The sequence below is a fragment of the Raphanus sativus genome, chromosome 9 (assembly GCF_000801105.2).
Source record: "Raphanus sativus cultivar WK10039 chromosome 9, ASM80110v3, whole genome shotgun sequence".
Taxonomy (NCBI): Eukaryota; Viridiplantae; Streptophyta; class Magnoliopsida; order Brassicales; family Brassicaceae; genus Raphanus; species Raphanus sativus.
In genome coordinates this window covers 2,801,377-2,861,612 of record NC_079519.1, presented here as the reverse complement: position 1 = coordinate 2,861,612, position 60,236 = coordinate 2,801,377, and the positions used below count along the sequence as shown (strand labels likewise).

General features: G+C 34.8%; 8 protein-coding genes, 2 long non-coding RNA genes and 1 other non-coding gene across 17 annotated transcripts; 7 read left to right on the top strand and 4 right to left on the bottom strand.

Moving 5' to 3' along the window:
* Positions 1-1,486: 1,486 nt before the first annotated feature.
* Positions 1,487-3,755, bottom strand: LOC108826944 (putative protein NRT1/ PTR FAMILY 2.14). The gene is made up of 4 exons (XM_018600289.2): positions 3,671-3,755; positions 3,372-3,589; positions 2,434-2,993; positions 1,487-2,270 (listed from the first exon to the last, which is right to left on the bottom strand). The coding sequence occupies exons 1-4, from the start codon at positions 3,753-3,755 to the stop codon at positions 1,487-1,489; spliced, it is 1,647 nt and encodes a 548-aa protein (XP_018455791.2).
* Positions 3,756-17,403: 13,648 nt separating this feature from the next.
* LOC108828049 (protein NRT1/ PTR FAMILY 4.6) lies at positions 17,404-22,037 on the top strand. Of its 2 annotated transcripts, XM_018601597.2 has the most exons (5): positions 17,404-17,551; positions 17,711-17,816; positions 17,922-18,139; positions 19,689-20,117; positions 20,735-22,037. In XM_018601597.2, exons 1-5 carry the CDS (start codon positions 17,549-17,551, stop codon positions 21,722-21,724), a joined length of 1,746 nt encoding a protein of 581 aa, XP_018457099.1. In that variant the 5' UTR covers positions 17,404-17,548; the 3' UTR covers positions 21,725-22,037. The 2 variants fall into 2 exon arrangements, with proteins under 2 accessions (XP_018457099.1, XP_018457100.1); XM_018601598.2 differs by lacking the exon at positions 17,404-17,551 and having other exon boundaries at positions 17,893-18,139.
* A 504-nt stretch (positions 22,038-22,541) lies between these two features.
* Positions 22,542-24,605, top strand: LOC130494478 (hypersensitive-induced response protein 2). 4 transcript variants are annotated; one of them, XM_056994608.1, is made up of 6 exons: positions 22,542-22,605; positions 23,165-23,369; positions 23,472-23,592; positions 23,677-23,768; positions 23,840-23,936; positions 24,016-24,605. In XM_056994608.1, the coding sequence occupies exons 2-6, from the start codon at positions 23,181-23,183 to the stop codon at positions 24,375-24,377; spliced, it is 861 nt and encodes a 286-aa protein (XP_056850588.1). In that variant the 5' UTR covers positions 22,542-22,605; positions 23,165-23,180; the 3' UTR covers positions 24,378-24,605. The 4 variants fall into 4 exon arrangements, with proteins under 4 accessions (XP_056850588.1, XP_056850587.1, XP_056850586.1 ...); XM_056994607.1 differs by having other exon boundaries at positions 22,569-22,684; XM_056994606.1 differs by having other exon boundaries at positions 22,581-22,701.
* Positions 24,606-25,223: 618 nt separating this feature from the next.
* Positions 25,224-29,893, top strand: LOC108828494 (alpha-amylase 3, chloroplastic). Its single transcript, XM_018602210.2, has 13 exons — positions 25,224-25,624; positions 25,768-25,895; positions 25,983-26,037; positions 26,122-26,235; positions 26,323-26,431; positions 26,651-27,006; positions 27,388-28,031; positions 28,272-28,461; positions 28,616-28,722; positions 28,813-29,062; positions 29,155-29,277; positions 29,359-29,526; positions 29,615-29,893. The coding sequence occupies exons 1-13, from the start codon at positions 25,322-25,324 to the stop codon at positions 29,771-29,773; spliced, it is 2,706 nt and encodes a 901-aa protein (XP_018457712.1). The 5' UTR covers positions 25,224-25,321; the 3' UTR covers positions 29,774-29,893.
* A 197-nt stretch (positions 29,894-30,090) lies between these two features.
* On the top strand, positions 30,091-30,736 carry LOC130499969 (uncharacterized). The gene is made up of 2 exons (XR_008938832.1): positions 30,091-30,335; positions 30,405-30,736. It is a non-coding gene; the product is annotated as an uncharacterized LOC130499969 (long non-coding RNA).
* Positions 30,737-31,234: 498 nt separating this feature from the next.
* Positions 31,235-31,787, bottom strand: LOC130499970 (uncharacterized). The gene is made up of 2 exons (XR_008938833.1): positions 31,538-31,787; positions 31,235-31,432 (listed from the first exon to the last, which is right to left on the bottom strand). It is a non-coding gene; the product is annotated as an uncharacterized LOC130499970 (long non-coding RNA).
* A 7,707-nt stretch (positions 31,788-39,494) lies between these two features.
* LOC108825707 (probable WRKY transcription factor 36) lies at positions 39,495-41,960 on the top strand. The gene is made up of 4 exons (XM_018599051.2): positions 39,495-39,826; positions 40,357-40,908; positions 40,999-41,112; positions 41,430-41,960. Exons 1-4 carry the CDS (start codon positions 39,761-39,763, stop codon positions 41,856-41,858), a joined length of 1,161 nt encoding a protein of 386 aa, XP_018454553.2. The 5' UTR covers positions 39,495-39,760; the 3' UTR covers positions 41,859-41,960.
* Positions 41,961-42,440: 480 nt separating this feature from the next.
* On the top strand, positions 42,441-44,441 carry LOC108823789 (SNF1-related protein kinase regulatory subunit gamma-1-like). The gene is given in 6 exon segments (XM_018597072.2): positions 42,441-42,754; positions 42,757-42,795; positions 42,876-43,318; positions 43,391-43,657; positions 43,734-43,906; positions 43,984-44,441. Coding segments are annotated over 6 exon segments (1,338 nt in total). The 5' UTR covers positions 42,441-42,621; the 3' UTR covers positions 44,267-44,441.
* A 491-nt stretch (positions 44,442-44,932) lies between these two features.
* Positions 44,933-46,328, top strand: LOC108823791 (ubiquitin-conjugating enzyme E2 2). 3 transcript variants are annotated; one of them, XM_018597073.2, is made up of 6 exons: positions 44,933-45,087; positions 45,362-45,496; positions 45,584-45,609; positions 45,691-45,780; positions 45,856-45,944; positions 46,044-46,328. In XM_018597073.2, the coding sequence occupies exons 2-6, from the start codon at positions 45,372-45,374 to the stop codon at positions 46,170-46,172; spliced, it is 459 nt and encodes a 152-aa protein (XP_018452575.1). In that variant the 5' UTR covers positions 44,933-45,087; positions 45,362-45,371; the 3' UTR covers positions 46,173-46,328. The 3 variants fall into 3 exon arrangements, with proteins under 3 accessions (XP_018452575.1, XP_056851434.1, XP_056851435.1); XM_056995454.1 differs by lacking the exon at positions 44,933-45,087 and adding an exon at positions 45,094-45,198; XM_056995455.1 differs by lacking the exon at positions 44,933-45,087 and adding an exon at positions 45,109-45,167.
* A 6,974-nt stretch (positions 46,329-53,302) lies between these two features.
* Positions 53,303-53,420, bottom strand: LOC130500591 (U5 spliceosomal RNA). Its single transcript, XR_008939208.1, has one exon. It is a non-coding gene; the product is annotated as a U5 spliceosomal RNA (small nuclear RNA).
* Positions 53,421-56,521: 3,101 nt separating this feature from the next.
* LOC108824034 (probable serine/threonine-protein kinase PBL18) lies at positions 56,522-59,858 on the bottom strand. Its single transcript, XM_056993849.1, has 5 exons — positions 59,556-59,858; positions 58,941-59,287; positions 58,472-58,607; positions 58,240-58,370; positions 56,522-57,264 (listed from the first exon to the last, which is right to left on the bottom strand). The coding sequence occupies exons 1-5, from the start codon at positions 59,611-59,613 to the stop codon at positions 56,752-56,754; spliced, it is 1,185 nt and encodes a 394-aa protein (XP_056849829.1). The 5' UTR covers positions 59,614-59,858; the 3' UTR covers positions 56,522-56,751.
* Between the last annotated feature and the right edge of the window lie 378 nt (positions 59,859-60,236).

Sequence of the window (60,236 nt, the reverse complement as noted above, 5' to 3'; positions counted from 1 at the left end):
AATTGTTTAAAGATGTGTTTGCAAAATATTATGAGAGTAAGGTTATCCCATCAAAGTTTTTTAAATATAATAAAATTAAGTTATTGTAAAATTATTGGATTGGAAAATATTTAAGATTATTTACAATAAACAAGAGATTCGTCGCACCTAGAGAGAGAAAAGAGAGTTTTGTGGTCTCCGGCGTTTGGCTGGCGCGTGAGCGTCTGCGCCAACGCCAGAACCTGTTTTCTTCTGTCGTAGATGTATTCTGTTGATCCCTTTATATCGTCTTGTCATCGCTCGCTTTATCCGAGTTCTGATTTCGCTATCATCCTTGTCGGTGGTCCGGATGTTGGAGTAACGACGCGGTCATTTTGGAGGTTCCCGGTGAAGAAGGATTCGCTTGCTTGTTTCAGCTGGTGTTTAGTCCAAGAGATGGAAGTTAATTTAGATCCATCAGCGTTGGTTTTGCGGGAGGTGGAGGCTAACTCAGATCAATCGAACGCTGCCTTTAGGTTTGGGGAGGTGGAGGCTCCTAAAGATTCATTGTCGCCGGTCTTGTCGTCGGGGAGTGAAGGCTTTTCTTTGCCTTGCGCCGCCGTCTTTTGGTGACCTAGTTTCTTTTTAGGTTTCAGCTTTTTAGCTCTTAGATTTGTTTCGTTTTGGGGTTTGTTCGGATTGTGATGGAGGAGATTTCGTCGGAAGACGATGGAAGCTCTCCGGTGGAAAAGTTGATTTGTGTGCGACACCTCCTCTTTTGCAGTAGATCGTTAGCGTCGAAGGAATAGCTCTCGCTTGGCGATTGATGCTTTCTATTTCAGAATTCTCAAGAGATGGAAGTGTTCGCGGTGGATACAGTGGAGTTGAGAACTCCAATGAAGTCCGGTGAAGCGTATGGTCATTCGTCGGCGGTGGTGAGAAGCGGAAGTGACGAGAAGGCTTTAGTGACGCGTGTCTTTTGGGTCCGAGGATGGTAACACGTGGCGTCAAATCAAGAAGAGATCTGAAGAGCCGGCGTCGTTTTGTGCTTCGGGTTTACTGTTTTTCCAAGTTGGGCCGGTTTGTTGTGGTCTAATTGGGGGCGTTTGGGTTGTTCTGCTCCTGTGTGAGTTTTGTAATGTATTGGACTTTTGTCTTTTTTAATCAAAATCTTTGATGGAAAAAAATATTTAAGACTATTTAATGTGGAGTTTTCATCATTTTAAAATACTCATAATTGATATTATTATTTTATATATTTACACCTACATATATATTGAAAAAATCCATGTCAGTAACTCTTATTGAAAGTGCTTTAACTCACAAATCACAAGCTATGGTATTTGTTTAGAATTGAAAAAAACAAGCTGTGTTTCTTTTTTTTAAACAGGTTAATCAATAATTTAGGATATTCATGAAACATGTCAGATTCTAACATTTTTTAAAAAAAAACACGCATTAGTAAAATGCCATGAGTCACAATTCAGAATCCAAATGAGTTTGAATATAATCAAAGTTATTACATGTTTCAATAATGATACCTTTGAGCACAACACAAGAAGAAAATGAGATTAAAAGTGCTTAAAGCGGCAATGAAGTAATAAAAATAATCCAACTTGCCTGTATCAATATCATCCGTGAGCCAACTCTGTATTCCTCCACGGGCAGTCACACTATGAACAATGCTCACCGTCGCAGAGCTTAGGTAACTAGCAAAAGACATACCTAAGTAAAGCAACGAGTTCCCAATGCTTCTCATATTGATTGGAACTTGTTTGTTGAAGAACTCAGTAAGACCAACAATGGTGAAGACTTCATAAAATCCCATTAGTACTTGTTGCGGGGCTAGCCAGAAAACCGACCTGCTTACCCCTGCACGGGATAAATCTCTTCTCTCTCGTTCCAAAATACCCGATATAATCATCGTCAATATGGAGAAAAAGTTTCCAATCCCAACTTTTTGGAGCAAAGAGATGCCTCCTTCTTGTTTTGTAATGTTTTCAATGTGTCGGACCAGAACGGTTTCGTAGAATGGAAGCCATATGCCTATGGTTAAGAGGGATATTACGATTATAGAAGCAGGAGGGATTAGGTAAGAAGTACCGGGAAATCGAAGGTCCATTTTAAGTGCTTGTGAGACCGTGAAGGTTTGTTGTTGGTTCATAGCTAAGAATCCTATAATGCTCGAAGCAAATATTGGAATTATGCTTATTATGGACTTTAGGTCTTCTATCTGTCTCATGGTGCAAAATTTCCACTCCTCATTTCTAGCTTCATCGTTGTTCATCACTATCACAGCCTTGTTCAAGAATCTGAAACAACAGAAAAAAGTTTAATGTTCGATAACAACATTTATTTACGTATGTAAAATAGATGTGTATGCCAAAGTTTATTGAAAATCTAAAAGGACATTTATTTTAAATCAACAAAAAAGTTAATAGAACGATATTAACGGCAAAGAATGATAAATTTTACCTGAATTGATCAGTGAGAACTAGTTTATTTGATTGCGAACTTGTCTCTAGTAACGGTCGATAATGTTCAATCTCAGATGGAGGCTGTGCATTACGCTTCTTATAAGCATCGACGAGAACCTTGAAGATCCCGGAGAACACACTTCCTTTGGGTCTAACAAAGACATAAAACCGAACTCCGACAAAAAGTAGAACAAGCGCAAACAAATTGAGAGCTGTCGGGATAGCGAATCCAAGGGCCCAGCTAATGTTGTTCTGTACGTACAACACTAGAGTCATTGATATTAACTGGACTATTGTATGAGTTGTATAGTACCAGCTGAAGAAGCTTCTACTTCCTTCCCTTCCTTCTTCAGTCGAATCGTCGAACTGATCGAGACTAAAAGGAATACTACACGAGCGGATTCCTCCTGTTCCGACTGATAACAAGAATAGTCCTGAGAGTAGAACGTATAATTGTAGATCGCTGTAGCGAACACACGTTCCGGTGGTTTGGTCTATAGTGCAAGGTGGTGGTCGTAGAGTAGGGATCAGAGAAGTTAAAGTCAAAACCAACATGCCCTGTTAAAAGTTCAACTCTTGTCAGTTTCCAAAATCATCAAGACCAAGTATGGACCCAAACGTCACAGTTTATTCATGTTTTAGGATATCCCTCAATTTGAAACATGTCAGTTTCAATTTGCCGTTACACTTCAATTTTTTTATTAATAATAAATGAGAATAAATTTATCAAGTGTGAACGCATATTCTGCATGCAAACGGAAGTTTCTCTTGTTTACGCATGGCATTTTCTACTTTTGTAAACCAGTGAATCAGGATGGTCTATTGGTGTGCGATCGACAAGAACAATGTTTGCAAACAACATGCAAGCAAATAATCGATCATAGATCTCATATAATATTATCATTAGTTCAATTTCTAAAAAAAAATTGTAATTACCAGCAACTCGGAGATGGAACCAAAGACAATAGTTACAAATTTTCCGGTACATGAGTCGGAGATGAAAGCTCCAATGATTGGGGCGAAATTGGTGAGAGCAGACCAAGTATTGATTAGAGTAGCAGCTTGGACTTGGTCCATATGATATTCTCGTACCATATACACCATGAAGTTCGACGTCAATCCAAATGAAGCAAGCCTCTCCAATGTCTCATTGGCTGCAGCATCAAAAATAGATTGATCTATGATTTACCAAAAGCCAGAAAATCAAAAACACAAAAGAAAGTGATTATACTTACCTAATATATAAGGCATAGCTTTCCAACCCAGAGGCTTCCTTCTTCTCACCGCTGAATCCGAGGAAACTGTCCCTTCTTCATCCATTTTTTTGTGTTTTCTTCTAGGCAGTAGTCTCTTGGATTTTTGGTTTGAAGCAAATGAGGTCTTTTTCTTATTAACTTTTTTTTCTTTCTTTTGAGAAACATTTGAAGTCTTACATTGAACAACTCAGAAAATAAATGGACAAAATCTCAACATTTAGTAGCAGAAGATTTCCTCTGTAATGTTCAAAAAAAAAGATTTCCTCTGTATAATGACAATTGGTGAGAAATAAAAGGCTTGGACCAATTTCTTTCCAAAAGCACGTAACTATTTAAATCAAAAACTTCATACGTGTCAATCAAATATAACATGGTCAGTAAAATTAACAGGCTATGTGTGCCATAAGAGATATCTAGTAAATAATATAAAATACTTTACAAATATATGAAAATATATTTCAAAAATTAAAGAAATATTTTCAAAAAAATCAATGATATATATACATTAATTTAATTTATACAATATGATTGATGTACGAGATAAGCTACGTTGCAAATATTTGCCTTGATGAATTAACTCATATTATATTTAGTCAAAAAAAAAATTAACTCATATTATATTAGCCGGACGAATAGTAAAACCGGGCTTTTGATGGGCCGAAATCGACCTTGGACATAATAGTAAAATTAACTCATATTATGCATGGTTTTTGCTTCGGCTGAGTTGAAAATCAGTATATCGATATTAGACCGTAACTTCTTGCTTGCGCTGCCTTGAACAAGCCCATAGTAGTTGGACATGGGCCCAAAGGCAATTCAACTTTTCTACGGACCAACACGAGTAAAATGCACTATAAAAACTTACGAGGCAGAAATCTTCGAAATGATAATAGCACCTCAATATACTTTTTGGGTGTCAAGAACACTTTAATAGTTGTACATAACTACATATACATATATTATTGAGTTATTTTCACTCTAGGACAGTTTTGAATTATTTATTACATTTTAAAGCAGTTATGACTCCTTAGACATTTTTTTCTAACTTTACTTCTCTTCTTCTAACTTATTCTCTTCTTTTCTAACTAAGTGGGCCCACTCATCATTTCATCTTCATTTCTCTTCTCTTTCTTTCTCATATTTTTTTTCAATTTTGTTTATTCAATAGTCACCAAATTAGACTTTTTCCACGGCACCAAACCACCACACTCTCTATTCTTGTTCGAAGTCTCATATGAAGCCATAATAAATAAAAAATTTGAGACCCAGAAATTGATATCAAGATTTTCTTGTTGCTGCCTCAGTCGTCGTCGACGAATCACTTCCGGATCACTCCTTTGCGCTTATCTTCGTCGTGGTGGTCATCTGGAGTCGTTGGGCATTTGCCGACTATGATATTTTGGTTCAATTCGATTATTGAATCCGGAGAATAAAAAAAATGATAACTTTATGGATTTAGAAATTTGAAATAAGGGTTCAATCTAAATTTCTATAAGGTTGAGATATAATAAACATGGAAAATGAAAAAAAACTGATGAATAAGGTGAAAATAATGGTTGACAGCTGTACAGAGAAATTGCAGAAAACCCTAATTGATTTAGGAACAAGATGATAAAATTACGAAAATGCCACTTATTACAATTATGTGTACAGCGATTCCTTGTGTACATGTGTGTATGTTTACATATGTACATATGTATATTACTAAAAAAATGTAAATATGCAATGATTCACATATATACCTGATAGATTTGTTACATAAGTGGTAAGTTTCAATATTTGAACGATATGTGTTAATACGTTTGCAAGTTTTAACATTTGAATGGTTAAATATCATCGTGTACACAACAAAATTCATTGTCCACATGTACAATGTTTTACAGAAAAGGACATGTACATTAATTCACTCGTACACTAAATTATGATATTTGATGATTTTGACAAAGAACCGACTATTCAAGGTGTACACATAATTTTCACTCGCAAACGTTTCACATATATACTGTTAAATGATAGTTACATGTACACATATATACTGCTATACGACTTATCTGTGTACACAATGTGAGGTGTACATGTGTACACGTAAGTGAATCAAAAGGTGTACATGTGTACATGTATGAAGCTATACATGTGTACATGTATGAAGCTATACATGTATCAAAGTATATACATGTACAACACAATTATACATGCATTCTTAAATAAATACAAATTCATAACCTCAAACATTTTACTCAAATAGAACAGCTTTGATACGTTTTTGTTACCAAAACTTCCACATTTTTGAATATGCCAATATGAAAATTCAATATAGTTTGCATTATATGAGTCCAGAAGATTGAGACGATAAAAATACATTTTTACAGACATTTGCAAGTTTAAATATTTGTAATATCTATATCGTCAATGTGTATACATATATTTTGCTGTCTATCTTTTACTTCTTGCAACTTATGTCTTTGTACTTTTGTATTCTTCTCAATTCGGTGTCAAATCTGTAAATGTGCATATTATTCCTCAATTTCAGTCAGCTAAATGTGTACATGTTTACTTGTTGTCATGTGTACATTTTACTTGTGTACATATGTACATGTTTTTTATGTATATATGTACATGTTTACTTGTATATATGTGTATATATTTACTTGTGTACATGTGTACATGTTTACTTGTATATATGTGTACGTATTTACTTGTTTTCATGTGTACATGTTTACTTGTGTATATGTGTGTACATGTTTATTTATGTATATATGTACATGTTTACTTGTATATATGTGTACATATTTATTTGTGTACATGTGTATACTATTGAAGTGATGTACAAGAATACAAGGTTAAGATATAATTTTGATGTACAAGTAGAATACATGTGTATATATATATATATATAGTTTTAAAGCGATGTACAAGTAGAACACGATATTAAGTTATGTGATTTGGTAACCATGTACAAATATATCTATAATGTGTATATTAACTTCATTTGCAGTGGCACACTATCGGGCGTACACGGAAGGATGTACACATTTACACATGTAAATGTTTACTTATTTTCATGTGTACATGTTTACTTGTGTACATGTTTATGTATATATGTATATGTTTACTTGTGTATATGTATACATATTTATTTGTATACATGTGTATACTATTGACGTGATGTACAAGTAGAATACAAAGTTAAGATATAATTTTGATGTACAAGTAGAATACATGTGTATATATATATAAGTTTGAGGCATATTGTGAAAAAATAGAAAACTAGAGGACCAAAAGTGAAAAAGTAATATTCCTCCATTGATGTTGCAGATCGCACTTCTCATCGGATCTTGTTGACGAAAACAGAGAGCCAACTACAACGGAGCAGAGACACTACGGCGAAGGCTGAGAACACGATTTGGAAATGGAGGGGATGTGGGCTTGAGACGTGGAGAAGTCAATTTTGACAAGACACGACGAAGAGCAGTGACCACCGGTGGACGAGACCTCACATCGACAACATCTTGGACGGAGGAGCTGAGCACGAGGAGGAAGAGACAAAGACATCATGTTTGCAGCTTTAATCAATATCCGCCATTGACATCCTTGTGTACATGACTTTTACATCTTTAGAAATATAGCTTGACATATCTTAAAAGATAGATATAATAAATAGAGATAATAATTGGTTAAATTTTTTTGTAAAAAGAAAATCTGAAGAAACAGATTTCAATTTATAAAAATGGTTGTGAACTTGAGATGAAGAAGACGAAGAACAAAAAGATGTGGGATCCACTTTGTTTTATTTGTGAGTAAGAGTTAAAGTTAAATAAATTAAAAACATATATTAAATTTAGTCAATGTAATAGACACTTGTATCGAGGCTAATTTAGTTAGTTTGTAAAGGAAAGTGGATTTGGTTAAACAAAACTACCCTAGTAGCAACAACTGCCTTATTTTGTTAATAAAAACTTAAAACTGCCTTAGGATGTAATATTTTCTATATTATTTGGGTAAAAACCGGAGCGGTTCGAATATCCGACTATAAAATGTTTATTATCTATGATTTGTTTTATTTTTATTGGATATTGATTTTTAATATTTGTTTTGTTTTGAAAACTTACGAATATTTTATTTTTTCGTAAAATCAAAACAAATAACTAATCAAATTAATATTAACATATAAATTTCTCAACTCTACGAAGAAGTATTAAATTGTGGTTCAAGACATTTTGTTTTGCTTATCATAATCATAAGACTACAATGCATCTGCCAAAAACTAATAAAAAAAAAAGAGGTTGGCAATTTGATGATTTGTTATGCACAAATTGAAATTGTTTTTTGATATTTAACAAAACCGAAAGCTACATCTAGAGCTTTGGCCAAATTTGTAAGGCCTTTAACACTATTAGAAAGTGACAAACAAAGAGATAGGTGTGAGAGTTTCGAGAAGTAATGTTGACTCAATATATCACATTCTTGAACTTTTACTTTTCTGTTATATATATTTTCTTTTAGTTATTTTACTAGATACTGATAAGATCAAATAATGCATGAACTGTTGACGGGGTTTGATTGGTACTAATAATTAGGATGTGTATTTTATCCGCTAAATTTCATTTGATTTTATTATTTATCGTAATTCAATCCAAAAAAATCTAGATATCTGTAAGTTTTCAAAACAAATCAAATAAATGAATATCCATTAAAAATAAAATAAATCACAAATACTAAAAATTAGAAATGAATATCTGATTAACGCCAAATTTTATACAAATAAATGTATATCTATAATTAAATATAAATTTTTAATATATAATATTATATAATTATTATTTAACATATAGTTATTAAGTTTTATCCTAAAAGTTACTTATAAAAATATTAAATTAAAAAATTAATATAAAATCTTTAGACAAAACTATAATTTTTCTAAAAATACTTATTATAAGAAAATTATTAATTTTAAAATAAAACCTTTATAAACATATAGTTTTATTAATTTTTACTTTGTATTTTTATTATATAAAAAGATATTTCTAAAAATAAATTGTTTTTTAGATTTAATTGCATTGAACAAAATGGATGAAGTATCCGATATTGTAAATATTTGTGAATATTTTCAAATATCAAAAAAATTGGATATCCAAAAAGTAGAATATCCGTATTTTTGAAAAATAAAATAAATTAAAAAATTAGATATCAAATAAATTATAAATACCGAATACTATTGTCCTATTCGATCTCTAATAACTGCTTACCTCCTTTGGTAAAAATGTACCCTTTTTATCATTTGAATAGTAAACGTTAACAATAGAAAATATGGTGTCACTGCTAATTGTATACAGCTATATTTTAAACATTTTTTTAGCTACTCCATTATTCATCACTATTCCACATGTCTACTCTCGTGTTTGACTATATAATGGACACATATATGATATATGCATGCTAAGACCATCTCCAATGGGACACTATTTTTTTCCTCTATAATTCACTACATTTTAGAGTAACTCTATTATAGAGTTGGTTTTACTCCAATGGTTAACTCTATAATAGAGTGACTCTATTATAGAGTGAAAAATAGAGGGATGCAACCATTTTACTCTATATTTGGAGTGAAATAGTTGAATACCTCTATTTTCTACTCTATTATAGAGTCACTCTATTATAGAGTTAACCATTGGAGCAAAACCAACTCTATAATAGAGTTACTCTAAAATAGAGTAAATTATAGAGGAGAAAATAGTGCTCCATTGGAGATGCCCTAAAACGAAATAGTAAAAATAGTGTTTGTTTGAATTTAGTGTAATAAAATGTTATGTTGGTATCCCATTTTCTTGTAACTGGTTATGTTGGTATCTTTTGACCCAAAACAAATAAAAGGTGTTTTAAGCTCGTTAAAAGAATTCAAGCGCTGTTTTCAGAATCATTGAAAATATATACGCAATTGATGATGCATAACCCGAAAGACATACACTGTCCACTAAATCTATTAGAGAACAAAACATATACGTGCGACAGTGTCAGATACAAATTGGTATAACCGAAAGACATACATTGTCCACTAAACCTATTAGAGAACAAAACATATACGTGCGACAGTGTCAGATACAAATTGGCGAAAGCGCCAAACTATATTTGGCCCCAAAGAGTGGTATATAACTATTCCAAAATTCTTAAACATTGTAAATCATTTGTAAATAAAGTCTACTAACCAGAACGTGTTGTTTTAGTGGTAAAGGGATTGCAGATGTTACAGCCACCATCGAAACTCGATTAGTTACGATGTTTGAGTTCCTAAGAGAGATAAAAACAAGAAAGTACACTTGAGTCAGGGTGCCTTTTAAAAAAATTTATTAATGTTTTCTGATAACACTATAAATATATTTAGTCAAAAAAAAAAAACACTATAAATATATATATACACGCACAAGAGCCATGATATGCAAGAGTATAAAAATCCAGTGGACGGCAAGAAAGTAACTGTACAATCGTATCTTTCGATTGTGCATGACATATAGGATACATGTACTAATACTCTGAAAACAGACGTATATACACCTAAACTAAGTATGTTCCGTAATTAGACGATAGAAAATTACAACCAATTCAATTTGATCATAATTTAAGAAAAAACTATTGATTTTTGTACATAGACATAATAACCATTGTTTCAGTCGTTTAATATAGTTTCAACTATTATTATAATTATTTCCAATATAGAATGAAAAACTTTTTCTTGGCAAATAAAGAAAGTCGCTAGGTTCTTCTTGAACGCAACGATGATTAGCAAATCTTAAACACTTCGGAGATGGTGGTGGTCTCAAACCACCAGATGCGGCGGAAAAAACTGGGAGCAAAACGTGTCGACGTGAACTTGCCAACGAAAAAGAATTTGTCGGGTAGTAAAGGTACGGGTCCCACATTTATTTTTACAATGATATCCATCCGAAGATTGGACGGTGGGGATATATTGAGGAGAATTAGTTATATGATTTAATCAATATGTATGTATTTAGACGTTAATTAACATATAGAGGTAGATAAGATATTGAAGAGTATTGGTTTGGATTCTGTTTTGCACCGTCAGTACCTGTCTCTCACCTTTGTAATTAGAATAGTTGACTTCTCTCAACTTGTCGGGTTCTTCCAACTCTTGAAGCATATTATCAAGGGTGTGTGGGAAACTTATTTAATTTTGTTGTTGTTTTAATTTATAGTTTCCGGTTTTTTGTACATACATTATTTATTTATTTATTATGGACTCGTTTGGATTATAACGTGTCTCGTAGTATTTACATGTTTTTTTTACATGTTTTTTTTTTGTACTAAAGGCTTTCATATTAAAATTGCAAGAGAAATGTAAAAACATTACAAGCTCGATAAGCTATAGTCTGCCGGTCCAATGGCCAATTTAATTATAACCCCTACTCATACTCATTATCAAAGATCAAGTAAAATAAACCAAAAGCCCAGGGAATTTGTCTTCAACGGAGAAAGCGATGAAGAAGGTGAAGCGGTGGCGAGAATCGATCACAGCCAGTATTGCATGAGCTTCGAAGACAAGATCGGTGATGATTGTCTGAAGGCTAGAATCTTGTCTCTCATCTGTTTGTCTAACAGTCGAAGAATCACATCCGAAGAGCGAAAGAGATTGCGATGGAGTCTATTGTTCCTCTCAGTCCAAACCCAATAGATCACCGCTTGCCAGCCCAACAAGGTCAGTTGTTTTTTTCGCCCTATCTCCCGACAACCTTTGCAGTTGATCTAAACAATCAGCCCATTGTCTCTGCGGTTGCAGGTTGCACTTGGAGGCCACCGCCTACCACAAGTCCCATGAGAAGGAGCAGTCAAATAGTAGATGATCTCTCGATTCATCCGCAGCATTTAAGAGTAGACAAGTCGAATCGGTCTGCAAACCCCAACTTAGTAGCATATCCCGTGTAGAACATCTGTTTAGAGTGAATAGCCAGGCGAGGAAACTATGGCGCGGGATCCCTCCTCTGTTCCAAACGATTGGTGCCCATGGTACTGACGGTTCTGATCCTTTTAGCTTCCTGTAGACCTCACTAGTGTTATACTTCAAGGTTGGTTTGTCTTCCAGAATCCATTCATAGCAGTATAGAGCTTGACTGAGGGAAACCGTAGTTAATAATGAATCTGAATTTGCATCCACTCTTCTGATCTAGCAGGTGGAAGTAACCAATTCCCGTCCTCATTCAAATCAGCGAGGGTAGCAGTCCGAGGGATACCTAGTCTAGACTGAGAGCTTGCAAGTAGATAAGTCTCCAAAGAGCCGTAAGAAGACCAGTTGTCAGTCCAGAATCGACAAATTTGCCCATTCCCCACACGCATCTTCAACCAGATAAAAACTTCTCATCTCATCTTGATCAACTTATTTGCTAGCCATGAGTTTCGCGGGCTCACTTTAGCAATCCAGAAGTTACTTAGATCTCCTCCCAAAACCTCATTCCTATACCAAGCCACCCAAACCGAGCCAGATTGGAAGAAGAGCAACCAAATAAGTCTTAAGCAACACGCTTTATTCCAAGTTAACAGGTCTTTGATTCCAAGTCCCCCTTCCTCCTTTGTCTTAGTTACAACCTCCCAAGAGACCCTAGCAGAGTGGCCACCTTCTATGTTCCCTTCCCAAAAAAACTTACCGCATAGTGAATTAATCCGCTTAATGCACTCTTTAGGAAGTAGAAATGTGGAGCACCAAAAATTGTTGATTCCTGCTATGACCGTCTTTATTAGTAAGAGCCTTTCTGCGAACGACAGACTGCGAACACTCCACGAGCTGAACTTTCCATTTATTTGAAGTAGAAATGTTTTTTTTACATGTTAACGGAAGAAGGTACATATCATCATCATACTCAAGGTTTATCAACACATCGAATGATACTTTATATTAAGGATTGCCACACACGTCGAATGTTTACTACAAATTATTTTTGATAGTGATAATAATGCGATGTTGTTTACCATGGTAACCGTACCGCACATAAATCTCTTCCACAACGGAACAAACAGTCGATGCTCATGTTATGGTGTATAGTCAACTACTTGATTATTTTACACACGCAGCGAATGTGTCCGTGAGCTATATAATATTTATCATATATATGTGATATTTATCATCATGATCTGAATGTATTACAAAACTCCTATAAATTACCTCTGATTTATAGACTGCGATATATAGTACATTGTTGATGTAAAGATGTCCGCCCTGAAATAGTCGCTGACGTAGTTGCTGAAGCAGACGTCGTAGTGAGTGGTGAAGATCATGTGAAGTCGAGATGCTGAGCTGGAGTCGTGTAGACTTGGAGAGCAAGGGAATATCTTGAAAAAAGGCAAAAAGAAATAAACTTGGAGAGTAAGTTTATGACTTAAAGGAAGAGGAATAAGTGCATTCCAAGAAAAGTAAAGTTGCACTTATTGATATGGAAGATGTCCATATTGTGGTTCCTTGGAGACTAGGGTTTCAGGAACGTGGAGAACTATATAAGATAGCTATGGGTCGTTTGTAGAGAGACAAAGACACAGAGGCTGATCTTATAGAGAGAGAGAAGCGCTTAGAAGTGTTCTGGGTCGTGCTGAAGTACTTGACGGTGGAGAGACATAAACGGATAGCTTAGGAATTGTTCAGTAGCAGCTGTTAGGGTGTTAATAGGCTAGCGAGACTGATTAAGCAGAACTTGTAACTGAGTTGTACAAGGCGATTTCTAATAAAGCTATTGATGTGTGCTTGTGTAATTGTCTCTCTTGATTTACCTTCTACAGTACTATTGTTTGTGTCGTCTTTGCACTTACATACACGACTAAAATATGATTAAATGTAGTATTCATTCTTCTAGATTTAATTATATGCATATATGAAAAGCACTGAGATATAGTAAATACTAAACATACGGTTAAGACCGATAGAATTTGTTATGCCTTGTGAAAAATCATGGTTTTTTAACCCAACCTAAGTAGAAATATTTCAGAACTTGTATGTACTAGCGTATTATCACTTCTACGTAAGTTTCTTGACAGTTTCGCTGTATATATTTTCATTTAGTTACCTGGCTTTAGTATAGGTATATTTTGATATAATTTTTCGTTTAAAGGGAAGACGAGGATGATTTACTGTAGCAATGAATTAATCTTGAAATCGAATTGTGAGTAAAGTAACAGAAACAATCATGATAAAAGAATCCCTTTGAAATCCAACGTTAGATATTACTCAGTATACAAAATGTGATTTTATAATGCCTTAGACAGTGAGTGCTGATTTAGTTAGAGCGCCCAATAATTCAGGTGCAATTAGAGATATGTAAAAGTCGCCATTTTATAACTTTCTTAGCATATATCATTGGACGCTGAACTGTGCAGACGTCTCCCAAGTTGGCCCGAACTTTAAAACTGATAATATAAGAAAACAAAAACATTTTTAAAAGATCTTCCCAGCTTCAAGTCAGGTCCATGAAATGGAAGTCAACGGTCAAATATATCACAGCTCATATACAGCGAGAGAAAAGGAAATATAAAAAGAAGATATAATCTCACGGGTAGTTTAAAGGACTTTGGTTATGCATTACTTCGTGTATTTTAATGTCAATTTGTTGTATGCTTTAGGAAAAGAGAAAAAAAATGAAATGAATAATGTATTGTAAAGAGAGGGTCGGTCGTTGCCACAATTAAGCGGAAGTGGAGAATGGTTGGTATTTGTTGCGTCCTCCAAACCCAAAAGCTTATATTTCAAGATCTTTTTGTTTATATTCAGCATTATACTTTTGAAAAATGTTTATTATTCGTATTCATAAGATTGTAATTATAGATAAAAGATAAGTATGACTTTTCTGTAATAAAAGATATAATTTCAACCGATGTACTTAATAATTTCATGAATAACATTCCGATGACAGTTTTTTTCGTAACACTAATAATATTCATGATAACGGTTTCGGGTAACATATATGAATAGAAGACATCTTCGGAACTGGTGTATCGGTCAATAGATAAATACACTCCCAAAATCAAGCTATATGGAGCAGTTCTCAATGACTAGTGTGTAAGCTTTAAAAAATATAATTTTCTGCTTCTGTAGTGCTAACGGTCCAAAAAAAATATGTTTTCTACATCATATTTTAAAGCTACATCATTTGTATATATTTTTTGATTATATATAAATGTTTAATTAATAATAACAATAAACTTTGAGAAAAAAATTATATAAGGTTTTCTGAACACCAATTGTAGTGATATAACAAAACGAACTATTAATGATATTTACAAATAGTCTTAAATAATATATAAATAAATAAACAAATATCTTCATCGTCAATTAAATTTAAATTAAAATTACATATAATTTTATATAACATCAAAATCTGATACATGCAGTTTAAGCCAGTCTGTAATCTATCCAGTTCAAAACTGGTTTATCAATTAAAGTTCCAAAAAAAATGAAAACTGGTTTATCAATACTTATTCGGTATTATGAGATTGACGTTCGAATAATCATAAGAAGTGTACTAAAAATAAAATTCACATCAATTATTAGAAGAAAATTTAATAATATATAAAAACGATGTATTAGTCTCCTTATTATATCAGTTAAATTTATTCCGTAGAACTGCTAACTTAATATGAACCGGTTTACCACATAATTTAAAAACGTGGAAACATAAATCAAGAGGCAAAAATAAATATTTGTATGGTTTTACAAAAATAAATATTTGTATGGATAAGAAAATACGACACTTGTCTATGCACAACTAGTTTCTTTAGTTGCACGAGATCACTTTATTGTAAAAGTCCTCCCAAACAGTATTGGATTCTTCGCTATAAAAGGCCTCGCGGTGATTAGAGCCTTAAGATGTGAATTTGAATCATATACTGCAACATATATACGCACACACATATACGTATTCATATAATGCACAGGAATAATCAAGATATTCAAATCTGAAAATAATAGAATAGCACTGCTAAAGAAAAAAATATTACTAGTTAATTTCCAGCATATTCTTCAATTTATGCCATGTTAATGGTTATTTATGACTGTTTTTTACACGTAGTTGATTTCATTAGCTTTTTTTATTTATATACGAATTCTGTCGACTTTGATTTAAACCCTGATACGGTGGAACACGAATCCCAATATTAAAAAGTCCATTCACACCATCTATGTTTAATTAATTTAATTTTGAATATTTTGAAATTAAGATCTATTGGTTTAATATTTCTTCAGCTCCCAATCAGCAGATCGAAATCGAACTGATCACTGCCCTTAAACCTGGTTCAGAACCAATCTTTTTTCCGTCCATCATATTTCGATTCTGCAGCAAGTCAGGCGTCTGTGGTGTTATGTTATATCTCGACTTCAGTATCAAATAATTTTGAGAAAGTTAACCATGACGTATTGAAAAAGCTAACATCTTAAAAATAAAATCATTGGAGTTTCGAAAGCAAGATCTTTTTGGCAAAACCATCGTAGAGACAACAGTGTACATTATCTTACAAATTCACAAAGTGACTGCTAAGAGCATCTCCAACCCTATAAAAAATAGAGTTTAAAATAAAAAATGCTCTAATGGTACTCTATTTTTTCACTCTATTATAGAGTGAAAAATAGGTTTACTCTAAAAAGAAGTAAGTTGTTTTTTTTTGTTCATCACTCTATTTTCTACTCTAAAATAGAATACTATTGGAGTAAACTACATCTCTATTATAGAGACACTATTTTTTATTTTAGAGTAAAAAATAGAGTGAACCCTTGGAGATGCTCCGAGAGAAAAGTATTACATAAAGTTATAACTACATACATCGTGAGGTAAAATCCTCGAATATATAGATATAGATATTTGTTATGAGTCAAGTATAAACGTGATTTATTAGCCGACAACAACGCATAGTTTACTTATAGTTATGTTTAAAACGAATAAAAATATGTCAAAATTAGGATAATTAGTAACATCAGTTAATTGGCTATTATTGTAAATGCCAACCCTGCCATGAATAGAAAGAGTTTGAATCACTAGGTCTAGATGAAGTGAATGTTCTATTTCATTTTCTTTTAGTCAACAAAGTTAATTTCACTAGATTTATTTTAATTCCATTTAGTGGACGGTTTGATTCCTTCCAATTTCCATCACCTTTATCTTTCCTTCAACTTTTCTTTTGGATTTTCTTGCATCCTTCTCCATTAAAAATTAACAAACCAAACATAATGGATATTATTTATTAATCATGTCCACACAAACATGAAAAGTTTCTTTTTACGTTAAATTATCATGTTATTCTCTGAGCTATTCAAAATTTTATTGTTCGTTAACATTAACTACATCTTACCGAATAATATGATGTGAATAATCGATATCCATTTTAAAAACATGTTATCACTAACTTGCGGGGAATAAAAGACAAAATCAGTTTAGATATGTGACATTGGTATTGGAAACCCCATTTAAATCAACTTGCATATTAAGTAAAGGCAAACAAACATGATTGATGATTAGTCTTTATTCCACCACTATCTTACTAGCTTTATAAATTCTTGGAATTAAAATTATCTTTAGTGCCATAAAAAACAAAGAAGTAAGGCATTTTTCTATAAGAAAAAAAAAGGAGGAGAAAAAAAATGTCATTTCTTATCCTAATTAGAGAGCATAAAAAATTGCAACATGAAGTCATTTTCTAATAATAAAGAGGGCCCAAATTCTCCTTTCTTATCACCCAATTGGACCCTTGCCTTCTCCTCGATCTATTTAAATTCCATTAATACCCTCCTCACATTCACTTATATTTCCTCATAATTAAAACCTTTATTTTTACTTCTTCTCCTCAAAGTTTGAGAGAGAAAGAAAGAGAAAGAAAAGAATGGTGGGTTCTTGAAGCTTCTCACATTTTTCTTCTTCTTCAGTCTTCATCGTTTCAAGAATTCAAATTATCATTTGTTGTGTGTGATGCTGTTTCCTTTTGCAGATTTATTTGTCTTTTCTCAAACTTTTGGTTTTCTTTTTGTTTCTTGAAATAAAACAGGAAGTTGAAGAAGAGGTCTCAAGATGGGAAGGTTACGCAGATTGGAGAAACAGAGCTGCCGTGAAAGGACGTCATGGCGGCATGCTTGCCGCTTCTTTCACGTTAGGTCAGTGTCAAAATTTCAATTCTACCCCTCCTTTTTTCCCTCCCTTTGAACTCTGATGGATCATGTGAACTGACAGGTTTGTCTTCCTTTATTTGTTGTAATCAGTGGTGGAGATATTAGAGAATCTAGCGTATCTGGCGAATGCAAGTAACCTTGTGTTGTACCTAAGAGAGTACATGCACTTGTCTCCATCGAAATCAGCGAACGATGTCACCAACTTCATGGGCACAGCGTTTCTCTTAGCTCTTCTTGGTGGTTTCCTCTCCGACGCTTTCTTCTCCACTTACGTCATCTTCCTCATCTCCGCCTCCATTGAGTTTCTGGTAAGACCGATTTCACTTACTGTTTTGATCAATGGTGTTAACCTAATTCTTTAACATTTGCTAACCCTTATAGTTCGAAGAATATTCACTTGAGAAAGAACAACAAAATGGCTTTAAACCCCCATCTAAACTTCAGAAATTTATCAAAATTATCCGTTAATGAATGAATTTTACTTTATGCTTTTTTCCCTGCGGCTTAAGTCTGAAGTTATTAGGGTTGACTTTTTAAAAACGAATAGCCACCAAAACAATAAATCCATTCACATTACATAAAACCCATTTTGATTGATAGATCCACATGCATATCTATCTAGTGTATATATATCACGAAAGTGAAGAAAATTATGCATATGAAAATGAATAGTTAAAGCTTTTTTGTAAGCAAAAAAAAATCCAACGAACCATGCGTGCATTGGTATGCTAATAAAAAGGACAAAGTAAGAAGCGTGACTTTGATACGGTACCGTATCAATACGCAACGCCCTACTCCCAACACAACACATGTGACATGCGTGATACCATCAATATAATCGTATGTTGGAGAGGGACCTACCGTATTTTTACAAGTAGCTATTCATTTTTAAAACAGTCACTGTCTTAGGGACAAAAAAGGGAAAAATTTAGAACTCTTTCCTGAGTTTCAGTAACTACACTAAATACTTCCTTGCCTTTGTGTATGTGTGTTATCTTGTTGTCTCACATTTGATAGGGTAGTGAAACTATAATGTCCACTTATATATAACGTCTGCCACTCGTACCCTCGTGACTTTGCAACATAGTCTTACAAAAGACAAAACAAACTTGTAGTTCGAACGTACAGTTGGGCTCTTAATGCTTGGCTTTCTTTATATGTGTGGGTAGCGTCCGGACGTTCTAAATTCTAATCGTGACGCAAACGCAACACTATTTTATCTATCACCCATTATGGCTAGGTTTTAATGGATCACGTTCAGCTGAGTTAGCTCTACACTGACATATACTCTGTAATAATATTATTGTAAAATTTACAACCGTCTACAACTTACAAATATATTTAGTGAACTTGCGATTTCGAGATAAAGTACTACGTACTATCCATATCCTAATTAAAACTACTATTGAATCGAATAGTCACCTAAAACCTATCAGTATATCATGGGATAATGTATGGCAATTCATTCATATACAACAGTCCAAAACATAAAAACAATGGCAATTCATATACAACTGTCCAAAACATAAAAACAACCCTGTTGTTACGTCAGTGTAACCGAAGTGCTTTCTTCAAGAAAATTGCAATGGCCAATGAGAAGAACACACGAAAATTAGGTTATGTCCATACTTCATTTAATAAATTCATCGTTCGTAACGCTTTCAATTATTTGTATACGTCGCTGCTCTGACTCTCATGAACCACAAGGGTTAAACTCACTCGCGTGCTCTTCACGTGTCCCGGGTCCCATAATCTTTTGTAACTCCCACAAAAAAAAACCCGTCTCTTATCATTTTTAACAAATACTATCACAATTTAGCCAATAATGTTTATAATATTAGTTTTGGACGCGTGCAGGGATTGGTCATACTCACGATCCAAGCTCGAACACCATCCCTAATGCCACCAACGTGCGATGGTCCAACATGCGAAGCGGTGAGTGGTTCTAAGGCGGCGATGCTGTTTGTGGGATTGTACCTTGTGGCTTTAGGAGTGGGAGGGATTAAAGGGTCATTACCGTCGCATGGAGCAGAGCAGTTTGATGAGAGTACACCTAAAGGTCGGAAACAAAGGTCAACGTTCTTCAACTACTTTGTGTTCTGTCTTGCTTGTGGAGCACTCGTGGCCGTGACGTTCGTGGTTTGGTTAGAAGACAACAAAGGATGGGAATGGGGATTTGGTGTTTCTACTATCGCCATATTCGTCTCGATTCTCATCTTTCTCTCTGGTTCAAAGTTTTATAGGAACAAGATCCCATGTGGAAGTCCTCTCACAACAATCTCGAAGGTATGTTTTTCACCTTCTTAGCTAAGTTTGAGTATGAGAACAAACATGTGTGTTTAAGTAGGGATGTTTAAGTAGCTTAAACCCTTCAAAAATTATAAATTCAAAACTCTATCATATTTGACTAAATACTAATCACTCCGTTTCAAAATGATATATATTTTAAACTTTTCATATATATTAAGAAAACATATTAAAGTTTGGTTGTAAATATATTGTTTTTGTGAATAACAATTTTCTATAAATTTTAACCAATATAAATTCAATAAACACCATTAATCTTTTTGAAATTTACAATTTTTCATTAAATAATACATTGAAAAAGTGAAAATGTATATTTTTGAAACAATATTTTTCTAAAATATGGACTTTTACGAAATGGAGGGAGTATTTAGTAAATATATTAGGTGTAAATAGGGTTTATCGTATATATTTTTGAGTATTTATAGGGTTTATTTTAGTTAAAGCTAATATTTAAATTTTTATTTTGAATTTTACGGCAAAGAAAAAAAATTCCCATCAAAAACACAAAATTCCGTTTGAATTTGATATCCTTCGTTAAGTTTGATACTGTGAATAAACGTGTATTCTAAGTAATGTATATGGTTTGTTTGTTTCAGGTTCTTCTTGCGGCTTCTGTTAAGAGTTGTTCTAATGGGAGTCCAAGCAATGCGGTTGTGAATTTAGCTATTAGTCCCTCTAATCATTTAAAAGAGGTTGCCGAATCAGGAGAACTTGAAAAGCCACGTCATCAAGAACCAGTGCCTCCTCCTCAGGCCCAACTCTCCAACAGTTTGAGATTCTTGAACAGAGCCGCTGAGGAGAAACCAGACCATAGGTTGCTAGAATGCACGATCCAACAAGTCGAGGACGTGAAGATCGTGCTCAAAATGCTTCCTATATTTGCTTGCACTATCATGCTCAACTGCTGCTTAGCTCAGCTCTCCACATTCTCCGTCCAACAAGCTGCTTCCATGAACACAAAGATTGGTAGCCTAAAGATTCCTCCAGCTTCATTACCGGTCTTCCCCGTCGTGTTCATCATGGTCTTAGCACCTATCTACGACCATCTCATCATCCCATTCGCTAGAAAAACAACCAAAACCGAAACGGGAGTCACTCATCTACAAAGAATCGGAGTAGGTTTAGTTCTTTCGATACTAGCGATGGCGGTTGCAGCTCTCGTCGAGATCAAACGCAAGGGAGTGGCCAAAGACGCCGGGTTGCTTGACTCGAAAGAAACCTTACCAATAACTTTCTTATGGATCGCGCTTCAGTATCTTTTCCTAGGGTCAGCTGATCTGTTCACACTAGCTGGACTTTTAGAGTACTTCTTCACAGAAGCACCAGCCTCTATGAGATCTCTAGCGACGTCGCTCTCGTGGGCTTCCTTGGCGATGGGGTATTACCTAAGCTCGGTGATCGTGTCGATAGTGAACAGCATAACAGGGAGCTCAGGGAACACGCCTTGGCTTAGAGGAGAGAGGATAAACCGTTACAAACTAGACTACTTCTACTGGCTAATGTGTGTATTAAGTGCAGCTAACTTCTTGCACTATCTCTTCTGGGCAATGCGGTACAAGTACAGATCAACGGGTTCGAGAAGCTAAATGATCCACTTTTGAGGGTTTTTGAATGGGAGGAAAAGAGCAGGAAAATATATATATTTTTTTTTACTTCACCGGCTGATATATATGTAAGAGATGAATGGGGGTGTGGGATAAAACTAGCGATGCTGTGGACCTGTGGTCAGGTAAATAGGGGAGGTGTTGAATTTTTTTTACTCGTTGGACTAAGGAATGTACAGCGAGTGATTATGATATTTAATTAACTTGGTTTAGTTTTTTACTTTTGAATTGTTTCTTGCGCTGTACGGTACTTTAACGTTTTGATATATTCATTCACAAGGGTTAGTTTTTTTTTTTGTGTGTGTGTGCAGATTTCCGTGTGTTGAGTGTTTAGAATCTTGAGATTATTAAACTTCATTCTTTGCCTTGATTTCATAAAGATATTAACAAAGTGATATTTGTCTGAAAGCCTTTTCAGAAAAAGAAACAAAGTGATATTTATGAGAAACGAATGCTATACGGCTGTCTTTTGTCTATGTGAAATTGCTGAGAAAGGTATATGGATGAAGCAACGAGGCCCAAAAATTGTTGAACACTTTACATGGGCCTAGTAAAGAATATTGAAACAAAGTCCATTCTCTTATCTTCCAATTAACTAAAATTATCTTTTTTTTGTTTGACCAAAAATTAACTAATATTAGTGAACACTGTTGAACACTTTACATGGGCCTAGTAAAAATATTTTTTTTGAACAACAGTATTTTTTTGTCATAAAAAAATTAATTTTAAAATGAAACTAATTTAATGGGTGCAAATCAATTTTAAAATGAAAAATTAATTTTAAAATGTTACTTTATTATATTAGTGGGTGCAAATCAAAACAGAGCAGAATCAGAGACACTCACTTGCGAAAAAAAGACACGGTTTCGTCTTAACCTTCCTTTGTCTCTTCCTTTTTAATTTATGCGATTCGCGTCTCTCGTCTCTAAATCACAGTTCCGTGTAATTTCATTGCTTCTGTAGATCTCCGCTCTTCCTCTCGCTAGCTAATTTTCTTTTTGTGGACCCCTTTTCGACATAATCTTGTCGAAATTAGGGTTTGCTTCTCTGTTTTTTTTGGGAATTCGATTTTTTTTTTTACGGCTAATAGGGTTTAGCGTATTTTGTTCAGTTAACTAGGATTCAATTAGACTAAAATATTATTCTGTTGAACAGTGAAATATTAAATAAAACATCTGAGTCTACCCTGGTTTTTAAAAATGATTTGATTTTCGTTAAAATAATCTTTATCTTTCGATTATAAGGTCAAGAAGACAAGTTTGAATTGTCTGTTGACTTTTGTGTGGTGTGTATAGTTACACAGAATCTTTGCCTTGTTCCTTACTTCTTGTTCTCTTCTTCAACAGATATTTATTTATACAGACTTGTTGATTTCATTTTCTAAAGCTTTCTCATGTTTCTGCTTTGATTGATTATTTACAGGGAAAAATAACAAAAAATGGGTCAAGTTCTAGGATGCGTCCAAGTCGATCAGTCCACTGTTGCTATCAAAGAGACGTTCGGGAAGTTCGACGACGTTCTCGAGCCAGGTTGTCACTGTTTGCCCTGGTGCATAGGGAGTCAAGTCGCTGGTCACCTCTCCCTGCGTGTTCAACAGCTCGATGTTCGCTGCGAGACCAAAACTAAAGTCTCTTGCTTTTTTTTTTTTACTCTCTTGTTTTGTGTCTTCTTCTTCTCTCGAGAACTTGTTTTGTTAAAAATGGTTTCTTTTTGTTTTTTGTGTGTTTAGGATAATGTGTTTGTCACCGTCGTTGCTTCCATTCAGTACCGTGCTTTAGCTGAGAGTGCTCAAGATGCTTTTTACAAGCTCAGCAACACCAGGAATCAGATTCAAGCTTATGTCTTTGACGGTTTGTTTCTTCGATATCTTATACCATTTTTTTTGTTTTAACTTATTGTTTGTGTTTCACCTTTGGTTTGTTTTTGTGGAGTAGTGATCCGAGCAAGTGTGCCTAAGCTGGATCTAGACTCAACCTTTGAGCAGAAGAACGACATTGCCAAAACCGTTGAGAGTGAGCTCGAAAAGGTAAACTCAAACCACTCCCTAACCATTCCCCTTGAGTAAAAAGACTCAAAACCTGTGTTGTGTTATAAAAGGCTATGTCGCATTACGGGTATGAGATAGTCCAGACGCTTATTGTGGATATCGAGCCTGATGTGCATGTCAAGAGAGCTATGAATGAGATCAATGCTGGTACGTTCACTTGCTTGTATATACAAGTTTTATCGACTTTTGTTTTCTGAAAAGCTTTTATAACATGACGACGACACAGCTTCAAGAATGAGAGAGGCAGCTAGTGAGAAAGCAGAGGCAGAGAAGATACTTCAGATCAAGAGAGCCGAAGGAGAAGCTGAGTCCAAGTACCTTTCGGGTCTCGGTATAGCACGTCAGAGACAAGCCATCGTGGACGGTCTGAGGAACAGCGTGCTGGCCTTCTCCGAGTCTGTTCCAGGGACGTCTTCCAAGGACGTCATGGACATGGTTCTGGTCACTCAGTACTTTGATACTTTGAAGGAGATTGGTGCGTCTTCGAAGTCGAACTCGGTGTTCATACCGCACGGTCCGGGTGCTGTTAAGGACATTGCTTCGCAGATCAGGGATGGTCTTCTTCAGGGAAACGCTGCTGCTGAGTGATTATGAGTGAGTGATGAGAGATTTTAATAAGTACAAAAGCCTTTTCTTCTGGGTGGTTTAGTTTGGTGTTGCTACTTATTTGTTTTTCTTTTAGCGGTTGGGCTTTTCTAGTATTGAAGTCCTTATGGATTTGCTTATCGTTGGTCGGTAATGTTTATCGGCTTGTGGACTGGGTCATGTTTATGGTTTTGGGCTTTGATAGTATATGACGCAATATGGATTTCAGGAGAGAGTTTGATTCTCTCTTTAAACAAAGGTTAATACTTAAGCATCATAGAACCAATTAATAACAGAGAGAGTAGCATTTGTAAAATTCCCAAAACAAAATAAAAACCAATTATTTAACTTATTATATAAAAAGGGTAGCTACTTTTTAGATCTCTACGATACCACCACCAGTGGAGATCTGTGCTTCACGATTCCGGGGACAACAATCTCAAAAACGTTCCAAACTCACCGCTTAGCCGTCAGATCATTAAACTGAGGAAAACAACTTATTTAACATTTATTTATTATTCTATTACATACTCTATAGTTAATAATTTCATAAATTTCTAATTTCATCACTGATTTATAAAAATCGATTCTACGTTTCCATTTAGTATTCATCATTAACATTCTTAAAATTTTAATATAGAAACATTAATTAGTTTTTTTAGTTAAACTACTGTACCTAGAGACTTCCACAATTATCATTCAGATTTAGTTCCAAAAAAATTGGCCGACGAGGGGAAAGGATGGGACCCGCAAGTAGAGCCGACGTGGCTTGTAAGTGAGAGTCGACGCCTTTACTCGAATCTCAAAAATAAAAAGGTATCTTCCCTTTCACCCAAAACCAAAAGTTTTTTTTTTATATTTTTAATCAAATTTCAAACTACTCATAACCTCTTCTTCTTTTTCTCTCCACTCTAGCTTAAAAAAATATCTTCTGCAGCGAAACGGCAATGTCCACCGTTCCCATTGAAACTCTTCTCCACCACTCTCCACTTCGCCACGCCTCTCTAAACGGAGCTACAGGCTTCTTCTTCTCCCCTTCCTCGTTGAATCTCCGTTGTCATTTCGCTTCCAAGAAGCTACACTCGATCGGACGAAGAAGCATCGTCGTCTCTGGAAACAGCTTAGGTGAGCGTAGAAGGTCCGTCGCGGTTCGAGCTAGCTCCTCCGATACAGCTGTTGTCGAAACAACCTCTCGATCGGATGATGACGTCATCTTCAAGCAGGATTTCCCCGTCGAGCGAATCGATAAGGTTAACGACTGTGAACAATTTGGTTTCACATTTGTTTGTTTGATTGGTTGATCGTATCTCTCTTGTGCTGTTTGTTAAGTTGATTCAATTGATTAGTGGAGGTTATTAACTTAGTCTTGTTTTTGAAATTGGGAACGATATAGGCAGAAGGAAAGATTAGTGTGAGATTAAAGCAAGCGAAGGAGAATAAATGGGAGCTGAGTGTTGGATGTAGTCTTCCTGGGAAATGGATCCTTCATTGGGGTGTTTCTTATGTTGGTGATACTGGCAGGTTCTTCCCTTTTATGTGATTTTTTTTATTAATGGGATGGGAGATATGTTTTTATTTTATTCCCTTGATCATTTGAAATCTTGGCAGTGAATGGGATCAACCTCCGGAAGATATGAGACCACCTGGCTCTGTTTCCATCAAGGTATATATATCACTTGGTGTTTTTCCTTTTTTTTTGGCTATCATTGCTTTGAAACTCTTCTTTGTTTGTTGTGTTGTTAATTAGGACTATGCCATTGAGACACCTTTGGGGAAGTTATCAGAAGGAGATTCATTTCATGAAGTTACTATTAATCTTAATCTGGAAAGCTCTGTAGCAGCTCTCAATTTTGTTTTGAAGGTTCTGGTTGTTTAATATCCTTTTGTGACGAAGATTACTGTTGGTTTGCCCTTGGTTGTGCGTTTATTTGGGGTTTTTGTTTTCCAGGATGAAGAAACTGGGGCGTGGTATCAGCACAAAGGGAGAGACTTTAAGGTTCCTCTTCTGGACGATGTTCCTGATGATGGAAACTTGATCGGATCAAAGAAAGGCTTCGGTACGTGGCTGGGGCGTTTTTTTTTATATCTTTCAGTGTAGACTACTTCTTATGCTTAGATAGTTACATTTGCTGTTCTGACTACTGGTTTTGCATTTTTGTACTTTGGCATTTTCTCATCCTTGGGTGTATAACTGTATCCTCATTCTCTTTTAACGCATTATAATTCAAGCTTAAAGAAATCCAGTGATTGAGAGTTGCTTTCTCTTGAATATCTAGGTGCTCTTGGGAAGCTCTCAAACATTGTTGTCAAACCAGATGAGCCTAGTGCAGATGTTCAAGAAAAAGGGACGAGTTCTTCTGGTTCTACAAAAGAAAGAAAAGGTCTTGAAGAGTTTTATGAGGAGATGCCAATTAGTAAGCATGTTGCCGGTGATAACTCAGTCAGTGTCACTGCAAAGAAATGCCCTGAAACATCGAAGAACATTGTATCGATAGAAACTGATTTACCGGGAGATGTTACTGTCCACTGGGGAGTTTGCAAAAATGGCAGTAAAAAATGGGAAATTCCAGCTGAACCTTACCCAGAAGAAACATCTTTGTTTAAGAACAAGGCATTACGCACTCGTTTACAGGTAAGTGTAGAAGTATTTCCCTTGACAAGATTTGAATGTTCACTTTGATACTTTGGCAATAACCACTTGTGTTGTGTCTCTCTAATTTAAGTCTGTGAGATTCAAAATTAGTTTTTCGTTAGCACCTGGCAATGCTGACGACAGTCCAAGCATTTGGCAGGTTGTACATACCTGGTTTTAGACTTAGCATTGGGGTGGTTAGCAATATGATGCCATACTCGTGTCTTTGCTGCTACTTCGAGATACTTCTGTGGGCACCTAGAGATCATTTTTCATGTTGTTAACAAATAATCTAATATCCTGTCTACCTTTCGTATGAGAATATTTTATTTTCCCATCAGTGACATTATCTAAGTTTTTATGCATATGAACTTTCTGCAGAGAAAAGACGATGGGAATGGATCGTTTGGATTATTCTCTCTGGATGGAAAGCTCGAAGGATTATGTTTTGTGCTCAAGTTAAATGAAAATACTTGGTTAAATAATAGAGGAGAAGACTTCTACGTCCCTTTCCTTACTTCAACTAGCTTGCCCGTTGAATCTGAAGCTGCTCAAGTGAGTGAGAAGACACCAAAAACAAATCAAGAAGTGTCCGAAAGTGGATTCACTGATGAAATCATCACTGAGATAAGGAACTTGGCGATTGACATTTCCTCTCACAAGAGTCAGAAGAGGAACGTAAAAGAAGTGCAAATAAACATTCTACAAGAAATTGAGAAACTTGCTGCGGAGGCATATAGCATATTCAGAAGCACAACTCCAACTTTTACCCCGGAAAGTGTACTAGAAGCAGAGGTTGAAGAGCCCGAAATTAAAATCTCCTCGGGAACTGGCACAGGATTTGAGATATTGTGCCAGGGATTCAACTGGGAATCCCATAAATCTGGGAGATGGTACCAGGAGCTTCAAGAAAAAGCCGATGAGCTAGCTTCACTTGGATTCACTGTTCTGTGGTTACCTCCACCGACGGAATCTGTGTCACCTGAAGGGTACATGCCTAAAGACCTGTACAACTTGAATTCCAGGTTAGCTCTGCAATTTTACAAAACTTTCTATCGTTTCTTAAAACTTTGTCATGAATATGAGGTTGTTCAATGTTCAAGTAGGATTAAATGACATCTGGTTGAATACTGTTTTTGTTGCCTTATATGTTAATCTGTGATGACCGTTACATGATGCAGTGGCAGTGTGTCTCAGATAAGAGAACTGTGGTTCAATGCTGTATCTGAAATAATTATTTCCCCCCCGTTGTTGCAAACTTTCAGATATGGAACTATTGATGAGCTAAAAGAAACGGTGAAGAAATTTCACAAAGTTGGGATCAAAGTGTTGGGAGATGCTGTTTTGAATCACCGCTGTGCACATTTCAAGAATTCAAATGGTGTATGGAATCTATTTGGAGGGCGTCTGAACTGGGATGATAGGGCAGTAGTTGCAGATGACCCTCATTTTCAGGTAACTTGTTGCATTTTTGAAATAAAAAGACAGGCAAATTCTTTGATAGAAAATGTGCTTTTTGTTGATAGATAGATGCTGCTGATGTTAATAATATTTTTGAGGGAAAGAAAGTGCTTATTGATCTCTATTACTCTGTGACGATACAATTCAGGGTAGAGGCAACAAGAGCAGTGGAGATAATTTCCATGCTGCTCCAAACATAGATCACTCACAGGACTTTGTTAGGAAGGATATCAAGGAATGGCTATGCTGGATGAGGTTAGTTCCCCTGTTTTCATCTTCTTGAACTTCTGTGGATTAGTTTGGGCGTCTGTATTCATTCGCTTTTTTTTTTGGATTCACCTGCAGAGAAGAAGTTGGGTATGATGGATGGAGGCTTGATTTCGTAAGAGGGTTCTGGGGAGGTTACGTCAAAGACTACATGGATGCTAGCAAACCCTACTTTGCGGTTGGTGAATACTGGGATTCCCTAAGTTACACTTATGGAGAAATGGACTACAATCAAGACGCACATCGTCAAAGGATTGTTGACTGGATCAATGCAACTAGTGGAGCTGCTGGTGCCTTTGATGTCACAACCAAAGGAATTCTTCATACGGTAATAACAACATTCAACATCTTCTGGCCTTTTGATATTATACCATTTTGTTTTGGTTTATGAGATACGATTAAGCATTGTCCGCGTGTTAGGCGCTTCAAAAATGTGAATATTGGAGACTCTCAGACCCACAAGGGAAGCCGCCTGGTGTAGTTGGATGGTGGCCATCTCGTGCTGTAACATTCATAGAGAATCATGATACTGGCTCTACTCAGGTTTTACTTTCTCACCATTGTTGTCACCCCTTCAAATAAACCAGCCGTCTTTAACGAAAGTTTCTTCCTCCTTTCTAAAAGGGTCACTGGAGATTCCCAGGAGGGAAGGAGATGCAAGGATATGCTTACATCTTGACTCATCCAGGAACACCAGCTGTTTTCTTCGACCACATCTACTCAGACTACCGTTCCGAGATTTCTTCTCTTCTGTCTCTCAGGAACAGACAGAAACTTCACTGTCGGAGTGAGGTAAATAAAACTCGCAATCTTGTAAACTTAGTTTTACTAATTCGTCAGGTCTTAAACTAGACTTTACTTTGTTCAATACATTATAAAGGTGAACATAGTAAAGAGTGAGAGAGATGTGTATGCGGCTATAATAGATGAGAAAGTTGCAATGAAGATCGGACCAGGGCATTACGAACCACCAAGCGGATCTCAAAACTGGTCTGTAGCCGTTGAAGGCAGAGACTATAAGGTGTGGGAAACATCTTAAGAAGGATGTATTATTCTAATGTGTGTAGTAAATAAAAATGCTCCCTGGAGAAAATGTGTTATATATGTATCTGTTTCAGAGAAGAACCAGAAATAAAGATTTACCCCGATTTTTATGAAACTTTAGAACATCTATTTTATTAAAAGAGAAGGAGTCTAAAGAAATCTACCTATACAAGTCATTTTGGACTCTTTCCTTTTAAATATTTTTGGTACAACCCACCCTATTATAACAGAAAACGTAACATAATATTAACACCCCCCATATAAATCCGATTATAAACCCCCAACCTTAACTCACGACCAGCCTAACCAAAATAATTTAATAAAATAAACCACAACCTAATTCTAAACCACAACCCTAATATCAACTCAACATAACATCTTATATAAACAGATGGGCATACTTCGTTGTATGCTAAACTGGTTCCTATCCTAATTCTAAACCACAACCCTAAAATCTGTTATCTTTGACAGAAAAAAACAAAACCAAAAAAATGCTAAACTGGTTCCTATCCTGCTTCATGAAACCATTCCAATGCACATCGCAAACTCATGACAAGGTAAATTCAGAGTACAACAAAAGATGCATGACTTTTACTTATTTTTATAATTGTCCAAATATGTTTCAGGGATCACCAAAAAAGAAAGACTTTTCAAAGACCAAAGAACATTTTGGCAGTCTCCTTGATGATCAATATAGATCCAAGTTTGTGGTTTGGATGGAAAATAACAAGTTGCAACTTGAAGTAGATGATATTGGGATTCCAGATTGCTGCGACCTAAGTGATTTCGTTTGGAATCCAATATCCCATACATGGGTGAAAAACGATTATATTTGAAGAATTTGGTTAATGTACTTTTCATTTGTTTTCTTATTTATTGTTTTCAATTATTTTTTTTATCAGACATTAATAAAATCGTTTGTTTCATAACCATTAATCAAGATCCCAAAATATATCAACTTGGTTTATCTATAAAAACGAATCAATTTTATATATTTTAGGCGTGCGTGAAAGTAATATCAATTTGTATAGTTTTAATTAGACACACCTTAATTAATTTTATATAAGATTAAAAATAGATTATTAATCTTGAACTAACAAAAAAATACCCACAAAAATAAATTACTTCCTCTCCAAGATTTTCTGTTAATCAAGATTACCTTAAACTAACTAAATGATCTTGCATATATTTTCTACCAATATTTCGGTAAACAACATTGATTACAAAATAACAAATCTTAACCAACATTGATCGTTGCTATTTTAATAAGATTCAAAAAATATACCTCCCTTTAGTATCAAGCAAAATAATTACTAAACTACTTTGCATTCAGTTAGAAAACAATAACTTCGGTAACTATATTGATTACAAGATATTTAGTAATATTTTAATAATCAGAATATATAGATGGACAGAACAAATATTGATTCAGGTTACAACTACCGACGGATGTTAATGATTTTTTATAAAACAGTAATTTATTATATGATATCTGTTAAGACAGGAAGATTGTGATACAACAAAAAACGTTGTCTTAACAGAATACTTATATTTTTCTCGAATTGTATTTCAATAATTTTTGAACAGATCAAAAACCATTTAACGCTGGAATATATGTTGATAGAAGTCATCAGAAATCACATGCAGGCAAAACCTGAAGTTTTTGTTAAAGTCAGATTTCTCTATTTACAAAATCAAGATGGAAAAGTAGTATTCTGTATCTATTGTATGAATAAGATGTAAGAAAACGAAGATTTACCGGGTTAGATCAGAGGAAAATCACTCGGCGGCTACTTCATTTTCGTTGGATCTCATGGCCACATGAATCGGCATCAGATGATTTTTTTTTTCGATCTGTCCAGAGAGAAAAGAAAGAGAATCTTTTCTATTTTGTCGGTTGAGTTATTGGAATGGGCTTGGCCAATTAGTAATGATAATTCTTTTGTTTTTAAAGCCCAATAGAGTTTGACAAAACATAAGAACAAGGCCAGTCAATAATTAAAAACATTTTTTATATGCAATTTCTATAAATTATTATTTATGTAAATTGTTATTTTAAAACTTATATATCTATAATTATAAAACATATTTTTCCAACTGAAATTTAAGTTTATGATATTAGTTTAGATATTTTCAGATTCTTTTAACTTTTGTTTTATGATAATAATATAGATACAAAATAAATGTTTGGTTTTATAATTAATATGCATAGAAGTAAGTATCAAAAAATATCTATAATTACATTATGAAACACAAATAATTCATTATGTTATTTGTATACTATAAAACACATTAATTCATCTTCAAAACTACTTTTAATTTAATTGGAAAATATAATTATTTTAGTATAACTAAACCATGCTATATACGCCTCGCTTGATCAATGGATCACAAGAATTATCTGACGGATATGAAAATATAAATACAACATTGTTTCAATCTCATACGTAATAATAGTATTGATCTTTAAAATTAATTATAACTAACAAATTCTCATAAATTCTTTCTAAATTATGTCTACTATACAACAAAAAAATACCCGCGCTTCTTAAGCGCGGGTCAAAATCTAGTATTCATATTGTTGTATCAACACCCTTGTTCGAAACTACGCTAGGCGCTAGTCGGGCGGCGAGTCTGGGCCTAGCGAGTTACCAAAAAATCGGGGAGTACTCGGAAATTACGCAGGGCCTAGTTTTAAATATAATTTAATATATTTATAATATGTTTAGTTAATTTTAAACATGATGACACAAGTTCTTATATATAATTATAACTTTTTAAGATAATTTTTTGAAACGATCTCCTTTAAATTTATCGAACATTTAGATTTGAGCGTGTTTGATACGAGAAAATCCCTAATGTAGTATATATGTGTTTGTTTTGGGTTAGATAACTAATTGCAACTATTTAGTAATCAATAATTATACAAATCTAGTAAAAATAATCAATCGTATTTCAGCTTTAAAAAAAAAAAAAAAAAAAAAAAAAAAACTTAGGCGGTCAACGCGGGATTAGGCGGAAATTAGGCGGTCAACGCGGGAATTAGGCGGTCAAACGCGGGTCAACGCCTGGATTCACCGATTTGGCCCAACTCGCCGCGGCCACTCACCGAATAGCGCCCAGGCGGCCGCCTAGGCGGCTAGGCGGCCGCGTTTTTGAACAGGGATCAACACTGTGGCTGTTTGTAAAGTGTATCTGTTAAGGTGATAAAGCTGAAGGAAGCAGTTAAAAATGTAGTTCGTCTCTGTATATTCTTAGAGATATCCTAAAATATTAATTCTAAATATACTAATGCTTGAAAAAAGTTAAAATTTCTATTATTTAGTAATTAGGTATCTAGCATTGCTTAAATAAGTTTAGTAATTAGGTGTAGGGGGATGGATTCACACCTTCCTACAGGGCTCACCAAGTGTCGAGAGTCGGCCCATTACCGCATCAGGTTCTAGGACCAAGCGAGTAACTGCACCAAAAGCGTCTTGAGTCGCAAGGATTAGACAGATAGAAGGTACTCATTTGCCTTCTCGGCCCAACAGCATGACAGGCTCACTTAATGAACTAAGAAGCCCACGAGGGATGCTGAAAGTAGGACGAATCACGAAGAGATCCTATAAAATGGGAGGAAGGGAAACGAAGAAGGGTATCCACACTTTTACACATTTACTAGGCGGCTAGATCTAGGGTTTTGACTACTCTCTATCTGATATCTTGTACCGTTTCCCGGCTAGCTCTCCGAGCACCGGCTAGTTCCTCTCTTTACTCTCTCTCTGTAACCCAGTTCTGATACCTTCATCTATAAAAACGTCTTTGTTAGACCCATTGACGAGTTCTTCGTCTCTTTTACTAGTTTTGACCGAACTCGGTTCTAACAGTTGGCGTCCACCGTAGGGCTAGCAAACTAACGTTAGCAAAGATGAGTCAGAACCCCGAAGGTTCCACTTCCGGCGACGAACACGACGCGCCGGGTCCGACCCCAGTCACGGCTATCCCGATAGCCCCTGCCTTTGTCGATACCATCATGGAGCGCTTTGCCCGACAGAACGCCGCCCAAAAAGCAACCACCGAGCAAATCGCCGCAATCGCCGCGCTACTCGCTCCTCTCGCCGACGCTCCAGACGCAGCCACTGATACCATTCGCAGACAACTGTTCGCAAGCGACATAGCTGCTAACCCGACGAACCAAGGCGCTCCTCCCAGCACTCTCAACCCAGACGCCGCGCCTTTCACTCCTACAAACCCAGATCTACAGATGGTTCGCGAAGTCGCAGCACTCAAACAGTCGCTCCTAGACATCAACTCCAAGATACACTGCGCCACCACCTCCACCCCGCAGATAGAGCGCGTTCTGGCGAACACCCTCCGAACACCCTTCTCCTCTGCGATAACCGGCGTTAGACTACGACACATCGAGAAGCTCCGACTGCCGACGTACGAAGGCTTAACCGACCCAACGACTTACATCACGTCTTTCAACATCGCAGTACGCCGTGCAAATCTCTCCGACGAAGAACGCGACGCTGGCTACTGTCAACTTTTCGTTGAAAGCTTGAAAGGACCAGCTCTTACATGGTTCACGGGCCTTGCTGAGAACTCTATTAAAGACTTTCACGACCTGTCGTCCGCCTTCCTCAAGAACTACACCATGTTCACTCAGAAAGACGCGACAGTATCCGATCTTTTCAACCTTGCCCAAGGAAAAGACCAAAGCTTGCGCAGCTTCATGGAGAAGTTCAAGGCCATAGTCTCGAAGGTCGTCTTACCCGACAGCGTCGCGGTCGCTGCGCTTAAGAACACGTTGTATGTCCATTCGGTTTTCCGTGACGACCTCTACAGGAACCCTACGACGTCTCTTTCCGACGCCATAGCCCGTTCCCACAACTTTATCCGCATGGAAGAGGATACGAAGGCCCTCATTGGCAAGTTGAACGCATCTAAAGCCGAGACAGCCGACAAAACCAGCGTAAAGAACGCGGATAGTCGACATGAGCCACGCCAGCACTCGTCGGGGGACAAGGCAGCCCAAAAGAAGAACTTCGTGTATGCCGTCGACGAAGAAAGCTCCCCAGCGTCAACGACTGTCGTCCGCGAGAAAGGGTGGAACGTTTACAACCGCGAAACCGAAGGAAAACCGCCGGATTTCTCCGCAGCAGTGAGTTCTCGGCCCCCGGGAGCTGAGAAATGGTGCGACTATCACAACGCTAAGTCGCATGATACCAGGGAGTGTAAGACGCTCTTTGAGCAATTTCTCTCCTCCGTCGCGAACGGAAAACTCAAAATCGAGCCTCCAAAACCTAGAGCCCGAGGACCCGCGAGCTGGAGCAAGAACAAAGACAGGAAAACCAGCAAGTCGCAAGGCAAAGTTCCTCAGCAAGAGAGACGAGCAACGCCGAAGAAGCAACCCCAGCATCACCGGAAAAGGGTAACTCGTCTAGCGACGAAGAATCACCGAGAAACCGACAACGCGTCTAGACTGTTTTCACAAGGGCCGCCAAGGATACTGACGATCATGAACTCCCGACAGCGAGAAGACGCATCAACGTCGTCCTAACGCAACTAGGACCTTCAGTCGACGAACCTGAACAAGTTTCTCCCCCAGACCTGCGTACTCAGCTAAGCCGCCCATCACCGAGCGACATACGGAACATTCTCAAGCGAAAGGAGAAAGCAGCAGCAGACACAGTTAGTCTTGCCCCCGATCTCCGCGAGAAGATCAACTCCTCCAAGACTCGCCGATTGAACAACCCGAATCCCATGAAGCCCCACCCCGTAGATCTGCGAGAAAAGCTCAATTCTAGGAAACATGATACACTCACAAATCCATTGAGAGAAGAAGCTTTACTCATCAATGGACTGGGGGACTTACTGTAGAGGGATGGATTCACACCTTTCTACAGGGCCCACCAAGTGTCGAGAGTCGGCCCATCACCGCATCAGGTTCTAGGACCAAGCGAGTAACTGCACCAAAAGCGTCCTGAGTCGCAACGATTAGACAAATAGAAGGTACTCATTTTCCTTCTCGGCCCAACAGCATGACGGGCTCACTTAATGAACTAAGAAGCCCACGAGGGATGCTGAAAGTAGGGCGAATCACGAAGAGATCCTATAAAATGGGAGGAAGGGAAACGAAGAAGGGTATCCACACTTTTACACACTTACTAGGCGGCTAGATCTAGGGTTTTGACTACTCTCTATCCGCTATCTTGTACCGTTTTCCGGCTAGCTCTCCGAGCACCGGTTAGTTCTTCTCTTTACTCTCTCTATGTAACCCAGTTCTGATACCTTCATCTATAAAAACGTCTTTGTTAGACCCATTGACGAGTTCTTCGTCTCTTTTACTAGTTTTGACCGAACTCGGTTCTAACATTAGGTACATATGAAACATTCACTATCCTTTCCTATTTTTCTTTATAAATCTGTACTTAACTTAAAATTTCTATTATTTTTATAATTAATGATTTCGGTGGAAGTTTGTACTAAGTACTAAAAACATAAAATGTGATAGTCTTGAGAATTGTACAGTTTAAGTTTGTTTGTTTGCCAAAAAAAAGTTTGTTTGTTTGTTTTTGGGTAAATCAATTTAACCTGAAGTTACATTGTTCTTATAAAAGTGTGAATACGTGGAAGAACTGTGGATTCGAAAGAAAGGTGGCTACATATATTATGATATTTGTCTGGATTGTTCTAGTGGTAGATTACTGGTCAGTTTCCGTTCCCACCAAACTTAGCCGGCCGGATCCGAGTTTGAATACTGACTTATAAAATAATATCATACGTTTGTGTGTTTTTATACGAAGTTGAAACACCTATTTAAATCTAAATCGAAAAATTAAAATTTGATCGGACCCTTTATATAAAAACATCGCAGGATTTATGAGCTTATAACTTTAAAATTTGGTTATTACTCGAACCAAAACGAAATCCAAAATATGATTTAAAGATATTTGAAATTAGTTGAATACATCTATCTATCTTATTAAATTAAAAGTATTTTTTAATTTTGTTTGGCAATATAAATTGCAGAATTTAAAAATTAAAATGTTGTTTGAACATAAATATAACATTTATCTTGGGTTGGGCTTATGTTTTTTTTTTAAAATTATTACTATAGAATTATACCAAATTATTTAATTTGATATTATATTCCATTTTGATAACTATATTATTTATGGAGTCATTGTAATTATTGGTTGTTTATTATAATTATTGGTATTTATAGTTTTTATATAATACAAAGGTAAAAATATATTTCTCTAAAACAAGATTTGTTGTCTATTAATAAGATATATATGTCATTATTAATTTAAAATTATATGGTTACAATATCAAATAAACAATGCGAAAAATTATATACTAACATTAGTATTTTTTTTCATGTTACAAGTACATTAAATACAATAACAATCGTAATATCAAAGAACGTGGAGCATAATTTATAAAATCTAATAATTTCCAATTTAGATTGATAATATTTTTTACAAATTAAAGTAAACACCCGCCCAGTCGGACGGGTCAAAATCTAGTTAATGTTTTATATGTGTTAAGATTATTTAGATATTTTATAGTATTTGGAACATTTGTAATTTATTTATGTATTATTTTGAATACTTTTAGTTAGTGTATATAATTTAACTAACTTTTAATTGAATTTGTGAATAATTTATTTGTTTTGAAATTTTTTGTCAATTTTCTAAGTTTAAAAAGTATTTTTGGACGATTTTAGACATTTGTTACAATCCGATCCTAACTAAATTTGAAAAAAAGCAAACTGAATTTTGACCTGAGAATTAGTAAAATCCAAAAATTATAATTATAATATTAAAAATACGAAAATCCAAATCAATCAAATTGAAACTTTCAGAATGTCCATGCCTATTTTAATTTATAAAAAAAAATTGACATGAAATAATTTAAATTGACTTCACCGTTTTAATAAATGATTATGCGATAGATTCCGACGCACGACGTGGTAGATCATTGACTGTATCACCGTAATGTCATAGACTCATAGTTGTATAATATAAAAGTTATTAATTATACATTTCTTTCTAGCTAAGATATAATAATACCACTGTATTGTTATGAGTCTTATGACTAGTCTAGTTATGACATGTACTTGGTAGACTAGTTACCGGATCCTGCTCTCATTTTTCTCCTTATCATAACATAAATTATTGAATTGGCATATAAAAGCATTCATTGTTTGCCACTGTAGGTTAGCTTTCTCAAATCTTTTTCAAATAACACAAATTTGCAGTACAGACATTATCTTTGTTCAACTTGTAACATGTTATATAGCATATTCAAAAATTTGCATTCCCAATCTACAAAAAGTAAACAATTTTGTAGAGAAACGGTATATATATCTAAGACATAGGATTTATATATATATATATATATATATATATATATATATATATATATATATAATATATATATATATATATATAGTAACAAAACTATCAGTAATCAATTATTCCTGATAGTTTTTAATTTTGACTAAGTGATAGTCTTGTTACTATATATAAATCCTATGTCTCAGATACTTCCTCTCCAAAATGATTAGTGATACTTTTGGTACTATATATTTGCATTCACAATCTACAAAAAATAATACAGATTAAAATTACGTTAGTAACGTAGTAATTGACTAATCTCATGTTCTTCTTGATATTCTGTTTATTAATTCATGAAGAACATAAGATTAGTTTTTTTTTTTTTGTCAAACTAACATAAGATTAGTTAACTACGTTATTTTGTATACAGTTTCAGTTAGTGGTTATATAAACTCAAGAATTCAGAATTACAGATTCGCCATCATGGGTTTGCGTAACAAATATTATCATTGGTCGCCTTAACGGACTTAAACAACTGCAAATCGATCATGTGTCTTCTATTCATTGGAAATTGAATCCCTGCCCGGACAGTGCTGTCAGCACTGAACATGCGTGAAACAGCTGTGTACAGTGCACCTTGCGGTGTTTCATATGGACCGGTTAGAGCAGGATCATTTTTATGTTTTGACTATATCATTAGACCTTATACCAAAAAGAGAAGTTTTATACTTCATTGCATATATAACTAAGTTATAAAAGAAATAATAGAATTAAAAAAAACATTAAGAAAAATGAAATGACTATTTTTTCTTATTAAATATAATAAAGTTAATTTTGATTCTAGATGATTTAATATTGGATGTATATAACTTGAATATCTGAATTTTTGGAACACATATATTCTAGATCTCCGATAATCATTCCATCTCAAGAGAGAAATGAATGAATTCCGCTAACGTCCTAATTAAGAAGTGGTCCCAAAACTTTTAGGTTTAGGAAAAAGAATTAGGTTTAGATACAAATAATGTTACTTCAATATAAACACACAAATTTCTTTCGTTTAGAAGATCAGGGAATCCATGCTTAATTCGACGAGATGGTATAGAGGACTAGTATAATCCGGTATATCCGTACGTACATGCCAAAAAGTAAAGACTCGTCCTAGTTACCAATAAATTATACATAATGTCTACAGCGTTGCTATAATCAATGATGCAGAAGTATAGAAAAATATAATGAAATATTAGAAAGTGTTTTACCAAAAATATTATAAAGTATTATATCATACATGATTCATGATTCGGATTGCAATACAATTTGAATTATTACTATTATTTATTATGACAATAGACTTATTTTATTATATAATGCTGAGTCGTCGGTTCAGGATTATTCAAGAATCGAGACGAAGTTGAGAATGATTCCAATCAGAGCTGGTATTAACATGGTGATGATCACCAATAGAAAACAATATTTTTAGTTTGTATTTCCTCTTACTAAAATGCAGAGTCAATGTAGGCTCCTGACTCTTTATAAGAAGCTACAACTCTACATATAATTGAAGAGTATAAAACTCTCTTTTTTTTCTTGCAACAAAGAACAGCCGAAAGAGCAGATCCAACTGTTCTCAAGATCTGAATCATAAGTATAGTATGATCAAAGAGAAGATCAGTTCATGTGTTCATCCTTCCGATGGTGTTATGGCAGAATCTGATAAGGTAAAAGGAACAAACTATATCTTGATTTAAGAGTTTAAACCATTGTTTTCTCTAATCGGTTCGGGTATGGCTGTTTTAAATCTTCTTTTGGCGTTTTATCGTTGAAAATTTCGAATTTTAGATATACGCGTTCATATACTGTATATAAATATATGTAATTGATACGTTTGTTGATTGTTTGAAGTTAATACACACTTACTTTACGTTATAAAAGTCAACCTGCTTGTTCTATAAAAAGTTGAGGATATCTAGATTTATTCAGGTAAATGAATTCAAATATTCAAAAATATTCGGATTTGATAGATGTAGTAACGTAACAGGCATATAATATAGGTCAATAATGTCGATACAATATATATTTTTTTTAGTATTCTATCTCTGTTTTGTGTGTTGAGTTACGAAGAAATAATTTTCGAAATGCTTAGAATTATACATGGATAAAAAAATAAATCATGTATGTAGTAAACACAAGTAGTATGAAGGTGAAGCCATTAATGTAACTAAGCAATTTGTGCTCTGGATATTTACAGGAAGTGGAGCTTGATGCAACAAAAGCCAAGTTGGAGAAAGTTAGAGAAGAAAATGAGAAGTTAAAGCTCTTACTCTCTACGGTTCTTACTGATTATAAATCTCTTCAAATGCATGTCTCCAGAGTTTTCCGACCACAACATGAAGCTTCGATGGAGCTAGATATTAATAGCCACGACGATTTTGGTGTAGATATATCTCTTAGGCTTGGAAGACCAGACCTGAATGTCTCCAAAAGTGTAGATGAAATAGATAAGATTAGTCTGGACAATATTTCTGATGAGATCAGTGAGAGGTCAGATAAGAAAAGATCTGCACTCGGTTTAGGATTTGGGATTCGAAGCTGTGAAGATCTCTATACTGATCAAACCATGAAGTTCGATTGTCTTTGTAAGGATGTTAAAATCAAAAACGTGGATAATAAATGCATATCTTCGAGGAAAGATGTCAAAGCGGCTAGAAACGAAGATCATCAAGAGGTTTTGGAAGGACAAGAGCAAACGGGTTTAAAGAAAACTAGGGTTTGTGTGAAAGCCCCATGTGAAGACCCATCAGTACGTACAAAGTTATATAACAATACGTTACATAGATTTTCTCTATATCTTAGATGTGACATGTAACATATTGATATTGATGTTACATAGATAAACGATGGTTGCCAATGGAGGAAGTACGGTCAGAAGACTGCAAAAGCGAATCCTCTTCCACGAGCCTATTACCGCTGCTCCATGTCCTCAAATTGTCCCGTCAGAAAACAGGTACAAAACATTTTTACATATTTTACAATCCGAAATTCGAACTCATATATAGCTATGCACTATGGTAATAATGGCAACAAAACTTGGCTCCATCTAACAAAAGTTATGGTAACTAAATATTTTTGTATGAATAGTAATCAATGGTAAATGTAATTTATGTAGACCATTTCATGGTGGTCCAGTGGTTGAAGAAAGACTAGAGGGTCCTCCCACTGCGATCTTAATCATTGGCTCTTCTATAGATCCCAAATATTAACAAAGAACTTTTTAGTCCAGAAGAAAAAGTGTGACAAGTGTAAGAATGTATATATATGTAGGTGCAAAGATGCGGAGAAGATGATACCTCCGCTTATATGACGACGTACGAAGGAACTCACGACCATCCGCTTCCCATGGAAGCAACCAACATGGCTGCCGGAACTTCAGCTGCTGCCTCCTTATTACAATCAGGCTCATCCTCCTCCGCCAGCCTAAGCTGTTTCTTCCCTTTTCACAACGTCTCTTTCTCCACCACTAACTCTCACCCCACGGTAACACTTGACCTCACACGACCAAACTATGATCCAGATCAACTACCAAACTACCCTCTATCTTCCTCCTCGCTCAGCTTCTCTTCATCTGATCGTCCATCTCCCTCAAACAGTCAGACCTTAAGCTTCAGTGGCTTGAGATCACAAGCTCCCTTGATTAAATATTCACAAATGTCCTCTTTATCACATCAAACCAAACTTTCTGGACAGCAATAACTATATACAATTTTTTTTCCCTTTGTCATCAGTGTCTTCATATTCTTTTCTAATACCCATGCTATATATTTTGATAGATATATCTCTGTGTCGGATGTTATGACAGCTTCATTAGTGTTAATATTAAATTTTCGTCAAATTCTTTATCAGTCATCACTTTTTTTGTTTTTTCGCAAACAACAATTAATTTACTTAAAAATAGTTCAGCTAACTAGATTGTTACTACAGAATTAATCGAGACGGATCCTTATTGATGAAAGACAACGAGCACTACACGCTAACTTTTCCGTCTTTGAATACATTGCACATGGATGGAACAGGTTGAATGAGGAAAATTGGCGTTGACAAGTTTAAAACCTACACTAGGATAAAAGTTCCAAAATCTATCATCGTCCATGACTCCATTATGGGCCTAGGTCCATATCACGCAATATGTAATCTCTCTCTTTAAAATAAAGCCCATCCGAGTCAAAAGGCTCCGATGGCTTCGCTCGCTGTTCACTCTTTGACATTACGACCACTTCACGAAACGACACGTGTCAATAAACGAAGGCGCGCATAACCGCCAGTAGATGTTCCATCCCCGACACGTTGCGTATCCAAACCACGAACACACACACACACACACACCACGCCCACTGTTTCTGTTCTTTTTTTTTGTAAGGAATTAGCGTTTTTTCACGTTTTTCGAATCTGTAATCACTGCAGTAGATTGCTGTGGAGTTATATCGATTTGGGGGTTTCGCCAAGAGAAGATAAAGATATGGCGGAAAGTGAGAGTGGTGTGGATAAGGAGGAGGAGATAAGATCGAGCTGCGAAGCGTATTTCGAGAAAGTTCAGTCGAGGAAGAATCTTCCCAAATCTCTCCAAGAAACCCTAAACTCCGCCTTCGCCGGTATCCCGTCTCCTCCTTCCCTCAAGTCCCCGGCGGCAGAGGTAACAACAAAAGTTCTAAAAAATCCAAAACTTTATGAGTCTGTCTTTTTGGCTTATATTGTCTCTTTTGGATATTACAGTGATCGAGATTCCGGCGGAAACATCTGTGTCTGAGGCAGTGAAGATTCTTTCAGACAGCAAGATTCTCTCAGCTCCCGTCATTAACAAAGACCACGAGACCTCCCTAGACTGGAAGGAGAGGTACTTGGGGATCATCGACTACTCTTCAATCATCCTATGGGTGCTGGAGAGCGCTGAGCTCGCCGCCATCGCCTTATCCGCCACGTCAGCGACCGCGGCCGGCGTCGGAGCAGGCGCCGTCGGTGCTCTAGGCGTGGCTGCGCTAGGGGTCACCGGTCCGGTCGCTGCGGCGGGTCTAGCTGCGGCTGCGGTTGGAGCTGCGGTCGCCGGCGGCGTTGCGGCGGACCGGGGAATCGGGAAAGATGCCCCGACGGCTGCTGGTACCTTGGGGAAAGACTTCTATCAAGTCATTCTCCAAGAAGAGCCTTTCAGATCAACCACGGTTAGAGATTAGATAGATGCAATTACATGACATTGATTTTGGTTATGATATGTTTTTTTTGTTTTTTTTCAGGTTGGGACGATACTTAAGTCATTTAGATATGCTCCTTTTCTTCCTGTATCTACCGAGAGTTCGATGCTGAGTGTTTTGTTGCTGCTTTCGAAGTACCGGTTAAGAAATGTACCGGTGATTAAACCGGGAGAACCGGATATCAAGAACTACATCACTCAGTCTGCTGTAGTTCATGGTCTTGAAGGCTGCAAAGGCAGAGATTGGTTTGATCACATCTCCGCTCTTCCTATCTCTGATCTCGGCCTCCCTTTCATGTCTCCCAACGAGGTAACACATCAAAAGCTCTTGAAGCTATCGATACTTTAGGCGACATGAATGAAAGAGAGAACTTGTTTGGTTTTAGGTGATTAGCATTGATAGCGAAGAGCTTATTCTCGAAGCATTCAAGAGGATGAGAGACAACAACATTGGTGGTCTTCCCGTAGTCGAAGGGCCGAACAAGAAGGTTGTTGGGAACATAAGCATGAGAGACATCAGATACTTGCTTCTACAACCTGAAGTCTTCTCCAACTTCAGGTTTGTTCTTTCTCATTACACAAACTTCACTTTTGTGGTCGGAACTAAACTGTCTTCTTGTTTCTCTGTCAAAAAAGGCAACTTACGGTGAGGACGTTCGCGGCCAAGATTGCAACGGCGGGGGAGGAGTACGGTTTGTCGAGTCCTGCGATAACTTGTAGGCCTGATTCGACTTTGGGGAGTGTTATAAATAGTTTGGCTTCGAGGTCGGTGCATAGGGTTTATGTAGCGGATGGAGATGAGAGTGAGCTGTATGGGGTTATTACGCTGAGGGATGTGATCTCTTGTTTCGTCTCTGAACCTCCCAACTACTTTGAGAACTGTCTTGGCTTCTCGGTTAAAGAAGTGCTTAACCGATGATGATCTCTTGTATTCTCTGCTTCTTGGTTTTCTTTTGATCAAATCTTGGTTTAGATTCTCAAGTTGTTTGTTCTTTTTATGACCAAGTTGTAAGCCACTTTCAATTTTTAAAGTTTTTTTTTGTCTTTTATAAACCTTAGAAAATGGTTATAAAAGTTTGGAGTTTTGCTTTAAATTGTGAATTTATTTTGCATAAAGTTTGGAACTTTTAAGATTCGATGAAAGTGGATTAGGATGGGACATGAGTGTACCTAATTGGGTTGGTGTTAAAAGTAGCATTAAACTAAAAACAAAGAGAGAACTGGCAAGTAAAAATTTGCATACTTTGATCAAAGAGAGAGAATTGGAATTTTCTGAAATATATTCACGTTTCCTCCACTCTTGTTATTTGAGTTTTTAGGACTGAAAACAAAATAAATATTTATTTTAAGACAAATAATTAAAGTGAACACATCTTAATTAATAATAGAATAATTTTATAGAATAACCAATAGTTATAAAATTATAGAATATCAATAATAAATGTAGAATTGTTGGGATATTTCTCAGTAATATCATAATATTTTAGCTTTAAAAAAAAAGAAAATATTAATAGTATATAAGTATTAATTTTATATAAAAATGAGATAATTAGAAGAAAAAAAACTTCGGTGACAAATGAAAAAAAAAACAGAAAGAGTATAAATGAAAGAAGGAGCGTTTCTTTAATGCATAGTTAGGTTGACACCTTTGAAGGTGCCGCGGCGACCCAATCAATCCTAACTCTCTTTTATTTAAAAAGCTATAATCTTTCCGACAATCTTTGTCTCCCCTCTCTTCTGGTTAGTCTTCAATTACGAAAGTTCATCTCTTTTTCCTTTATTTTGAGAATCTCAGTTTTTGCCTGCTGACTGATTGTGATGTAAATAATTTAGGGTTCTTACAATTAGTGGGTGGGTTCTTTGTCTTAGTTAGGGTTTCTGGGTTTTGATCTAGCTATCTGTTAAGATATGAATCTAGGGTTTCTTTGTGATGTGAGATGTTTCAATTAAGACATATATATCCTACTAGATATGTTTGATTGTAAGTTCTAATGTTTTGTTATGCTTTTGAAAGAGATTTTACGATGTCAACACCAGCGAGGAAGAGGCTTATGAGGGATTTCAGGAGGTTGCAGCAAGATCCTCCTGCCGGTATCAGTGGTGCTCCTCATGACAACAACATCTTGCTCTGGAACGCTGTTATCTTCGGGTACCCAAAAAAAATAATTGATTTTTATAGTAAAAATCTCTCTCTCTTGTCTAGATTCTAATCATTTGCTTTTAATGGAAACTACAGTCCAGATGATACACCTTGGGATGGAGGTATAAAGTCTGTACCTTTAGTGAGATTAGATTCAGTTCTTGTTTTAAGTTAAGAGTAAAAATTTAATCTTTTGGTTTCAGGTACTTTTAAGTTGACTCTTCAATTCACAGAGGATTATCCAAATAAACCACCAACTGTTCGTTTTGTTTCTCGCATGTTTCACCCAAACAGTAAGTTTTTAAAAAGGTTTAAAATCTTTGTTTCTGTTACTTTGGTCTTATATCGTTTCTTCTTGTCTTGTTCAGTCTATGCAGATGGGAGTATCTGTCTCGATATCTTACAGAACCAGTGGAGTCCTATCTATGATGTCGCTGCCATTCTCACATCTATCCAGGTATCTTTTTCGATTTTCTAATTCTGTTAAATCAGACATTTGATAAAATTATTGATGTTAACAACCATTGTTTGTGTGTTTTTTTTTACAATTGTGCAGTCACTCCTCTGTGATCCCAACCCAAACTCGCCTGCGAACTCAGAAGCTGCTCGCTTATTCAGCGAGAGCAAGCGAGAGTACAACAGACGTGTTAAGGAGATTGTCGAACAGAGCTGGACCGCTGACTAATTTGTCACACCCCAGTTTGTAATATTTGAAGTGGAGGCCTGTCAAATTGGTTAAAAACAGTTTGTTTGTTACATGCCTCCAGTTCAGTATATGTAATGTAATTGACTTATGTAATGTATTACATTTTCCTGATAAGACAATCTTGCTTGCTTCTAAGTTGTGTGTGTGTGTGTGTAACTATTTTAAGAATCTTGTCCATGTTCATCAAGAGCACCACCATTGCCCTTTGCTCTTTAACACCTGCTTGTTTATGATTAATGAGCTCAAAAGATATGATGACGCATATTATGTTCTAAAATGCATAATGTATATGGGCCAATGAGAGTCAAAGCTCCAATGAAAAAAGTTTAAAACTCTGAAACGACAGGACCCATTTATGGTAGTATCAATCACATGAAGACGCTCATAAGTTAACTCACCTGAATGGCTTGAAACCGCTTTGATGAATCATATAACCTTTAGGCGCCAATATGCCACCTAGAGTCCCCCCAAACACTTCAGTGTTCATTACATTGATGTATCGGTAGATAAGTATGAACAATGAAGCGTTAAAGGGAACTCAAGAGGACATTTGACTATGTACTCACCATGTCTTTTGCTAATGCTTCTCTTAGTCCATGACATTACCCACAACCCAAAATGGATATTTATACATACTTCTCCATGGTATGTTTTGCCTTCTTTTACAATGGAACATCTTAGGGATGGACCCATAGATGATTATATTCTCCATTACGTAATAAAAACATGCGGGAAATTTGAAGATGAACCAAGTCGAGATTTGGGTTATAAGGAGCTTTAAGAATATAAGTATTTCTATCAGTTTGATGTTGTAGGACCTTTCGTGCGGCATATCTTATTCTACTTCTTTTATTTCCTTCATGTAACTGCAATATTAATGCGTGATTCTGAATATTTAACGGTGTTACGAAAACAAATGTAAAAACTAAGTCTTGTTTTGTTGATACTTGTGTAAATGCCAGTTCTCAAGTTTATCTTCTTATGTGTTGATAGTATATCCGAAAACTGGATCAAAGCACTAATGTAACTACATGAACAGTCTTTTGGCATGTGAAAGTGGAGGAGTCGAATAGAACTCCAATTTTGTTTTTAGAAAAGTAAATATAAATTAATGTTTTAAAGCTTTAATTTTTAATTACACATCTAAATTTAGGATATATAATTTTAAAAGAAATTTTGAATATATATATATAGAGAGATGGATCTACCAACTTTAAAAACTATATCATTAGTTCTTTAAATAACCGTTAATATTTTTTTTGAAAAGGCTAGACTGTACTCGTAAACAACCTATCACCGATCTTCTTGCAATATATAGTTCTAAGTTACAATACGCTATTTAACATTTTACCAAAAAAAAAGTTACAATACGTTGTGTTATGATGGATTATTAGCATAATGTTAATGTTGCCAATGAAAATATATATGTCGATAAAATTAATCTTCTGACGTGTGCTGTTGTATATGGACATTAATCTATTTAATGCATATATATATATCAAATTTATCTTTCTTATCATGCAAAAAGCTGAAAGAAAAGGGATTTATGCAGTTTTCTTGAATAATTTGATTCCCTTTCCTATACGGCTATACCTCTTAACCTGAAATCACGTCTAAGTTCACAACGGGTCTAACTTATATATAGAAACGCCAACACATCCAAGACTTTCACACCCTAATACTCTTGTAAACTTACATATATATTAATTCCACGAAATATACACACAATACATTGATTAATATAGAAATAAAAATCGTATTTGTTGGATGTTTCCTAAAGTTTGTCTGAGCACTTTACTGGAATAACATTTTCTATCAAAATTAAATGTATTCCACTGAAGTGTTTGGGGGAACTCGTGGACTCATTCGGTATTTGAGTACACTAGACTTAAGTTTAATATGAAGAAATCTATATTATTAAAAGAGAAGTACAAATAAATCCTAAGATTTACTACTTATTTACAATAGAATGCCACTGAATCATTAAATAACCTAAATTTAAACTATCAATGTCTTTTCCTAACTTAATTAAATCATTTCCTAAATCAATTTTATCTAAATTTTTGTGTTCAAAATATTTCCTAAAACGATTTAGCTAAATTTTAGGAATATTAATGTTTGAAAACGAATTTTAACAATATTTTTAAAGTATCATATAATTCTACAAATTTAACTTGTAATATTTTGATATTTCAAATATTTCAAAATATGTTTAACCATTATGGCTATCATTAATTATTTTCAACAATAAAAACTATCTATGCTAAGATTTAAATATTTTTGGATTCTTTTTAGAACAAAATGAAATGTTTATAACCAAATATTCATATTTTAATATATCTAAATCTCGCCTAAAATATATATATTTTGATTTTTTTTAAAAATATATGTTTAACCATTTCAGTTACTATTAATTAATTTCAACAATAAAATTTATCTATACTAAGATTTAAATATTTTTGAATTATTTGTAGATCAATATTTATAACTGAATATTCCTTTTACGAATAACTAAATCTCACCATATGGCATATATCTCATCAAATTATTTTAATTATTAGTACATTTGGAAATTGATTTCATGTTAAAAGACATATTATTTGTGCATATGGATCTGTCAATATTTGTTGAAGGTTAAGAATGGCGTACGGTTAATTATTTTCTACAACATGTAAAAATTTAAACTCTCAATATTTTTATGGCATAAGGATCAATATTTTTTACAACATGAAACTATTTAATTTTTGTGTTTATAAACATTTAATATATGGTAACAATTAGATAATATTTATATATATATAAACAAAAATAAATACCCGCACAGGCGTGCGGGTCAACCTTTAGTATTCTTTAATCACTCTGTGTATATATTTTCTTTATTGGTACGGTGTTGGAGGCGAATTAAGTAAGGGGGCAAATATTATATGAATATTACTGATAAGAAACTACAAACGTAGGGAGAGTAAATAACTATAAAATCAAAGTAGATCGAAAAGAGTATTCTTGTTTTGGCTGGGTTTGGGGGGGATCTGGATCATCTCCAGTGTTGTGAGTCCTGTGACCTATTTTCCTATTTTGGCTTGTTTACTAAAATGACAATAATATTGGAAAACTGGAGTAAATAAGAGAATTTTGATCATATCTTAATAATTATGGTATTTACTATTAGGAAATTATAAGCAATCATGTCTATGATTTTCTCCTTAGGGGGTGTTATTGGATTGTGAATTTCCAAAGAGTTTTGATGATTTTTTAAATTAAAGAGTTTCCTAAATTAAAAAAAACTTCTGATGATTTTTTAGATTTTTATAAAATTAGTTAACGAGTTTTGTAGATTGTAGAAATGATTTAATTGAGGATAACTATAAACTTTTGTAGATTTATTTTTAAGTATTGCAATATTTTGCTGTTTTATTTGTTGTTATCCAAAATCTTTAAGCTATCAACAAACTTCTAATATGAACTTTACGAAACTATGTTTGCACAGAAAAAAATGTTTATGTCAATTAGAGCATAGTTGGTTTTAAATTTGTTTTATTCACTGAACTTATGAGTCGACGAATCATAAAATATTTGGTCTCGTTCAATGTTTTTGTCTTTTGTTCCAAACTATATTTTTGAGTGTGAAGAGATTCTCGTCTCTGATAAAGAACTTCTCATTGTATCTTGTGATGATGATTATAAACTGGTTTCCCTCAAAAATGGTAGTTTCAATAATTTAGGTATAGTTTTACAAAAAAAAAAAAAATAGGTATATTTGTTTAAACTTTATGGTGGGGTGACCGTGAGTGATCCAGGGAAGAAGGATGTGGTGTGTTACAATTTTACGACTGCGAGGGAGTGAGGACGTATTGCAATTATAGATTTGTGTCATCTGCAATTAAATTTTGTTAATTAAAAAAGAAGACTTTGAGAATACTTGATCAACTGGCAATACTTTGATAAACAAATTTTATGAGAAAAAATTTTACAAATCAACAATCCAATAACAACATATTTAAAAATATGTTAAAATCAGTAAACTTTCATTTCTTCTGAATAACACAAGACTTTTATTAACTTTGTAAAATATTGAATCCAATAACTCTAGATTTCTATAAACTTTTAACTACTCCTTACAAATTTATAAACCAATAACACAAGACTTTAACATACATTTGAAAAGTTGTAAATGAATAACACTAAAATCATCAAAACATCTAAATCTATATAACTCTTTGTAAATTCTCAATCCAATAACACCCCCTTAATAAAAAAATTTGGGTTGTGTTTTTAAAGAAAAAATCATTGCATCGTGTTGCCCTTGTTTGGAGATGTATTAATCGGCTCTGAGTTATCCACAGTCAAGTCCATTCTTTGCGTGGCCATTATCAGGGTTAAACTAAACCTTCAGGGTTGGTATAGTAGAATAACATTAGAGATAACTGAAGTTATATATATATTTTTAAACGAGAAATTTCTTTGAGATATGAAGATTTATGTGTTCTCGATGATCAGTTGTGGAATCTTTTTGTTTTCCCTTTTAGATGACGAAAAGGTCACTGTGTTATATTGAAGTGCAAAGGGACATGTGACTCTTTGCCTTTCTTTACTTATCCGTATATCCAACAGCCACCATACATATATCCTGAAGCTTTTTTTCTTCTTCTCGTTTCGGTGGAATTTAACACATGAACCGTCAAATTGTAGATTCTTATCAAAGCGTGCAATAGTTTTATATTACGGAAGATGAACCTGGTCCATCTTTTGAACCTAATAAGATAATAAGAATAACCCTTGTGAAACAAGTTTCTGGAATATCTTCATTTGTAAATCACACACACAGAGCATTTTGACTAGCTTTCTAGATTTATCAATTATTGTCTTCTTCTACTTTTGGAGATGCCATGTACATTTGAATGGGGCACATGATGTGCCGAATGGAAGGGAAAAAAATTCATTTGTTTGAAAATGAGCTTTCATATCACATGATGTATTATAGGACAGAAGTCTTCTAAAATAATTCCAAAGAAAATAGACAAAACATTTTTACTATTTCTAAGTTAGAGACAACTTTGACAGAAAATAAACAAACGATAAATTGGATCAAAACTCCACCCGAAACTCATGCATGATCTTAAATCAACCTACGTTAGCAGACATTGTTTAATCGACGGTGAAACTATATGTTTCATACATGGTGCTCCAAGTATCTTAAGCAGTAAATACAAAGTACATAGTCTATCAGCTATAAACCCTACCATGCATGACCTCTCCCTTGATTTTGCAAATATAAATAAATCCTAGCATTTCCGTTTCCAAAACAAAACTAGCTTCGGAGATGTGTCCGTGTGAGGTGGTGGAACCGTGGAAGAGATACTTTACTGGGTTCCACTTAAATATCTTGCTCGCCAAGTATGGTAAGCTCTTTAAGACAAGAGAACAACCATCTGGCTATTGCCACTCATTTACAATTCATATTTTTAAAAAAATTATTATTTGATCGGTGTATGTCATCTTCAATGATTTCCATCATAGAAATTCCCGGTCATTTCCATGGTTATTGCGTCAGCTACCCTCGTGGTTTTCAGGCTAGATCGTTTTTCGTATTTACTCTTTTTTTGAAACACCACTTATATTAATTCAAAGCAAATTAGTTAGGTGCAGCCATAAAGGCCTCTACCCCAACCAAACATAGTTTAGCCACGTTATCCGGCCTTGTTTTTCTCTCTTGAGATCCAAAGGAAAAAGATTACATCAAAATGACAGCATAGTTTTAGAACATCAGAGATGATTCCATAAATTTCGGGGAGTGAGTCGCCTGAGTTGATGGAGGTAACGAGTTGAGATGAATCGGACTCGAGTTCATGAATGTGTCAGTTCTTTACTCGTCTGATTTAATAGACATGTAACTACTCCAATGATAAGAATTGTCTGAGTCTCTTATCTTCTTGTCTGGATAGTAATGGCCATGTTTACACCTACACTGCAAAGGTGGATAAGCCTAAAAGCTCAACATATAAAATCATCGTCATCATTCTCATCGTAACTAATTTCCTAGTATATTCCAAGGTCCATCTTTTCAAAGGGAAGGAAAAGAAATAGTAGAAGTTTAATTTGATTACATTAACTAGTGACGTCGAAAAGCTAAATGGACTCATAAATACAATCTGTTTATTTTACATGAAGATTGAATACATAGATAACTAACCTGAATTGTTGGAAAACCGCTCGATAATTCATTAAACCTTTCGGTGTCAGTATACCACCTAGAGTCCCCCCAAACACTTCAGTGTTCATTAGATTGCTTTACTAAATATCTACGTAATGAACAATGAAGCGTTTCAGGGAACTCAAGGGGACATTTGACGCTTCATATTCTCTTTTGGTAATGATTTCTTCTCCTACTCAATGGCATTAGACACAACACAAAATGCAAATATTTATATACTTCTACGTGGTATGGTCTTCCCCTTTTTGCAAAAGAATTTCTTAGGGATGGACCATAGATGATATATTCTTTCCATTATATATAAAACATGCGTTAAATTTGAAGATGAACCAAGTCGGATTTTGGGGAATAAGGAGGTTAGAGAATATAACATCTCTATCAGTATGCTACAGAAGCACATTCTTCGTAGGATCTTTCGTGTGGTAGATCTTATTCTACTCTCTTTTTATGTGTTGGTCTTGGGAATATTTCAATGGAGTTACAAAAGCCAATGTAAACATCTCAATTTTATGTTTTGCATCACAAAATATTATTTATACGAATACCAAAATAATGTTGACACTTTTTCAAATGTCATTTATCAAATTCTGAAGTTGGCATCTACCGAAATGGTTTCTCCAAAATCAGTCTCGATAAGAAAAAGGAAGAAAGACAATGGTTCCTTTCGTTTCCTTCTAACAAAAAGAATTACAACTTACTGTATTAATCATGACAAATAATTTGATTTAGGACTCTGTTTAGGAATCCTAAATATTTTGAATATTTCACTGACTTAGTAGTCAAAATTTTATACGGTTTGCAGAACAACAGAACAGATGGAAGGCGAAACTACATTAAACCAATAAGTAATGATTTCATCCAACAAGTAAACAATTTAAGTTTTCAACTAGCTGTTGCTGGGCCAACTAGAAAGCATGACCCTCCAAAAATAGGCGTATGCCACTTGGTATGGAGAGCACACGGTATTCTTTAGTAAAAGGCGAAAGAATAGTTCGCTTTGTGCTCATCACATGGCTGCGTGCTATTCAGTGAGAGAGTGAGACCTGTACTTATAATGTAACTTCCGCTGTAACTTAGTCCTAGCTATCCGATGTGGGAGTGTTTAAACGTAGGACCAAAAAGACGCAACTGGATATAAAACTCTTATTGAGCACTGATGGGCCTGAAAATACATTAGGCTTCTTCTTTTTTTGAACTCCAGGCTTTAAAGAGATTTTTTCCTTTGTCCCAAGAGAACTTCTCAATAGAAGTCCAAGTCAAATGTTTTTTTTTTTTACTTTTACAGTTTTACCTGTCAAGTTCAATCATATGTTTTCACTTTTCAGTCGATAGTGTGCATAGATATCAAGGGAGTGCAATAAGTTAAAAAATACATCTACAAATTTACAGACACATATATACAGAAGAGAACGATCATAAATAGACTGTAAAGTTGAATTTCAACATAATGTCAAATTGGTAAAAAATATCCGTCCTGATATTAATCTTCTTATGTCTTTGATAATGTATCCTAAAACTGGAGCAGTAGTACATATGGGCACAACAGAAGCAAAGCATTCATGTGTACATTTTCATGTATTGAGTGTACTGTGTACATAGACCTTTATTGGCATCTATGCGTGTATAGTTTGATCCTTCTTATCTTGCAAAAAGCTGATGAAAGGTAAAAAGATTATATGAACTTTTCTTGATATATTTGATTCCCTCACCTAAATCCCTTAACCTGAATTCACGTCTAAGTTCACAATGCCTCCAAGTCTCCAACTCTATATATATAAACGTCAATCCCTCCAAACTTTTCAAACCATAATACTCTTGTAAACCAAACTTACCTGCCACCAAATTATATAGAGAAAAAAAAACAAACATCATTTTGGTCAGATGTTTCCTAGAGTTCCTCTTGAGCACTTCATTGGAGATACCATTTATCTTCTTTCAAAATGTATTCCACTGAAGTGTTTGGGGGAACTCCTGGACTCATTTGGTATTTTCAGTTCAATAGACTGGTTTGGTTGGAAATATACTATTTGTTCGATCTTTATATTTTTTTGTCTGTTTGTACGGCATTGGTTGAGCACAGTAAATCTTCTTATCCTTGTGGAGCACTGTTTACGCTTTTCTTTAATTAGTCCTTTTTTGAAAACAACACTTTTATTAGGCCTTATAGGTCATTTTCTAGTACCAATTGAGCAGTTAGGACTCTAGGCTTACTATCCATAGAACATTAAACAAGTCTTATTTTTAAATTCTGGAGAGCAATTTCCATAAGACTACATCTAGTCGGAAGTGCCGTCACACTTAATCTCTAGAACACCGTTTTGCTTTGATGATATGAATACTAATGATAAGAAGCTTTAGATACAGCTTTTACTAGCTATACAAACTGGTTTGACCCCAAAAACTTACCTATTAAAAAGTTTACAATTCATGTTGATCGAAAAAGAGATTACAAATCATTAATTAATGCGCTTACGAATCTATCTATCTATACTATTAAAGTAGAATCCTTACTAGGATTCTGCCCTTAGTTTTTAGAACTATTTACATGCTATGCCATTTCCTTATTTAAAATTTTTAAAAATTAATTTCGACCAAAAATTAAACACACGTATTGTACCATTTAGAAATTTAGATATTTACCATATATACTATATTCTCTCATGTATTTAAGGAATATTCCAAAAGCAGAAAAAGTCAAACACTCTAATTATATCTCCTATTCGATCAGAATACAAATTATTCGTTGCTTAATATTTTCTTTTTGGTGAAATCGTTGATTAATATATTTTACTAGAAGTACTCAGTGATCATAGGAAAGACAAAATATTTAGCTTAACATAGCTTATTAAATATATAATTAGATGAAAAAATATTTAAGGGATCGACATCCTAATTCATGTTTTTTCCTACAATAATTAATAATATTATTTAAATCATTGATCATCTTTTTTAAAAAAGTGATTATATTCCAATGAGTATATAAATTGTACACATAGTAATCATCAAATACAAACCTATTTAAATCGACCAAAAAATCATGTTAAGAATAAGTCATACATCATTGATGATTATTCTTTAGTGAGTCATAAATGAGATGAATCTAATTTTATAAATATTATATTTCAGATTAAAAATCATAATATTGTAACAATATATCGTTCTAAAACATTTGTTCACAAAAAGAAAGAAAAAAATTGAACTTCTTTTTCAAACCTTTTTTTAAAAAAGTATTGTTATAAGCATCAAAAATAGTAACAAAATATTGAATTTAAACTAAATGATGACAATTTAAACTAAACGATGATAAATCTAGGTAGATGGTAACATGCGCATATTAATATATAAAATACTTACAAAAAAAAACTATTGTTACCATCAATTGAAAAGTGGTAAACAAACATAGGTCAGCTCATTTAATTGAATAATCTAAATTGAATTACAATAATTAAAAATTAATTATCCAAGCTCAAACATAGTTAAAATAATTTATTATACAATTAAAAAGCCAAATATTCAATGGTCTCAAATTCTACACATGTTATCAGACGACATTCGAGACAAAGCATTTCTATTTCTGTCTCGCTATATTTTTCAAGTTGCAGTCTATGCTATTTTGGCATGAGAGAAATACCATATGCTTGGGAGACCACCCAATGCTTTGGTCAGGTATGTGCAGTTTGTTGGATAAACAAATCAGAAACAAGATCTCTGCTATAAGATGTACTAAGGGAAACCGACATGAAAAATACATGGAAGTGTGGCTTGGAAGTCGGTGATACAGCAACATATTAATCTTTCAACCTCTGTTTCACTGGTCTCAAATGTAATCTAAAATTATTTATTTAGCATACACATGTATATATTGTAAAAACATTTTTTCGATGAATAAATTTATCATTTATTCAAATAAACAACCAAAATAATAGTTAATATATAAGTATACGGAAATATAAAGTATAAACTTATATTAATATAGATAGGTTATTTATAAAAAAAATTAGAATTCAAATTGAAAAATCCCGCGCTTTGAAAGCGCGGATCAAAATCTAGTGTCCTCTTATAAAACAGAAAACTCATTTGATACTTTGCATTCCCACCGTTAAGCATATATCTGATATGCATTGTAAACTCATGTATTTCAAAAATTTATATCAGTCATACAAATCTTAATATCAAGCAGAAAACCCTACGTTTTCATATACATTTCCATATATATACGTCTATACGTTTCAAACCAGAAAACCTATGATCTTGAGAGAAGCTGAAAAAACTGTTCAAAACACTTTGCAAAAATATAATATAAATATATATATAATACAGACTTAAAAGGGTTGCTCTCCTTCTTTCTCACCTTGAACGTAGAGATCTCCCGCGATCCTCCAACACAGATGAAGGATACATGTATGCGTTTGGAGTAGAATCCGTCTTTGTCGAAGTCTCAAGCTGTTGTAAAGTAGACAAGACATCAGACATCTCCGGTCTCAGCTTAGCTTCTGTGTTTAGACAACGCAATGCAATGTTGGCTGCTGCACAAGCCCCTTTGTGAGGGTAACGCCCACCAAGCTTTGTGTCCATTATCCTAAACACTTTTCTCCTGTCCACCAGATAAGGTATTGCCCAATCCACCAGATTTTGTTCCACTCCTACTTTCGATTTGTCTACCGTGGGACGTCCCGAGAGTAGTTCGAGCAGAACCACTCCAAAGCTATAGACATCGCTCTTGGCAGTTAACCTGCCCGTTGCTATGTATTCAGGAGCTGCATAGCCTTGAGTGCCCATCACTTGAGTTGTCACATGGGTTCTATCTCCTGTTGGTCCTGCTTTTGCTAATCCGAAATCAGATAGCTTTGCATTGAACTCCTGTTTTCACAAATAAATTTTACTAATTGAAGAAACATTTCCTAAAGTTTAAATAAATAATATCTTGCCCACTATAATGGACAAGACTTAGGTTCACCCTCTATGATGAACCTTTAAATTCACCGCACCATTTATGACCAATGAAAATTACATGTAGATAACTAAATAAAACATATTAAATTTATTTTAAAATAGTTAAAAAAGAATAATGACAATTCTAAACCACAAATCTTAATTTTTAAACCCTAAATAGTAATTTCTAAATCTAAATCCTATACCCTAAATCAAAATTCTATACCCTAAACCCAAATCCTAGATCCTAAACCCAAATCCTAGATCCTAAACCCAAACCAAAATTCTAAACCCTAAACCCAAACCATAAATCTTAAATCTAAACCAAGTACCCTAAACCCAAATCGTAGACCCTAAACCCAAACCTTATACCCTAAACCCAAATTCTATACCCTAAACCCAAATCGTAAACCTTAAACCAAACCGTATATCCTAAACTCGAATCCTATACCTTAAATCCAAACCGTAAACCCTAAAATTTAAATTTAAATTTAGGGTTTACGGTTTAGGTTTAAGATCTAGGATTTGAGTTTAGGGTATACGGTTTGGGTTTAGGGTCTAGGATTTGGATTTAGGGTATTAGATTTAGATTTAAGGTTTATGGTTTGGGTTTAGGGTCTAAGATTTGGGTTTAGGGTATAGGATTTTGGTTTAGGGTATAGAGTTTGGATTTAGAAATTAGTATTTAAGGTTTAAAAATTAAGATTTGTGGTCTAGAATTGACATTATTCTTTTTTAACTATTTTAAAATAAATTTATAATATTTTATTTAATTATCTACATGTCATTTCATTGGTTATAAATAGTGTGGTGAATTTAAAGGTTCACCATAGGGGGTGAATCTAAGTCTTGTCCCACTATAATATACTCCTATATTTTGGTACGAATATTCAGTTTATGTACCGCATCAAGAAGAATATTAGAGGCCTTGAAGTCTCGGTATATGACTTTAGCTTCGTGGAGGAAAGCAAGTCCTCTCGCGGCACTAATTGCAACTTTCATCCTTGTCTTCCACGGAATCGGATCTGCGCCTCCTGCACACAAGCAATAAACACCAAAAAATCATATTTTAGAGATTCTATCATAACTCGAATGTAAACTAGACCAGCTCCACCATCCAAATATAGTTACCCACTTCGAAATAGATGATTCTCAAGGCTTCCCTTGGGCATGTACTCGTAAACCAAAAGGCGCTTCTCTCCCTCCAAGCAAAATCCAATGAGCTTCACAAGATTCATGTGATGAAGCCTCCCTAGATAGTGAACCTCAGTCTGAAACTCACCAACATTTTCTTATTGTTATTATTATTTAATTTGTGCTAGACATCGATGTAACCCTACTCTGCATATTAAGTATCACTTATTTTTTAAATTGTATTATTAGAAATGTTGTTTTATATTTTCAATGCAAATATAAAAAAAATTTCAGTTTTTATCCTTACTTTTAGTTTTTAATTAGCAAAATCAAATAAAATAATGTATTAAGTAAAATGTAAAATAGAAAATCTAATATTTTTGAATCTGTGTAAAAACTTTAATTGGCACTTATAATGAGACAGAGTGATATTACATCTAAAGGAAACATATTAAGGATTATGAACTTACCAACCACTCTTTGTGTCCTTGAAACCCTTCTGATTTAAGTTTCTTGACTGCAACAACCATACCGGACCCTGGTTTTGAAGGCGACAAAGACTGCTCACCAATCCAACCTTTATAGACATAACCAAAACCGCCTTCACCGATAAGATTGTTGGGTTTGAAGTTTCTAGTGGCGGTTTTGAGTTCGTTGAATGTAAAGGCCTTTAGTGTTGGAGAAGTTAAGAGCTCTCCTTCACTTCTTGGTGTTTGAAGCGACCATGAACTGGTGAAGCTTCTGTTGCTGTAAGAGGGTATTATGAGGCTTGAGAGTCGAGGTTGCTGACTCGGTTTAGGAGAAATTCTCGATGATCCTGTTGTCCACGTTTAACACCAACATCAAAGAATCAATTATATGAAATATTAGTTAGGAACTACATGAAAGTTCTGATAAAAGCTATAATCGATGAACAACGGTACATAAATAAAATAACAGAGGATTCAATTTCTTATAACAAAAAAGTGTCTATTTAATTCTATTTTAAACTAACCATCTCGATGATTTAATTAAAGAAACATACGTAATATACATATCATAGTTTCATTTCATTTCATTAACAAGAAGTGGGTTTTGTTCCATACCTCCAAACGAGCTTTCTCTGTTATCTACTCTTGCAGGAGATTCCAAGCAGTTACCCATTAGAGAGATTGAGGTTTCTTGTGCGATTAAGCAATAAGAGTTGAATCTTTATGGAGCTCTGAAGGAGAACAGAATGGAAAAAACGGAGAAAATTATAAGAAGCAACAGAGGATATTAAATTAGAAGAAAACATAAAGACAAGGAAAGGATTTGTATGAAGAAAAATCTCTGTCTGTCGCTGTCGTCGTCGGTCAAAAGACTCAAAACCAAAGACGTGTACACCACCCATCACTAGTTTGGTCTGCTGCACATATTCTAATTTCGCCTTTTCCTTATCCGAGTTATCTAAATAATTATAATCGCATAGAAAATTTCTAGCAAAGTAATTCACACTATTTCACAACGACCAATGCGCATGAATTTAGGGAACTAATTAGAATATAGAAACAGAAAGGAGTGTGGAAGGATGGGTTTACAACGAAAAAGAGTCGTTGAAATTTGAAGTGGGTCGAAGTCAATTAACAATCTTCGAAAAGTCGAATAATTCCTTTTGCTCCAAGCAAAGATTCCAATTCTCTTACCCTAAACTTGCAACGTCATGCATCTTTTGATTACGTTTATCATATGATACTGGGCTTTCAAAAGCCAGACCCAACTTTGTCCGAACAACATGGTACATAAAA

Bases quoted from the DNA above. Each gene is read 5' to 3' on its own strand.
- LOC108828049 (XM_018601597.2), top strand. The intron at 17,817-17,921 runs GTCAGTGTCAAA...TGTTGTAATCAG, and splicing joins TGCCGCTTCTTTCACGTTAG to TGGTGGAGATATTAGAGAAT. The intron at 18,140-19,688 runs GTAAGACCGATT...GGACGCGTGCAG, and splicing joins CCGCCTCCATTGAGTTTCTG to GGATTGGTCATACTCACGAT.
- LOC108824034 (XM_056993849.1), bottom strand. From the start codon at position 59,613: ATGGGTAACTGCTTGGAATCTCCTGCAAGAGTAGATAACAGAGAAAGC. The intron at 58,371-58,471 runs GTGGGTAACTAT...GCTTGTGTGCAG, and splicing joins TGAGAATCATCTATTTCGAA to GAGGCGCAGATCCGATTCCG. The intron at 57,265-58,239 runs GTACATAAACTG...TTGTGAAAACAG, and splicing joins CTAATATTCTTCTTGATGCG to GAGTTCAATGCAAAGCTATC.
- LOC130494478 (XM_056994608.1), top strand. From the start codon at position 23,181: ATGGGTCAAGTTCTAGGATGCGTCCAAGTCGATCAGTCCACTGTTGCT. The intron at 23,769-23,839 runs GTAAACTCAAAC...GTGTTATAAAAG, and splicing joins TTGAGAGTGAGCTCGAAAAG to GCTATGTCGCATTACGGGTA. The intron at 23,937-24,015 runs GTACGTTCACTT...ACGACGACACAG, and splicing joins TATGAATGAGATCAATGCTG to CTTCAAGAATGAGAGAGGCA.
- LOC108825707 (XM_018599051.2), top strand. From the start codon at position 39,761: ATGATCAAAGAGAAGATCAGTTCATGTGTTCATCCTTCCGATGGTGTT. The intron at 40,909-40,998 runs GTACGTACAAAG...GATGTTACATAG, and splicing joins CCCCATGTGAAGACCCATCA to ATAAACGATGGTTGCCAATG. The intron at 41,113-41,429 runs GTACAAAACATT...ATATATATGTAG, and splicing joins ATTGTCCCGTCAGAAAACAG to GTGCAAAGATGCGGAGAAGA.
- LOC108828494 (XM_018602210.2), top strand. From the start codon at position 25,322: ATGTCCACCGTTCCCATTGAAACTCTTCTCCACCACTCTCCACTTCGC. The intron at 25,625-25,767 runs GTTAACGACTGT...GGAACGATATAG, and splicing joins CCGTCGAGCGAATCGATAAG to GCAGAAGGAAAGATTAGTGT. The intron at 29,278-29,358 runs GTTTTACTTTCT...CCTTTCTAAAAG, and splicing joins ATGATACTGGCTCTACTCAG to GGTCACTGGAGATTCCCAGG.
- LOC108823791 (XM_018597073.2), top strand. From the start codon at position 45,372: ATGTCAACACCAGCGAGGAAGAGGCTTATGAGGGATTTCAGGAGGTTG. The intron at 45,497-45,583 runs GTACCCAAAAAA...TGGAAACTACAG, and splicing joins TGGAACGCTGTTATCTTCGG to TCCAGATGATACACCTTGGG. The intron at 45,781-45,855 runs GTAAGTTTTTAA...TGTCTTGTTCAG, and splicing joins TCGCATGTTTCACCCAAACA to TCTATGCAGATGGGAGTATC.
- LOC108826944 (XM_018600289.2), bottom strand. From the start codon at position 3,755: ATGGATGAAGAAGGGACAGTTTCCTCGGATTCAGCGGTGAGAAGAAGG. The intron at 3,590-3,670 runs GTAAGTATAATC...TTGATGCTGCAG, and splicing joins AGCTATGCCTTATATATTAG to CCAATGAGACATTGGAGAGG. The intron at 2,994-3,371 runs GTAATTACAATT...AACTTTTAACAG, and splicing joins GTTCCATCTCCGAGTTGCTG to GGCATGTTGGTTTTGACTTT.